Consider the following 72089-nt stretch of genomic DNA (forward strand, 5'->3'; position numbering starts at 1 on the left):
TTTTTCAGCAGTTTGATGAACTATCTCAGGTCCTATAAACTGCTTCTCCCCAGCTTTAAGCCAACATGATGGCGTTCGACACTTTTGTCCATACAAAGCTTGATAAGGTGCCATCTTGATGCTCGAGTGAAAACTATTATTGTAGGAAAATTTTACTAGAGGTAAATGTTCATTATAGTTACCTTGGAATTCTCGGGTACATGCTCGTAGCATATCCTCCAATGTTTGAATCGTTCGTTCACTCTGACCATCAGTTTGCGGATGGTAGGCTGTACTTAGATACAATTTCATACCCAATTTCTCTTGTAGACTTCTCCACAAGCTCGACATGAAACAACTATCACGATCTGGTACAATCGTTAAAGGAACACCGTGAAGTTTTACTATCTCCTTCACGTAAGCATTTGCAAGCTTATCCATAGACCATTTTTCATTGGTTGCTATGAAGTGTGCACTTTTGGTAAACTGATCAACGACCACTCAAATCATGTCATGACTGCTCTTTGTTATGGGCAGTTTAGTTACAAAATCTATGGTGATGTCTTCCCATTTAACCATGGGTACAGGTAAAGGTTCTAAACTTCCATACGATTTCTGATGTTGTTCCTTAGCTATCGCACATGTCACACACTCGGGCACATACTTTGCAACATCAAGCTTCATCGTTGGCCACCAATAGTAGGGTTTCAAATCCTTATACATTTTTGTGTTGCTGGGATGAATCATGTACATGGTTTTGTGAGCTTCTTCCACCAAAAGATTTCTTATTCCTCTGGGTTAGAACACAAGCCAACCCAGCTCCAGATGCGTCACTACAGACTACGAAGTCTTCAACTCCGTTTTCGGAAACAGTAACAAGACACAGCTTGTATAATGACTCCATACGTTATCTCTTCATGCTAGGTAATAGTCATAACAATTATGTTTCATTTGAATGAGCATCTGCTTTTGAAATTCTTGTATGCAGGCGGTGTTCGATCTTGCACCCGCTCCCTATCCTATGTTGAACTTTCAATTGTGACCTTGAAGTCACATTCTAGATCTTTATTGGAGACTCCTCTAACTTAAGATAAGTTCTTTCCTTCGATTACCATAGTAGACTGATGGATCATGTTCTAATGACCTCTCATCGTATTACGTACTGCTTAGACTCAAGTCTTTTAGAGTCGAGTTTCTAAACGTAATATATCTTCCTTCATTTTCCAGTGTGATTACATTCTAATATGTAGTACTTCTAGCTACAAGCCTCTTACTTTAATAATGATTGAGATACTTCAATCTTCCCGTTTGAGTGAGATACTACATCAGACTTGGTTCTCTGAACCACATGACTAACTCATCTTGGTCGGACTGGATTCGATATAACCTCTTGGGCCAGAATAACAGTCATCTTCTTAGTCATTACCGAAACGATGGTAACGATAGTCTAGAACAAAACGGAATCAATTACTAACTTCTTGGTAACCTCATGACTTTCCCTGATCCAAGTGTGAGCCATGTGCTTTCGGTAGTATAGTCCTCTACTACTATTCACACCTACTCATACTCGTTCCAAGTATTGTCTTGCAGTTCTTCAAGTCACCATACATGGATTTCACATAGTCACTCAATACATCAGATAACAAAACCAAGGTTTATTTTATTTCTTGAAACGATTACACAGAGGTTCAAGTTTACCCTATACTATGCCTCTAATAGGCTACACCACATGTTACTATTCACATTTCTCTTTCATAACTTGATCTTCGGGTATCAAGTCTTTACTTCTAATTCCTAGCGTTGTTATTTGCTTCGTTGAGGATCATGTGGTTTGCCCTTGGCCTTGGTGGTGAATCTAACCTTGCTGCCTCACTTTTCTTTGGACAATCTCTGGCAATATGTCCTTCTTCCCTACATCCGTAACACACCCTCTTGGGAAACGCACACTCGTCAACATAATTCCCAATCTCTCCACACTTGAAACAATTCACCTTTCTTCCAGAGGGTTTATTTTTTCACTTCCCGCACCATTTTTCTTTACCTCCTCTTTTTCTAGACTTTGAGAACATGTTCTTGTTGGACCTTGAAGACCCCTCAAATTTCCTCTTCTTACCAACTTCAACCTTGTTAGTGGTTCTATCGTTGATCATTTCTTCAATAGACTTAGCAACCCAGATATATGACCCAAGTGCAGATGTCTAACGTACTGACACAGTAAATTCGTCCTTATTTTGTTGAAGTAAACGTTTTGTCTCTTCCATATGTTGATCCAACATCGTCCGCACCATTGCCTATACCACCGCCATCGTGATTGGCTCGGGATGCGGGTTACCGTTTCCGAATCCACTTAGAGTGCTTGCCATTTCAATCTATACACCAAAGTAGGTGAATTTAGATCTTTATTTTTGATAGACGTTTAAATCTACGTTATCACTCCAAAACATTTACATGCTAGTTCTAATATCGTAGTCATACGTTTAGAATCTTGAACACATAAGGTTTCTAGACCTGGTCGGAAATAGATCATAGATCCAAACAAATAATATCATATACGGCAAACATATAACATTTAGCACATAAAAGTATTTTAGGCATCTTTCCTAAAATATACTAGTGCTCCTGTCTAAAATATGGTAGGCACTCATTTCACAATCATCTCTTAGAATTCTAAGTTTAAGTCTAGAAATCCTACAAATTTCCTAGTTCTCTTAAACTAATGTTCTGATACCAACTGTGACATCCCCAATTTCACGGCCGAAAAGACCGATTTGTTTATGCTTGATTTTAAAAATTAGAGTATCTTTTAAGGAAATATGTTGCGGAATTTGTTCCGAAAAACATGATAATATATTATCAAATCATTTCCGAGGAAATGTATTTTATTCATTTTAAAACTTTGGGTTGTCATCGTCAATACAAAAACATAAACATAAACAAAACTTACATTCATTTACACTAGTTATTTTACATCTCCTTTAATCTCTCAGTGTAACGTAGCTTCGCATCGACACCTGTGATACAAATAAATTAAGTGGGTCAGGCTGGAAAACCTGGTGAGTACATAAGGTTTGCAACCCACAATAATAAAATTATTATGTGTTATCATCAAACAATTAACCCAATTACTCATCCCCATTATCTTCTTTATTTCTTAGGATCTACCCTAAGAAGCATCTATCTCTCATTCCTAAGGATTCCTCCTAAGGAATAGGCACGAAGTCTCATCGTCTCTAGGGTTTATACAACAGACACTAAGTCCATAGTTGTCAGGGTTTATACAACATGTGCTGAGTCCATAACTCTCATTTATTAAGAATCATTTATCACTTATTCCTAAGGATTCCTCCTAAGGAATAGGCACGAAGTCACATCATCGCTAGGGTTTATACAACATGTGCTAAGTCCGTAGCTCTCATCTATTGACAATATTATTTTCGAGAGTCCACTCGCAATACATGTCAATGAGTTTTTAGAGTACATCTGATGAACATATTGTTCACATACCTACAGGCTGCGAGCCCGCTAGTGTTCCACGGACCGTCTAGAATAGTCCATGGTTGTCATCCATACTCTACTGAATGACAGGGTCCAACGTTTGGGTAAGGGCTTCTCTCATATTCCACTTCTCACCCTCAACTCATGATCTATATCACCGATCATCTCATTTATTCAACTCATCTTTCATCACATACCCATGTTTTACCCAACATTTTTGTAGATATAAAATACATATACAATTTAAATCATTTAAGACCTGTATAAATCATTCATTCAACATCCATCTTAAATATTTTATATAAAATACTTCATATCTATGTGTAAGATGAAAGTGACTACACATTCACTTGATTTAACGATAATCGGGCAACACTTCGTTTCTTAAAATGATCGTTTCTGATGAAACCGGAAGCTTTAATGAAAAACCGGGCCTTGCGGGGGGTAAGCTTCAAACCGAAAAGATACATTTCTCGGGGTCTGTTGGGTCTAAAATATTGGTTTATACTTCACTTTTCTAGGAAAATATATTTTTCAGTTTAGGACCGTAAACAACTTGGTGTTTACGGCTGTATGTATGTTTACGGTTGTATTTACGGCCGTGAACTCATTTACAGCCGTGAACCCATTTACGATCCATGTTCCCCAAGTATATATATAGGTGTTAGGTGGGTGAGGAGTGGTTAATGAACAACAGAGAAAGAGAAAGGAGCATAAGTATAAGTGTGTGTATGTGTGTGAATCTTGTGTAAGGAACTTCATTCTAATCAAATCATGCAAGATTCATATTATTCTTCTTCTTTTTCTCTTCTATTTTTGATCTGACATCATCCGCTTGATTGAGATTCCGCACCATCAAACGGATCTGATTGATATAGGCAGATTTGAGACTTACAAGTGGTATCAGAACTTGATTTGTATCAGTCAATTTTTCCAGATATAGAGCATATTTGATCTTATTTTTGAAAGATTTTTGCATTTTTGGATAAATCTCTGAAAAATATGATGAGGCGGGGGGGGGGGGGGGGGGGGGGGGTTGTTCTTTGCATTTTTCCTAAAAACGAGTTTTGGAACAAAAAAGGGAAAAATCGTTGTTTTTTTCGTATATGATGCTGGTTTACGGCCCGGAAGAAGGGTTCATGGTTGTAATCAGTTTACGGCCAATGGACATTTACGACCCGAACTTCACGGCCCAACAGTGTGTTCGGCCCATATAAAAAAAAAGATGGGGATTTTCGGGGTGCCTAGATTTGAACCCGAGTCCCATCCATCATCCTTCCCTCCGCCTTACCAGCTCATCTAGCTTAATAGATGATTCAATCTTCCTGAATTTAATTCAGAACAACTCCCATTCGAACCAAATTTCACATTTTTAACAAATTTTGCCCCAAAATCAATTTCTTTTATTTTTAATTTAATTTTCAACCCAAAAATTTTAGCTTTTAATTTTTGAATTTCTAAATTGACCTTTGATCTCAAATTTTGACTGACTTTTCAAGTTTGACCATTGACTTTAAACTTTGATTTTCTCGTTTAACTTTCAAATTTTCAAATTTAGCTTTTCGGTTTGACTTTTAAGGTGTTCACCGTCGACAAAAATGCCACATAAGCTTCGTGATCAGTAAAAGCCCCCCCCCCCCCCCCCCCACACACACACACACACACACATATATATATATATATATATATATATATATATATATATATATATATATACACACACACACAATTTAATCTAGCAGTAAAAAACTATGATTAAATAATACTACATCCGTTCCAAAATGATAGTCAACTTTTGACTTTTCAAGTCTTTTTTCTTTAACTTTGATCTTAAATAATTTTGTTTTTGATAGATAACATTTAATGCAAAATATATGAATGAATTGTATTTTAAATGTTTTTTCATTGTTCTAAGTTTTATCAAGTAATATATAACACAATCAAAGGGCTTCTAGCCCAGCGATATCCGGTGTTCCTCTCCCTCATTGAGGTTGAGGGTTCAAGTCCCGTTGTGGACATAGGTGGATTTAAGGTGTAGTTTAGGAGTAGGTTAGATTTGCCGTTTCAAAAAAAAAAAGTAATATATAACACAAATAAAAATATTTAAGATCAAAGTTGAAGAAAAAAGACTTGAAAAATCAAAAGTGGATTATTAATTTGGAACAGAGGGAGTATAAAAAAATAAACTGATAAACGATCAAAACTTAAAAAGTAAATAAATGAATAATAATAATAAACAGTAGCATAATTTTAAGTGATTTAGATAAAAAAAAATTAAAAATTAAAAATAATTTTAAAATCAATTTTTATTAAATTTAATTTTTACTTTTTTTAATTTTGTCACTAAAGTTTCAACAAACTTTTATTTTTTTTATAATTTTGCCACTTTATTTTTACTTTTTCATATTTTTGCCATTAACTTTCACTTTTACTTCTTTAAAACCATTTTTCTTTATTCTTTTATAAATTCACCACTTTATTTTTTACTTTTTTATAATTTTACCACTAAAGTTTCAGCAAACTTTTCCTTTTTATAGTTTTGGTACTTTATTTTTACTAATTTTGCCACTTAAGTTTCAACAAACTTTTCTGCTTTATAATTTTGACATTTTATTTTTACTTCTTTATATTTTTGCCACTAAACTTTCACCCGTGCAACGCACGAGCCTTTTCCTTGTTATTATATATATATATATATATATATATATATATATATATATATATATATATATATATATATATATATATAGGATAAATTACACGAATGGTCCCTATGGTTTAGGGTAATTTGCACGTTTGGTCCTTAACTTATTTTTTTTAACTCGGAAGGTCCCTACTGTTTGATTTTGTTACACGCTTGGTCCATATCTTACCTAAAAAGACTATTTTGCCATTGATTTTTTAATTTATTTAAATAAACACACTCCCAACCCCACTCCACTCACCTTACCCTACCTATCCCATCATCTTTCCCTAATCAAATAATAGTCTTTTTTGGTAAGACAAGGATCAAGCGCGTAACAAAAACAAATAGAAGGGAACAAACACGTAACAAAAACAAACAATAAGGACCTTCCGAGTTAAAAAAGTAAGTTAGGGACCAGACGTGTAAATTACCCCAACCCATAGGGACCATTCGTGTAATTTACTCATATATATATATATATATATATATATATATATATATATATATATATATATATATATATATATATATATATATAAGTTAGGAATACTAAACTTTCTAAGTGTTTGGCAAGATTGGTCTCTAAGGTTATGTATGTTTGCTCTTTTTTTTTTTTTTCAATTTTGATCCTTCAACTTATGTTGGTTTTAAAAAACTACTGACCCTTCACCTTTATGCTTTTGTTCACAAACAACCCTTTTACTTTCGTTTGAATTTTTCATAACCTTCGTCTTTTATTACATATTATTAATATTTAGTCTTTTGTCAGAAATGATGTATTATTATTATTATTATTATTATTATTGTTATTATTATTGTTAGACAAAATTACACGATTGGTCCCTGTGGTTTACCAGATTTAACACACTGAGGACAACGATGGAAACCGAAGTCACTCTTTTACTCCTAATACAACTTTTTATTAATTTATATTTCTCTTTTTGGTTTTAAATTAATGTTTTATTTATTATCAAATACTCACACAATACCATAAAGCCACCCATCACCACCACCGCCACCACCGCCAAAATTACATAAATGGTCAATATGGTTTACCCGTCATCACAAATTTAGTCTATAATACCTTAAAAGAGCAAATTACCCTTACATTAACGGACAAAAAACAACGGTCTATATTTTTCGGATTGGTTTTCCGGCGTTACCATAAATGACGATAAAGTTAAATTTGTGAGACATTTTCTTTATTTTCCTCATTTATTGCAACAAATAATGATTTAGATTTCTTTACTTATGTAATTCAATGTAATTCAAAATGATACTTTAATTTTCAAACCAATACCTTCTAACCCCGGCAACGCTGGATAATCTTTTGTAGTTATTATTATTATTATTATTATTATTATTATTATTATTATTTTTTTAAGGATAACCCCTAAATTATTACTTACAAATGCATGTGACCCAATTAGTCAAACACCACCAATATTACATTTATAGTCCTTTTGGTTATACCTTATTTTAAATATAAATCTTTTTTTTTCTTGAGAATTTATTTGATTTCGATTAGGTATAAAATATATCAACGAAGGTGATTTGTAGAAGATTAATACTTTTATAACCATCTCTAACCGGTTTATTAACGGGTTTTTGATCTTATTAATTCAAATTTTATTTATTTATTTATTTATTTATTTATTTTTTTTTTTATCAAAGATAGTGTTTTTGTGGATGAATTTTATTTCAAGTATTTTAATTTAAAATTTAAACTCAATCATTACATTATTATATTATTATATTATGTAAAAACACAATTTATCTATTATAATTGAGAATTTTTTTTTTTTTTATATGTAGTAAAACCATTACATTTTCAGTTGTCGTTTAGATTTACTTAAATATGTTTAATTTTTTTTAAAATTACCTATTGTTTTGTAACATGACATTTATTTTGTTTGTTTTTACGTTGATAAGAGTCTGATAGACATGATACAATTAGTTAGACATAAATATTATAAAAACAATTACTTTTAGAAAAAAAAAATCATAATAGATATTTTCTATCAGATAAAAAAATACCATAAGATTAATGTAAGATATCAATTTGTTAGACTTAATGTTATATAACACAAAACAATTATTTTTAGAAGAAAAAAAAATATATTTCATAAATCATAATAGATATTATTTGTCAGACAAATATAAGATTAATGTAAAATAACAAAACTTGTTAAATAGAAACAATATAAAAACGATTATTTTTAGAAGAAAGAACTCCATTTTCATAACATATATTATCTGTTAGAAAAAAATTATCATAAGATTAATGTATGAATACAATCTGTTAGACAAAAAATAAATAAATAAATAAATAAATAAAAAAAAAACTAAGCGACTGTTTGTTTTTTTTGCTGTAGATATGTGAAATCACTTTTGTCTGGCCACACACAAACATACATCCTCGTAGTGTGTTTGTTTTTTTTGAAATGCGCAGATCTAAAAACTTCTGCGCGAGATCTTCACCACACAGACATGGACTACCAACTTATAAGGTCTGCAAAATACTTTTAACCTTAAAAAACACGCTTCTATTATATTATCGGCGTATCCATCTTCTTTCGACTTCCCCCCTCGACGCCGCCTAGCCTCGTTCCAGCAACGAAACGCCGTTCTTTTTCACTGATCTGAACCGTTGCCCACCACCGCAGACCTCGACCCTTGGCCGCCGCCACCTTCTTCTCCAATCTCCACTGAAGACGAACAGGTTTGCACATCCTGTTTCATTTTTTTCCACTTCTGACTTAAAATTATTTCTTAATCTTGCTGGAAAACGATCTAATGTAGTGAAATTCGTTGTTTATTTATGCTGAAAATTGCTTCTTGTTGGCTAAATTTCTTGTTGGATGTTAGTAATCCGAAAATTATGTTGAAATTGCTTCTTGTTGCTTAAAATTCTTGTGAAATATTTGCTGAAAATGCGTTTCCTTGATGTATTTTGCTGAAACTTCCATAACATTGCTGAAAACCAAACCTTTTCTTGGTGAAAGTATTAAAATAGTACTGGAAATATGAAAATTACATAATGTTGCTGAAAATAGTCATTATATGTTGAAAATCAAACTTTTTCTTGATGAAAATATGAAAATAATGCTGAAAATATGAAAATATTGTTGGAAATTGCATAATGTTGCTGAAAATAGTTTGTGTAAAATAGTCATTGTATTCTAATTATTTTGTTGAAATGTGTGTGTGATATGCATGATATCAAATTAATTTTTGCTACAATACCTAATGAAATCAAATTTGTGTATGCATGAATCTTTTTAATGTTGTACGATTATTATTATTAAAATTTTGGTGTTGAAAAATAATTTTAAGTTAGTTAAATCAATTTATTTAAAATTCAGTTTATTTAGCAGTCTACAGATTTTAAAAAATAAACAGACTTCTTATTGCAGACTGTAAATGTTTGGTGCATCTCTTCTGCTGCAGAGGCTTGCAGATGTGGTCTGCAGACTGCATATATTTTAGATTCATAAAAACAAATATCATTTAAGATAATAAACTAATATTTAAAATATATATATTTCTAAGAAAATCCTTATATTTTGCATGTATTTACAAAAAAATCCTTACATTATGTTGGAGACCGACTATTTACCGGTAAAAAGGGTCAAAATCAATATAATTGATGTTTTTGGAACTTAATCGATAAAAAAAATGATTAAATCGATTATGAGATCTAAACATAACAACTTTTCAATAGATTTCTCTTTTCTTAAAAAACCCGGATAGTTGAGTTAATGTGAAAGATAATTGAACATGTAAAAGTGTTTTTAGATATAAACAAAATGTAAGTGTTTATCTAAATGCTCATAGATAAATGGTTTTCTTTTCCTGCATTTTGCCCTTACAATTTTAAATATAAAAAAATATCAGATTTATATTTTGTATACGATCCGATGTGCTACGAAACTAGTTTTGATTGATTTATTTTTCGGTTTCATCATGAAAAAATTCTTTATATAAACCGGTTTATAGCCCCATTTAAGAGTCATTTTGTATATTTATTGAATAATACAAATAAATATAAGTAAATAATTAAAAAAAATGTATCGTGATAGATATCAACTATATAATAACAAAATTTACATTAAAACGTTCGAAAAAATAAAATAATGATGACACTTGCATATAAATGTAAAGCATTATCTATCAAAAGCTAAGAGAGAATTCAAATGAGTATATTAATATAACAAAGGTCTAAATTAAACTTGAGAATTTGTATACGTATCTTCTAAAGTGCCCAATTCTCAGTGAAATAATATTTATACACACCATAATTTGACGATTTATATAAATGATAGAGGTAACTTTTTTTTTGAACTGCCAAAAATAGGAGGCATATATATTAAAAAAAACATGTTAAACAACCTAGTAAGGAGCTAGGAGATACAACAAGTAAAAGAAATAAGCGGAAAAAGATAGCTACAACCCTATAAAAGGGTTAGTACACCAATTCGCCCAACTAATCGCCTCTGTCTTCCCCCTGTATTTGACCCACGTATACATTGTAGATATGATTATATCCGCCACTTTTGTTGGTTGCATCCTCTTGTTGTTGAATAATCTGTCATTTCTTGCCTTCCAAATACTCCATAAGTATCCATAACAAATCCCCAATAATGTTCGCTTTTTTTTTCGGGCAATTGCCCCAATTTGACGCATAATCTATAACATCATGTACTGTCGCAAGGTCTGTAAGGGTACCTGACACCATATTAAGATCCATTTCATGACAGATTTAGCAAATGTGCATTCAACCAATACATGATCCGCCGTCTCCTCCTTTTCGCCGCACTGAGAACAAATTGTTGAGTTTACTGTTATACCCCTATTGGAGATGGCCATCGATGCTGGTATACGCCCCTGTTTAGCTCTCCATACGAATGTTGTGACTTTGATGGGTACTTCTTTTGACCATTCGAACCTCCTAATGTCAATCGGGTCAGATTTGTCGAGTCTATTCCTCATAGCATTTACCTTGTAGTCACCATCTTGAGTTAATGGGCATGTCCATGTGTGACCATCCGAAGTGGATTTTTTTTCCAACACCATATCAACCGATATCCCTAATTTACTCAGTTCTTTTTGCGAGCAAGCTATGTTGTTCCACACTCCCGCCAACATTTTTAGAGAAAATACGTGATCCGGTTTACCTTGTAGTTTATGCATACTTGTGATTGCTTTGGCCCAAATAGAACCTGGATCCTTTCTAAACCTCCACCACCATTTGACTATCAAGGCTATGTTGAACCCATTTAATGATCCTACGCCAAGCCCATTTGTTTCTTTGCTTGCAATTACCTTATCCCATGATACCCAATGTATCTTCGCGTGATCCACCGAGCCTCCCCATAAAAATCTACGTCTGATAGAGGTAACTATACTAGCACCCTTAAACTTTTTGATGAATAAAAGTAATAACTGAAAGTTCTATTTAATTCCAAGGAGTGTAGAAAAATAGTTGCCTACTCCTATTGACACTCCAAAATCGCGTGATTGACTTGGTCTTTGTAAAGCATGAAGACTTGACTTTGTTTTCTTTTTCCGTCCGCAGAATTCATCGCTGGAGTCTTTGTTGCTGGTCTTTGCCCTTAGTGGATGCTTTGAATTTGTTTCATAGTTTCATTCTCAATCTTTATTTCTTGTATTATTCTGTTTAATATACTTTGTTTTGGTCCATTTTTCCGTTGATATTTTTTTAAATATAATTTGTGTTGTTATAAAAATAATCAAAAAAATAAAAGAAAACTTAACTTTTTAATCCAATTTATATTTCTTATTTAACTATTTATCAATTTACTATTTATATTATTATTATATTCTTATCTCATATAACTACTACATTTTACTTTTATTCCACATACATATAAATTTTTATCTTAACTAAACAAATTGTAGGTTGCAAAAAAAGTTGTGAACACAATGTAAATTTTCAATAATAAATATAGTTTTTACTTCGCTTTTAGATTTATAACCAAAATAGTAAAACCGTTATCTTACTTTAAAAAGTATCACAATATAACAAACAAATATTTTCATTTTATTTTGAAGTAAATTTGTTAAATAGATGTTGATAAGGGTTAATCTTATACAAAAAGTATTTTCATATTTTTCTATGTATGTTATTTTAGAGACCAAATGTTCCACATCTACTAAATTGGATGTAATCGTATCACAAATTGTTCTATGTCTGTTAATTTAGAGACTAAAAGTTCTTCATCTGATACAATTTTGTAACACCCTGTTTCAAATCGTTTTATAATTTGGGGCTGTGATCCTAAGACCGATTATCATAAGACTTAGAGCCTTTTGGGAAAGAGACTTAGACCCCCCCCCCCCCTCCTGAATGATGATCTGGGAGTTCGGTTTATATTTTGGAGTCCAATGGTATATCGTAAAAGTGACAGTTCGGACCTTTTACGAATTTTGGATTTTAGTTCGAAAGCTTTATGGCAAGAGGAGTTGTTAGAAGTGTAGAGCTTCTCATTACCTTTCTGTGGATATAAGGATCATCAAAATCAAATTTAGAACAAATAAGTTATGGCCTTCGGAAGTCTGTTGGGTTTAAGGCCAATCATAGTACGTTGGGTGTACATAGGGAGTACAAGGGGCATACTAGGCAAGAGGATTGTGGACACTTATTGGAGTATGTTGGGAGTACTGCAAGTACGCATGGCATACTCTAGCCTCATGCAAACCCTAATTTAGGGTCTTAGACCCTATTTAATGATCTTAACTTAACTTCAATCCCTTTTTTCTTCAACATCCATCCCATTAAACCCTAGATTCGAAACCCTAGCTTCCATTTGAGTATTTTGAGGTTTTTGGAGTGATTTTGGTGTGCCTTGGAGAAGAAGGAGTTATTGTTGGAAGCATTGCTTGCCTTGGAGCTTGTGGATCCAAGCTCTATTCATCTTCATCAACTTTCAGGAGGTATAAAGTTTCCAACTTGATGACTCTATGTGTTAGATCTAGTCTAGGGTATGTTTTGGGTTTATTTTGGTCCTTAGAGTCATCATTTTGAGTATGAGCTACTCCAAGAGCTTAAAATGATGGATCTTAGCACTTCTGAGGTTGTGGGTGCATAAAAATGTCATATTGATGGTTTTGGGTGAGACATGATTAAGTTGGTGTTCATATTATGGGTTTAGAATGATAAAAACGGGTTTTGGGTCCCATTAAGGCATGCAAGGGAGTAAAGTTAACAACTTTATGGTTTAAGACCTTGTCTAGGGATCAGATCTGTGTTTGGACGACTTGACTTAACCCAATAAGAGCTTAATATGGATTTTTGGCCTCTAATGAGTACGTTCCGCATACTTAGGAGTACGCTCAGCATAAAGCTTATATTATGCATTGACTGCTTATATTTAGTGCTTCGGGGGTGAGTACGTGGGGCGTACGTTTCTGGTATGCATGGCGTACTCCCCATGATGTCTATTTTGAGCCTTGTTAGGCTATTGGATTTTTTACTTTGGGCCATGGATAAACTATGGGATTTCTTGGAATTAGGTCAATGATGGTTTTTGGGCCCAATTAGGAAGATGAGTCATATTAGGCCTTGGGATGCCATTTAGGAAATTGGGCTTTTTGAGGAAATGGGTTGGGCCTTGGTTTTGGGCCAAGTAAGAAAAAGGTAAAATGGTTTTTTATACTGGATATTAGACAAGAAAATTAGATTCTTGATTATGGGTTGAGATCCAATTATTAATTGGATATTATTTGATGGTGCTAGTGAGCGGAGATTTTCCGGATCAGTAGACCGATATTTTATTTGAGAGATTTAACAGCTTAAGGTGAGTTTCCTCACTGTGTTTAGTCGTTTGAAGGCATCAATATCGGCCCATGGTTTATTATGACTAGGATGCAAGTTATCTGTGTGACTCTGCATGTATGTTTTATGATATGTTTACTGGGCTTGGTCTGCTGATTATATTGTATACTATTTATCTTTGTGATTTTTATGCATATGTTTATATGTTTGTATGTACATCGGGCGGGGCCCGATGCCAGACGAGGCCTGATGACTGACAGATCTATTCCGGGTGGGGCTCGATGCCGGATGAGGCCCATTATATGTTTGATATGTATGATATGTGGTATTTTGGGGACCCACTAAGTTTTGTGCTTACAGTTTTCAGTTTATGTTTCATGTAATTCTGGTTCGAAATGGAAGAGCTCGGGATGACTACATTGCACACATCACATTGTTCCGCATATTATATGACTCCGATGTACTTGGATGTTTATTGATATCCTCTGATTCACTATGGTTTCTATGATATTGTTTTGGATTATGGTTTTATTAATTTAAAAATCAAAATTTTTAATCTTAATTTTTGGGACGTTACAAATTCAGCCAAGTTAGTATACACAAGACATTTTGTATCTATATTAACAAACAGGTAACCATTTGTTATACAAGTTCATCTAAGTTATGTAAAACCTTTAGATAATGCTTGGTACATGAATAAAAGTGGATAATGACTGAACTGATTATATGTATTAACAAACACATAAACGTTTGTTTTCAAATTAGCATTTGTAAACACATCAACACTACTTCATCCTTGTTTTGAAAACTTAATTTACATATTTTATAGGAATGACTTATATAAAATCTAATTTATTACGATACAAATAAATATAACTTACAAGATCAAAAAACTTAATATGTTCGAAGCGATGTCAAGGAATAGAAAATTTCTAATCATATAAATAAATCTAGGTTCTGAGGCTGAATATTTAATCAATAAATATCAGTATTTTTACATTAAAATTTAGAATTTATACTGAATTACAAACAAAACTATATCAATCTTAATTATATATAATTTATATAAAATATTAAATACTAGAGATAATAATAAATTATAAAAACATATAAATATAAATAGATAACAAATTCAAATTCAATTAATATGAAATAAAAGTTCTACGTTAATAACTAAGAAAAGAATTAAGGAGCTTGCAGCCCAAGAGTATCAGATATTGTCTTTCCTCACCGAGGTCGAAAGTTTTAGTCCCGTCATGAATATATATGAAATTAATGAGTAGTTTACAAGTTTGCGGTTAGAAAAAAAAACTTAAGAACAAAGTAACTCTAAACTTTTAACTCATTTATATTTTCTTTTATATAAAATACAATTTCATTATATATTTTATCTTATTAAAAAAGTATATAATGTTTTTGATAATTTGCACCCTTCTACTTTGTAAAATAATATTTTAAACATTTTATTTTTTAAAATGACATTTTAACTCATTTAACTCTGAACTTGTAAAATATAACTTTGATCCCTCAATTTTCGTGTTTATCCTACGTAATATATATATATATATATATATATATATATATATATATATATATATATATATATATATATATATATATATATATATATATATATTATAATTTTCTTTAATGACATTCATTTGTTAACTTAAAAAAAACTATTTTTTACATGTTTATTTTATGTATGTATCGGTATAAATTCGAAGTAGTAATGTTTTGTGTAAATTTGGAAATTTTGTTCATTAATTAAAAAAAAAACAATTACTTGTCATAACAAATTCGAGTCTGCCGATGTAATTTTTTTTTAACGTTTTTATGCTTATTTTTAGTTACTTCTAGAAACAAAAACTATCATTCAACATATGACAACTTACTTTGTACTATTTAAATTCATAATTGACACAATTGACACCACAACGTGCAACGGGAAATTGTAATTTCATATTATTTTATTAACTGTGAAATACAGTTAATGAATCAATAAAAAACAATTCAAATCGGTGAGAAGATAACTAGGATTTTGGTTTTATAGACGTCATACATGTATTTCTTATTATTTTTAACAACTTTGGTTAAAACAAAAAGTAAATGTATACGCCATACGGGTATAAAATAAAAATAATTTAAATGTAAGATGGATTTGAAGCTTCAACAAAACTAGCAACAGTAAATGAAAACTAATAATATTTATATATTATATCCAATACTCCAATAACTAAGTGGAGCGTTGATTATGATGTACAAAGAGTCAAAAGGTGTTGTGAACTTGTGATGTAGTGCCAAAGAAATTTACCCTTTTTTGCTTTTTCTATATCTAGAACTCGTGACGTTATTTATATATTTTATATCTAGAACTCATCGTCATCCTATAGAAATCGTCGCATCAACCTCAACATTTTCCTTCTTTATATATACAATTCATCATCATCAGGAATCATCATCATACAGTAGAAACCTACACTATTTCCGTAGGGAAGATATACAGGAGGAGTAACCTAAATATTAACAATCATCTCTCTCTCTCTCTCTCTCTCTCTCTCTCTCTCTCTCTCGTTCCTTTGGTAGTATGATTGTGCAATTTTATCTGTAAACTTATTTTCTGAAGAGGGAGAATGCGGGGATTTGGGGGAAGATTCTACTGGGGGAAGCGAAGAGGAAGAGAAGAAGAAAGAAGAAGAGGAATAGTGGTTGTATTCGCATGGATGTCAAGTGAAGAGAAGAATTTGAAGAAACATGTTCATCTTTACTCCTCTCATGGTTGGGATTCCCTTGTATGCCATTCCCAATTTCTTAATATGTATGTGTTCTCCATTCTCCAACCCTCATTCACTAGTTTCTTTTATAAACTCTATTCTTCATATCATATCATATCATCTGCTGTTATTACCGATTTGGAGTTTTAGTTTAGTGGAAAGAATAATCTCCGGTCGTATCATAATTTTATCATTGGAGATGCTTTTAATCACTACTCCAATTGTTACATAATTTACACTTTGACTTTTGACATCAATCGAATTGATTTCCATTTGTTGACTTGAATTGGAAGACTTTTCGGGAGAAAATATGATTAAAAATTGAAATCTATTCAAATCTTACAAGTCGCAAATTTTTTTATATCAAGTCATGGAGCTATTTTTTATTGAAAGGAATTGCTTCCATCTAAAGGTTTGACTTTTCGTTTTCGAGTGATTCTAAAAGATGTTGCAAACTTGCAATTGATTGTATCACAGGTTCTTCCCTGATAAGGTTATTCCTTTGGCATTGGACCTTCTAAATGAGCTTATTAAGGTAAGTTTCATAACTTCTGACCATTGTTGTGCCTATGTTCTATGGCTAATTATATCCTCCTTGAGTTTGTAGACAATATCACAAAATTCGGAAATATTCACTGTTTGCATTTCCTTTTCTTGATTAGTTATGATTTCTTTTTGTATGATAAAATATATTTATACAAAATTTTGTATATGAAGGAGCTAAAAGAAATTCCATGCCCGGTTGTCTTTGCGTCTTTCTCTGGTGGCCCCCTAACTTGTATGTACAAAGTTTTGCAGGTAAATATTCCGTGTATTTGTGTATATCATTTTTTTTTACAAAGAATTAGTTATGATGGGCAAGGTGCATTTTTATATTTAATCAATTTAATAGGGAAACGACTTAATCTGGTTTGACCGGTATAACCGGGAACCGGTTCCGGATCCGGTTCTTAAAGACCAAAAAACCGGTATTCGCGTGAACCGGTGAAAACCGGTAAAACCAGAAATTTTAACCAGCTTAGCAATATTTTATTCAAATTTATCATGGCAAAATCTTTTTGCGTATTCCATGAACACATTAGTCCTACAGTCTATTTCTAATTTGTCCATCTCAAATCTTTTTTTGTTTTTTTGTTTTTTGTTTTTTTTTTTTTTTTTTTTGTGGTGGTTTATGAGGGCATAAAATATAGATGTTTTTGGTACATGATATATATCAGGTCTCAACCAAATAGTCAAAATTAAGATCCACCCAATTCATCTTCTTTACCAACCCTAACTGTGATTTCTAGCCACATAATTGAAATCGAATTCTATTGAATCGAATTTTACAACTCCATCATCATCAAAACTGTCTTCGACTTGTTGACGTGAGAAGAACAGTAACGTTGGATTCCGAGATGAAATAGAGCTTCATCAATTGCTGGTTTTCGTATGATCTTATAACTTTCGATTCACTCTTTTCCGTAACCACAACTAATCATCGTATCAGCTATCAACCTGAGAGTTGAAATTGCAATCATTGACAGTGGTTCAACATCAAAAACCGAGATCTATAGTTTTCGTTCATCTTCCAATTCGGTGTTGGACGATAGCAATCGAAAAGGCCAACTAGAAACAGATCTAGGCTCCAAGTACTCACGATTATCTAATAAGATTAGATGAAACTGTTTCTTGAGACATTTCATTACGATTTGCATCGGTCTCTTAGCAATAACAAGCATCTATGATCTCGGATCATTTGAAAAATGAGGAAACGTATAGCATGGTGTAGTCCAGTGACTCATGTTAACTTTTAAGTAATTGTTTCAAATAAAAACATAAGACAAAGCTGACTTGACTTATAAAACCTGGACCAAGGTATTCGAAATAGTTTGTATAACATTTGTCTTTATGGTATTTAACCCTTTCACAAAGGAAGGCTTCTTGGTGATGATTTACTTGACATCTTCTTGCTACAGATACTCGACTCAAAGTGTGATACTCAAGGAAATCTGGTATGGTCTTTATTCTTATTATTTCCTTTGTATCACGTTTTTAATATGATTGATCAAAGCCATGAGTTTTTGAAAGACAACATACAAAAAACACAATATTTTATTTTCATCATCTTCCTAGTTACTCAGTTTTGAAAAAGGCCCTTGTCGCGGTAAATCCGGGAAAATGTGTTTTTTTAACTTATAAAAAAGTATAATGAGCTAACTAATACAATCTGATAAAATGATGACAGGATAAGTGTTTTTTTTTATTAAATTTGTCATCGGTTGTTAATATGAAAAAATGTTTGATTTTTTTATGGTGAAGGAGTATCAACTCATTAGAAAGTGTATCTCCGGACATATATATGACTCATGTCCTATCGATTTCGTAAAAGATTTGGCCACCCGATTTGTTCTTCACCCAAGCGTTCTTAAAGTCTCACATCCTCCTATAATATTAACATGGATTGCAAATGGTATCTTATCGGGCCTAGATGCTTTATGCCCTGAGAGATGGGAATCCCAACGCACAGAATATTGGCAGACTTTGTATTCAACTATAGTAAGTTCCTATTTCTTACCAATCAACCCCTTTTTCCATTTCTTATTTTTCAAAATAAATTGTAGGAAATTGGAGCACCATATCTAATACTTTGCTCAGAAAACGACGATATTGCCCCTTACCAAACCATCTCCGACTTTGCTCAACGATTACAAAGCCTTGGTGGCAATGTCAAATTCCTAAAGTGGAGTAGCTCCGCTCATGTAGGTAATACTTGTAGTTTTCTCAACATAATTATTTGTTTGGTTGTATTTGCACGGGTTTTTACTTTTTATCAAGTTATTACGATCCACTGAGATTCAACCCTACGCCACTCAGAAATGTATCATGCTCTTGCAGGTCACTATCGATATCATCCGGAAGAGTACAAAGATGCTGTGACCGAGCTCCTAACAAAAGCTGTATCTATTTACTCACAAAAAACTGAACATGGTAGTGGGCCATCCAATTGTTCGACCTCCTCAGAAATGCTACACCATTTAGGGGAACCAATATCTTTAGGCATGAGACATTCACACTCCAATCCTATACAATGCGTCCAGAGATCGAGACTGTGATGGATTTCAAATCTGGGGTTTTAACGTGAAATCTACATCTACATAAGAGTGTATGTTATAGAGTTTTGTAGATTGTTTACTTTGGTTCTTATTATTTTGACATTCTTGCCTTTTTTTTTTTTTTTTTTTTTGTTACGAGTAAGGTGTGATTTGTCATCCATGTCATGTATTTTTTTTTTTTAAATTAAAAAATGTTACATTTATTTTACTTATAATAGAAAAACATGAATATTAATTAAAATAAAACTTAAGTTTTCATTAACCATAAGATTGAAAATCACATAAATAAAAACTAAACATAGAAAATAACGTTAAATTTAAACTACACAAATGAAAACTAGAAAAAGTTATAAATTTGTAGTAACAATGTCAATTCCATGAGTCGGCAGGTTCCGATCACATGCTTCTCTAAAGTCGTATTTAATTGTGCAATTTGCAACACCATTTTATCGAATCGGTTTGATCGCTGGGTACCCACAGACGAATTTGAACATTTCGTTTGGCTTTGTCCCTTCTCATGGGATGAGGAGGCAGTTGTATTTCTTCAATGTCGTAATTTTCATTATTAAGATTGACACCGATGTAAGGAGCTGATGATATTTTTTGTGAGGTCGAATGCAAAGACGTTTTGCTTCTTTTTGAAGGCTTGGACATTTTGTCCTTTGCTATAACGGACCTCCACTTGATACTTTTTTTAGAGCATCACAAACATGTAAGAATTTAAAAAGCCTTAACATGTCGTCTTGGAACGTCAGGTGAGTTTTTTTCAACAAAATGGATTCGCTTTCCTCGCTAGCCCATTGGAACGTCAGGTTAGGTTAACAAACTCATATTTTGTGTAGAAACTAGATTGATACATCATAGTAAATTCAAATAGCATATAAATATATTAAGGCAAAACCATAAACCATTTTAGTACCACATTTTGTGTATACACTAGGGGTGTGCTTGTGTCATGCGTCACTGCTTATTATAATTTGGAGAAATACAAAAAAGCAACACATTTTCTACCGTTAAGCACTGGAACCACCCGGTCTCATTTGGAATCAAAACTTGTCCAAAATTCAACATTCCAAAATTGTCGGTGATGAAAACTGCATATTGATATATTTAAAAAATAATAATAATAATCAAATAAATAAATAAAACTGATTCAAAATTGTTGGTCCAAAATTAGTGCCTATGTATGTGGGGCGATTTTGATATCTAAAGTTTAGAAACGATCATTCCGGTTACAAACAATTCCGTAGTTGGGCTCATAATATAAAAATCCGGTTTGATTGGATTAAGGTTATTCTATGGGACCGGGTTTGAGGAATCAAAATGGCAAAACCCCGGGCATCATCGCCTCAAGTGGAAAAATGGCGGGAAACGAAGTATAACTAGGGCACAGCTTCTCTGCGGCTTGATCATTTTTTCTCATAGGAGAAACTGGTTTTTTCGTCAAGATGGAGGAAATCGATATCGATATCGATGAGTTTGGATTTTCAAGAAACTATTTCTTAGCAAAACAGTCTGGAAAGTCGGGGAAGAAATCAGCCCGTAAGCTCTCCGAAATTGATTTTGTTGATGAACATGTTATTTAATCTCCTTAAATCACTTCATCTTCTTAGGTGTGATAATGCACTTATTCCTTCGCACAAAAACCACATTATGCTTTTTGGTGTCAGACCTAAAAGTAGTTAGTGAAAAACCTATATGGATTTTGTATCGAATTTAACGAGGTCATGAATTTATGCATTTGGGAATGTTTATTTGATAAAGAAAAATCATCATCCAAAGTACAATGAATTTTCTTATCTGGATGGAGGCGTTTGATGTTTGATAACAAACCGTGTACTTCCTCAATTGCGAAATTGATATGGATTCTCGTGTTAAAAGTACTTGTTATAAAACTTAAGCTGTTTTCGTAATCGATACATATACATAGGATTGAATAAGTAATTTTACATCCAAAAATCGAATAACAACCCCTAAGATGGGGCACATAATAAGTACTATGTGATTGCAGGATCTTAGAGCTGAGGTCTCGAACATTTAACCAAAGCACGAGAAAGAGATTGCCTCATTGATAAATAGTTACAAAAGTCTGTACAATGACTGGGTTTTTGAGTTGAGGTATGCACATTCCCATAGAATCCGTATTCTAGTCACTAGTGTGCGTTCTCTTAACTTATGAAGGTTTAATGAATATTTATTATTTTTTTTCTTTTTTCAACTCTTACAGATATGGTTTTGGTCTTCTACTGTATGGTTTTGGATCCAAGAAGAGTTTGATTGAAGATTTTGCTTCAACAGCCTTAACTGATTACAGTGTGATTGTTGTCAATGGATATCTTCAGTCGATCAATCTTAAACAGGTATATAATATGTTGTTTATATTTACACAATTAAAAATGCAGCTCTCATACTTTTGTGTCTATGAGAAAGATGCAGCCACAAAAGTTGTCAAAATTGCCATTGCAATGGCTGAAGTACTATGGGATCAGTTGAAAATGCAACCAAAAGGATTGCATCATAAAGATCAACAACCATTTGAGGGTTGCAACCCCTGAGCTGACCCATACTGTCCTAACACAGAAAAGTGTGTCTGTATACGATTAATTTAGGTGTCATCATTTATTGGGGGTTGCATTTTGAGCGGAATTGTTGGGAGGTAGGAATTTGTGATATGAAAGATGATGTAATGGTTAGGTTTGATACACATGAATTGAGTTAAAGGTTTGTTTGTGGCATTTTCATATAAGTACTACAATCATGGAAAAAGAATAGGTCATCTTGTGGGCATGATAGGGGACCATGAGTTGGTTATCATTTCATTCAATGGTATGTCTACCTAATGATTTGTTTGCAGCGGATGAATTTGAGATCATGTTCAATGTGTTATGACAAACAAATGGAAAGACTAAGAATTGTCATGAGTGCTGGTTAGGTCAGATTAAGACTTTCCCTTCATCATTAATTTTGACCGAATTTAGACATTGAATACTTATATTAACTATCTACATGTGCACTTCCTGAAAAGGATGAACACCAGCTAACGATTCATTATGCTCAAAGTAATAATGTTATAATTATACAAATTATCTAGATGGCAACTTTGTTCCATTTATGACCTAATTTTTAGCTAGATACTTGTGTAATTTAAAACAACATTTTTTTTAATAGAAGATTTTGAAAAAGTAAAAAGTATAAGTTACAAAAACATCATCAATACAGTCATTGTTTTGTTGATGTGAGAAATGGTATGGAGTGGGATTAATGGGTGTATGAGTTTTTCTTTCTAAAAGAAAGAATATTTAGGTAGTGTTTGTTTTGGAAAAGATAAAATATCTTTGGTCTTTTTCCATCTCTTGATAAAAAATATTGTTTGTTTTTTAAAGTCCTCAAAAAGATTAGAATTTAACGAGTATGTGTATTAGCTGTTAAAAGAAAAAAACTAAAACTCTTGAAACCTACTCAAAATAGCTTTTCAATTACAAGATTTTTTTTATTTAAAAAAAAAGTTTTAAACTTGTAATCTTGAACAGTTTTTTCTACTTCATGTTAAAAAAAAACTAAAAACTTATAAAAGATTTCAAAAATTCGCTTTAAACATACCAATTTTTTTTTCTCTCGTCTCTTTCCCTCTTTCACACACACAATATTTATACATTTAATCCGTTAATTCTCAATTTCTTGCAATGTTATCCGTTAATCGTTTTTGGTACTTCAGAAAATGACACAATTTGCCCTTTTAAGTTGTACATATATATAAAAGTTTTAAAAATCATCTGGTTTATTAAGATTTTAAAATATGTTGTCGGCTTGTTGTTCGTATGAAGACCATGTCAAACTGGTTCCTTTGGCTGGCTACTTATGAATCAAATATTAAATTTACACAGGCACTAATAGGTAATCACGATCATCCAATGGTAAATGCTCTCTTACATTTACTTTTTTGTTGGATAGTAATTAGTGTTATCAATAGAGGGAGGCCATTAAGTTCTAGTTGTAATTGATGGGTGATTAGTGTTATTATTAGGATGTAGATATGCATTCATGGATAGTAGTTAGGTATTAATTCTTTCACGTTTTAATTTAAAAATGAGTTTTGATTTAAATGACCATTGAAGTCTTGATTTGACTCGATTCAATCACTGAAGTTCTGATCACGCTAAGTTACACACTGAACTCTCGATTTTTATTCGATTTACCCCATGTTACATCAGGTTTTCCAGTTTTTATGCTTATGTTGAGGCATTTTAATTTTCTTACAATATTATATGTCGTGGGTTCCACTTGTTCAAACTTTGATAAAAATGGCACCAACTTCCAATGAACTGAAGCTCCGTATGTACAACAACGATCTTTCTCATCTTGGAATATCAGAGAAATAAAGTTGTAATTTTATTCTATCGGGAAAATGACTCTTGAGGGTAATTAACTTTTGCGTTTGTACTCATTTGGTCACTTTTTTTTTTGTATTCAATATACCATCGAACTTGTTGTTGGTGTTTACCATAGCCCTTTTGACCGACTTTTGACCTGTGATAGCCGGTCAAAGGGTTATGGTGAACACAAACAACAAGTTCGATGGTATATTGAGTACAAAAAAAAGGAAAGAGACCAAATGAGAACAAACGCAAGAGTTGGTTACCCTCCTGATTCATTTTTCCTTTACTCATTTACAACAAATCCCACATCATCTCCTACTGATATTAATGACTTTATGATATTCATTCTTGCTTCTCTTCAAAACATAACTCACGAAAGGACATTATTCATGCATGTACAACTTTGTAATGCACTTGAATATTTATTAGGGGAATCTTGACTAAGTAGGCGCATTTCATGACTACATTTACATTTGCAATCAAATGATTTATCGTATCATGGATTCTAGATAAGTCTACAAACGAGTGGAATTACAAGTGTTGTGATTTTTGAGTTTACTTAGCTTTAAGATCGAACTCATGGGATAAGATACAACATCAATATGTACAATATCATGCTGCTTTTGTAGACACATCACCATAATATTGTACATATTGATGTTGTATCTTATGTTGGGTTTTGAGCAATCTAACACTTCCTAAGTGTGCATGCAATCCTAATAAACCTTGGATCTATGTTTGTCTAAATACATGAAAAATAATAATTTTCCAAGGTTCATAACCTATCTAACATGGCATGGGGTACTTTTAAACATAAAAGAATTAGATGAGATTACGTACCTTTTTGATGAGTTTGATTCTTAAGGAGTTTGAGGGCCAAGCACCAATAGTGTGAATGCCTCAAATGGAATCACAAATCACCACAAACACTTGGAAAACTTTGAGAGAGTGTATACACACTATAATTTCAGCCACACACAAACACACACACTAGTGGCTATTTCATGCTACATAAGCATGCTTATATAGTGTGCATGGTTAGGGTGAAACCCTAATAACCCATGACATTTCCTTTTCCAAGGATCCATGGGTTAAAAGCTCCATGGATCATCCATGGACTTCCATACAAGCCTAGCCCATTAACAAATGAGTGTTAGCCCACACCATATAAAACCAATAGCCCACAATCTAATTAGTCTTCTTTTTAATCTCTAAATTAATTCATAATTAATTTAAGACTAAGACTAATTAAATAACATGACTTCATATTAATATATTATAACTTATAATATATTAATAATCATATGTGTATAACTCTCATAAAATTATCCATAAATAGTTCGGGTGAAGTGCAACCCAAATGGACCATGCCGAGTCGGATCAAGTATATATCAAATAAGTTATGAACTTAGACACCTTATCCAACATCTTATCCCATGAGTTCGATCTTAAAGCTAAGTAAACTCAAAAATCATAGCACTTGTGGTTCCACTTGTTTGTAGACTTGTCTAGAATCCATGATACGATAAATCATTTGATTGAAAATGTAAATGTAGTCATGAAATGCGTCTGCTTAGTCAAGATTCCCCTAATAAATATTTAAGTGCATTACAAAGTTGTACATGTATGAATAATGTCCTTTCGTAGGTTATGTTTTGAAGAGAAGCAAAAATGAATCTCATAAAGTCATTAATATCAGTAGGATATGATGTGAGATTTGTTGTAAATGAGTAAAGGGAAAATGAATCAGGAGGGTAACCAACTGTTGCGTTTGTTCTCATTTGGTCCCTTTCCTTTTTTTTGTACTCAATATACCATCGAACTTGTTGTTTGTGTTCACCATAACCCTTTGACCGGCTATCACAGGTCAAAAGCCGGTCAAAAGGGCTATGGTAAACACCAACAACAAGTTCAATGATATATTGAATACAAAAAAAAAAAAAAGGGACCAAATGAGTACAAACGCAAAAGTTAATTACCCTCAAGAGTCATTTTCCCTATTCTATCCTATACCAGTAGTAAACGTGTGATTTGATGACTTTCAAATTCATACCGGTTCATCTCAATCACAATTCATTTAACAATTTTATTTTTTTTGCAATAATCTTCTAAACATCTCATCAGAACCTATCATATAAATACAGTTAAACAAAAATCATATTTTATCTAAACAAATCATATTAAACAATTATTTATATGAAAATATATATCACAATAAGTTCTTTTGAGAAATCAAAGTTGTGTGAAACTTCTTTATTTATATGTACAACCTCCAAATCAAACTCTGCATCTGGTTAACATGACTCGTGTTCTTCTTACAAGACAAATTCTCACACACCTCACGTACTATGGATACAAGTACCAACTAGATATTTTTTTTTTTTTTTTTTGTTTTGTTTCTCGTACGATTGATTCGAAACTTTCACCTAAGCTTCCTTTCGCCTTTCAAAGTGCGGTTCAACCTTCTAATCACCATATAAACGTGAAAATAAGGTTGTTCACCCGAGTATCATGTATTTTCTCAAAATGCATATAAATGAAATGAATTACACTAATTATGATGCAAATATCGGATAAAAGGTGTGTAAAGAGATGCATTAAATGCACCTAACAAAATTTTTAATTTTGGCTATTATTATGCATATTTGTCTTGGTTTTGGCCGTTGCGATGCAGATTGTTTGGTATCACTGCTTAGATGCAGATTGTTTGTCGCCGCTTGTGATACATATTGTTTAATATTGCTGTTGATATGCAAATTGTTTGTTGTTGCTTGATGCGCCTCAGATTTTATATTTTAGCTCTGCTGATACTTAATGTAATGAATGTGTGCGACCGCCGAACCTGAGTAGCAACACACATAAGTAAGTCGTTCACCGCGAGGGGGGGGGGGGGGGGGGGGGAGGGAAGGTCTAGTAGAACGCTCCGATGATAAAGTTAAAATGTAGCGTACGAAGTTCGTAATCGACTAATCGTAATAGAATAATGGTTTCGTGTTTGTGTACCTTTGCTGATCTGTCGAGGCCACCTTTATATCAGCCTTCCTCAGGAAATGGTGATTTGGTTTGTATAGCACAAAGAATGGTCTAATAACCATTAATGTTCGTGTTACCAAATGTACAAAATCGGTACTAAGGAGAGGTCATTAATCTTATCAATTAGTTGTTTATGAGCTGACATGAGGCTTAAGTAGAATACGACCTGATAGGATCGTTGTCTATGCTACTCGTTGCTAGGGCTTAACGTTCACACTGACCTTGTTTGTTTAGGTGGAACTTCGTTCCTCGACATGACGAGCCAAATGTCGGTTCGACTTTTATGGTTCGGAGGGTGATACCTGGTATACACCTGCTTGAATGCAAATTGTTTGTGGATACTTGAATGCATATTGTTTTGGTTCTTGCGGATATGTGTGTACGAAGGCATACTGTGATTCTCGTTTTAGTTTCTTGTAAAGTAAACTCTCAATGATTAAAAATTAACCATCAAATTCAACACGGAAGTAGGACATTTCATTGACGTGGACGTCCTAATACTAAGCATGTCATGGAAACTCAACGAACTGAAATACTTTTTGACTCCACATGAAGCCTCCTTAATCAATGATTTCCTCAATTTTAAAGGAGGTGCGTTCGGGAAACTATCGACATCATCGACGGTTCGACTTGCAATCTTTGACCGGAGCGCCTAGCCTTTGTCGCCTGTCGCCGCAAACGCATCGTTGGTATTGTTGGATTATTGGATGTTTGTGTATATGGGTGTTTATTAAGGCACACTAGCCTCCTCGTTTTCATTTCTTGTAAGGCAACTCCCAATGTTTTTTTTTTTTTTTTTTCTATCGCATTGTTAGTTTGAGATGAGATGTTAGTATAATAATAAGTTTCTAGCCCAACTGTATCAGGTGGTGCTCTTCCTATTTGAGACCGCATGTTCAAGTTTTGTCGTGGACATATGTGAAGTTAGGTGTTAGTTTATGAATAAATTAGATTTGTCCATTTAAAAAAAGTTTATCGGATATTTCGTTTAATCTTTTAGTAAATTAGGTGTTAGTTTTTTAGTATATTATATTTCTCTCTTTAAAAAAATTATTAGATATTTGTTTAACCTTTTAGCTAGACCCTACATAGTTTTCCTATTTATAGTCTTATTTATTTTTATTTGTAATTATATTTTTCTTTTCAATAATAAAACATTTTTTTAGATTGCTCTTGCAAATGTGTAGCGGGGAATCTACATGATAAAAAAAAACCTAGTTGTTATATCGTGAATTCATCCTCCTTAATAAATGAAAATACTTTTGTCACTTGTCACTCTCTCATTAATTTGGATACATGTTATTTTTTGGTAATTTTGATTAAATATTTTTTCCATTTGTCATTTTCTCATTTTTTTTAAATATTTTATTAACTAACAATCATATTTACACCTTAATTAATAACTGTCTTAATTGAAAATAACCGATAAATTACAATAATAGTATTCATATAATATTTAATATGTTTCTTTTTAAATTCAAATTTTAAATTTTAAATTTTAAATCTAAAATTTCAAATTTAAATAAAATTTTGCTCAAGCTTTTTATATTTATTTTTTTTGCTTTATCAAACCCGTATAACATACGGGTTTCACCCCTAGTGATAGAATATTATAATGGTTTAAAATTTTAAAATGATTTATGGTTTTTTTTTTGTTATAACATGAAAAAATATAGTAATTATGTGGATCGATTTATATTTATAGTAGTTAACCGGAAAAATAAGTTTTGAGAATTTATGTTATTTATCCTAAAATATTAACCAATCCACCTTTGCGTCGATCTTTTTCTTTTGTTTGTAGAACTCATCATCATCATCCAAAGAAGATAGAACCTAGAATATAAATACTAATAATCATCTCTCATAACTCCAAGCCCCCTTCTCTCTCTCTCTCTCTCTCTCTCTCTCTCTCTCTGCGGCAGAGTTGTACCTTTAAGTAATCTGCTGCTCTTCTTGCTAGTATAATTGTTCAATTTTATCTCTAAATTGTTTTCTGAAGGGGGATCGAGAGGAAAAACGGGGGAGAATGTGGGGATTTGGGGGCAGATTCTACTGGGGGGAGAGAAAAGAAGAAGAAAGAAGAAGAGGACCAAACAAAGGAATAGTGGTTGTATTCGCTTGGATGTCAAGTCAAGATAAGCATTTGAAGAACTATGTTGACCTTTACTCCTCTCTCGGTTGGGATTCCCTTGTCTGCCATTCGCAATTTCTCAATCTGTATGTGTTCTCCAATCCTAATTAGTATCTTCTATAAACCCTAATCTTCATCTGATGTTATTCCCAATTCGCGGTTTTAGTTTGGTACTCCGATTGTTACATAATTATTATACACTTCGACTTTTAACTTCAATGGATTTGTTATCTATTTCGAAGCGACGTGAATTGAAATACTTCTCCTGAAAAAAATGATGAACAAGTTGAAATCTAATACGAGTATCAAATCTTATCAATTTCTTACATGGAGTGTGGCTATTTTTTACTTGAAAGAAAAGGAATTGCTTCCAATTGGCTTCATTTTGGGGCATCTAAAGCTTTGACTTTCGGTTTTTGAGAGATTCTTTTGGGTTATTCGGCATGATGAATCTGATTTGTTCTTGAGGTTTAGGAGATAACATACAGCTGGGAACTTAATACTCTTTTTTGTCCCATCTATATATCACTATTTGGATATCAAAATACCCTCCCATCATCTGAGAGTTTTAAAGTATTCTAAATAAAAATTTTGAAAGCAAATTTTAAGTATCAAAATCAGTCCAACAAATACTTTGTAAAATTGAGACAATTAGGTCATTTTAGCTTTAAAAGTTGCTGAAAAATGTTGCAAATGATTCACAGGTTCTTCCCTGATAAGGCTGCAACATTGGCACTGGATCTTCTAAATGAGCTTGTTAAGGTAAATTTTATAATTTCTTTTTCCCATTTTGTATGATGATATGTTTGTTATATTAAATATTTTTATAGGCTTGAACTTGATGCAAGTTTTTGTTGTTTTGTTTATGAAGGAGCTAAAGAAAAGGCCATGCCCAGTTGTCTTTGCATCTTTCTCTGGTGGCCCCAAAGCTTGCATGTATAAAGTTTTGCAGGTAAATATATTTCAGATTCATAACATCATATTACAAGAGGATCATTACAATAGTAAGTAAACATTGTCTCATGATTAACCAATAAAATTGTGGTAATCTTTTTGGTACACAGATAATCGACTCAAACTCAAAGTGTGAACCTCATAGAAATCTGGTATGCTCTTTATTCTTCCTTTTTTCTTTGTATCATTTTCTTTATATGATCCATCAAGCCATTAGTTTATATACAGGCAAAATCCAGGAAAAAAAAATCAATAGTTTGAAAACTTGTTTTGTGTTCATTGATAGGATGAATATCGTCTTGTGAGAGACTGTCTCTCTGGACACATATTTGATTCTTGTCCAGTCGATTTCACAAGTGATTTGGGCACCCGATTTGTTCTTCACCCAAGCATTCTCAAACTCTCTCATCCTCCCATAATAGCAACATGGATTGCAAATGGTATCTCATCTACTCTTGATGCTTTCTTTCTTAACAAATTTGAATCACAACGTGCAGAATATTGGCAGACTTTATACTCAACCATAGTAAGTTCTCATTTCTCACCTTTCTATCTTTTTCCACTCTACCCCCTTTTCCATTTCTTATTTTCAAATTAAAATATAGGGAAACGGAGCACCATATCTAATACTTTGCTCAGAAAACGACGATCTCGCCCCCTACCAAATCATCTCCAACTTTTCTCAACGATTACAAAGTCTCGGTGGCGATGTCAAATTCGTAAAATGGAGTAGCTCCCCTCATGTAGGTAATACAGGTTGGCTTATTGCCACGATCCACTGAGATTTAGCTCTGTGTCGCTCAAATTAAGTAATCTGATTGGCTTATTGCCACGATCCACTGAGATTCAGCGCTGTGTCGCTCAGATTAAGTAATCAGGTTGGCTTATTGCCACGATCCATTGAGATTTAGCACTGTGTCGCTCAGATTACTACTGGTTGGCTTATTGCCACGATCCACTGAGATTTAGTTTTGTGTCGCTTAGTTTTCTATAACTAAGATTTTGAAAAAAACCTTATCTGTGTTACTTATGTAGGTCACTATCGATACCATCCAGATGAGTACAAGGAGGGTGTGACCGAGCTCCTAACAAAAGCCGTACTCGTATACTCGCGAAGAACCGAACGGGTCGGTGGGGCCCACAACAGTACAACCTCGGAACCGTTGCACCATTTAAGGGAAGCGGTTTTGAGCTCGAACCAATACCAGAACCTCCATAGAGTGACACTTGATTTGAATGACCACTTTGTGGTGCCAGGTGGCTCAGTTGAGTACCATGAAGGTAGAGATGTGGGGTCCGTTCATGACGAACCGAAAGAACGGTTTATCCCACGGTCGGCCCCGCCTATGATTAATGCTCATGGGATTCTTGGTCAAATCTTGTTTGATGTTTGTGTTCCAAAGAATGTGGAGGATTGGGATTTAAAGTTGTCATCATCTTCATCTTCATCTTCATTTGCTACATTTGGTTCGGGTAGGAGACATTCACACTTTAATCCTATGAAATGCATCCGAAGATCGAGACTGTAGACGTGTTTGGTGGTTTGAATAATAAGGTTTTTAACATGAAATGTATATAATAGATATAAGTTGCATGTTGGGGAGTTTTGTAGACTGACTATTTACAATAAAGAAGCAAGTTTTGATGACTACTTGGTACTTGCGCATTGTTATTGTTGTGTGAGTGGTGTCACATGATGCCATCGTTTTATATTTTCTTCTTAAAAAAGTGTTTTGAGACGTGGTTGTTGAGATTAAGTTTCTGGAATGATTTATAAGTCATTTGAATAAATGATGGGGTTAAATTTCTTTCATTTGCATTCTTGTTAATGAATAGTAATTATCTTATAGCATGATGTGGATTTGTATTGATTCCTTGGTGAAAAGCCTTCTACTTGCGTTTATTAAAAGTTGATTCCAATTTGTCTTTAAAACTCCAACCCCATCCACTAACTACCGTCATTCCATTTCTGGATATTCATGTCAGGTTCGTTTGAATCTGGTCGTTTCTTGATGTTTGAATCCGGTCATTTGTGGATGTTTTTAGAAGATTCGTTTTGGGAATTTCTCCGCTAGTAATTGATTTAGATTACTGGGTTTGTGTTTTTTCTGGATTTGGTCGCAATGTGACTACCATTTTCTTTGTGTTTTTTTCCCTGTGGGAGTCGGGTGTTTTCCGGTGGACAAAGATATTAGTCGGAGATGGTGGGGAAAGGAAGATAATGATTTCACCGAAGGGCTTTTTTATAAGATATTTGAGTGTTATAAACCGTTTCAAGATATTGAAAATAATAAATATAGAGGGTGTTTGGATAAATTACCTTATAGCTTATTAGCTTGTAGTGGTGTGAGAAAATAATTTTTGCAAAAGTGTTTGGATTAGCTTATAACGATGGAGATAAACAATACGCTGATAAACATTTAAGTGTTTGACAAACAAAACAATTTATATGAGTAAATGACTAGAAATAGGTTATAAGCAATAAGCTTTGAACAAGAGGGAGAAGCTTTTCAAAATTAGCTTGTTTAGTTTATCTCACCACAATAAACTGATTTTAAATATTTTCTATCCAAACACTTAAACTTAGCTTATAGCTGTGAGAATCCTACCTAATAAATAAATAACTTTTTGCGACATGCCATCTTCTCCTTTATTTGGACACATGATATTTTCTTAGTATTTTTAAAATTTCTATTTTTCACTTGTTATTTTATTGTATTTTTCATTTTATTAAATTAAAATTTCACATTTAATATGTAAGGTAATATATATGTAAAGTATTTATTAGAAATAGTTTATATATGTTATGTATTCAATATATTAAAACCTCATTAATTTTAATAATTCAAAATTTTTCTTATAAATTCAAATTTTTCAAATTGTTAAGTTTTCATATTAATTTTTTTTTAAATAAACCCATGTAATACATGAATCTCACACCTAGTAAGCAATAAACTATAAACTATTTTTTTTTCCCTATTCAAACACCCTTATACTCTTTGAATTCAATTTGGTAGATAATTATGTAATCTAAAATCTAAAGTTAATCCCAAAGAGATTTATTTTCATGGTTGCTGTTTTTGCAAGTATAAAATATGTTTTAAGGCACAAATATGGTGTAAAATGCTATTATTTTAAAATAAATTGATCATATATTCATATGATTGAAAACCCAATTAATATAATATACGTACATATGTGTATATTTTTAGGAACTATTGCTAATTCAAACTAGATAAAATTTTACAAATGATCAGTTTCATTTTTTTTCTCTAAAATGGTCTTTATAAAATCTTTTTTTTTTTTGCATGAATGATCTATTTAGAATAAACATTGCAGAACGATGGTCCTTTTAGTTTTAAAATTATCCCACTACTAATCCTTTTGATTAACACTATTAAAATTTTCTAGTTAAATCTATATGAAATTGCAAATATGCACTTAATGAATTTTTTGTTTTTTAAAATGATATATAATTAAACATTACACGTCGGTGGCTCTCTCTCTCTCTCTCTCTCTCTCTCTCTCTCTCTCTCTCTCTCTCTCTCTCTCTCTCTCTCTCTCTCTCTCTCTCTCTCTCTGACACCAACGATATTCTTCGGCCACATCTCTAATTATAATCTCCGGCCATCAGAAAATACACCACCCTCTAAAAAAAATACTCAAAGAGAATTTAGTTAAAACATAATCACCGAATAAAAAAACACATCGAAATCAAATCCATGAAATCCCACAAATCGAAATCAATTACTTAGGGTTCTAACCTATAAATCATTGGAATTGCCAGAAAGAGTAAGAGAGGGGAGTAGAAGACATGATAGTGTGTCTCTATTTAATTTCAAATGAGGAAAAATAAAATGAAGCAGGTGCGGAGATTATCGTGAAGGTGATGATGGAGATGGGTGTGAATTGGGGGCGATGTAGGTAGTGATGGGTGTAGGTTGGTGGTTGAATCTATTTCTTAAAAGTTTCATTTTTTTTAGTTTGGAGCCAATGAACATGTGACACATACTGATATCTTTATTCATACATAATGTATATTTAACTTACAAAAATCATTCTTATGGTTTGGTTAATATTACGCATTTAGTCCTGAAGTTGATTAAGCATTCCATTCAACAAATGGATAAAAATAAAAATATGAAACCAAATCAAAATCAAAGGAAGTCAATAATATAAAACATTCCCTAACACCCTACTCCTGAGTGTCACTTAATGAAAGAAGATGTAACACCTTGTTCCGACTTGCTTCCCTATTTCAGGACTGTGGCCTGAGGATAGGTTATCATAATGCTTAGGGCCTTTAGAAAAGAGAGATCTAGACCTATTAAGGTACCGATGATGTAATTGAGGTGATTCGGGAGTTGGATTGTGTCTTGGAGCCAAAGGGTATATCGGTAAAGTGGCAGTTCGAGCTCTTTATGAATTTTGGGTTTTATTCGGAAGGCTTTAAGGCTTAGGCGTGTTGTTAGGAGCGTAGGGCTTCTCTCCACCTTTTCGTAAAAATAAGGTTCGTCGGGAACGGACCTTGGATGCAGAAAATATTTAACAGAAAAGTTTGGTGCTCCTAGTTTTTTTTGGAAGAGAAGAAAAGAAGAGAAATAATTTGCGTTGATTTGTATCCTTCCAAACTTTCCTCCCAAAATGGGAGGAATTGGAGAGAAAGAAATGCACAGGAAGATAAAAAGTTGTAGTTTGATGAAAATACCCTTAACCTAATAATAAAAGGATACGTTCCTGCCTTCTGTTCTCTGCCTTCTATTCTCTGTGTCATCTCCAAGGTACGAAAGTTCTTGTGTTCACTTTTTTTTGTTATTCCTGATTGATTCTTGTTGTTTTTTTGTCTTGATCACACACGATTAGTGAAAATATCGAGTTTAGATTTGAATGGCTACTGGACTTGTTGGTTGGTTTTTATTTATGAATTAATAAAATTTAAAGGCTTTTCTTTATCTATTAACTAGCACTGTTTGAATGGCTACATTGCATATTAGTTTATTGATTTCCCTTAAGGCTCACCGTTAAGCACCAAATGCTTAGTGTGAAATAGCTTTCATATCTTATGCATGGTGTTCCAAAGCCTCAATCAATGAACTTTCACAACAAAGTAAATTACTCTGCATTGTATTTCTTGTAATTGATTTCGTAACGAACTTTCACAACAAAGTAAATTACTATGTCTTGTATCATGGATCTTCCAAAAACCCAATATTTTGGTAGAATATTTAACTGTCTGTAATGATATAGAGTACATAAATAAGTGTTTTAAAAGGAATAAAAGGCAGAAAAAAGGGTCAATTTTCTCCTTGGTTGCTACGAAAAGTGACAGGTTTTTTCAAGACTACATAAATTTTCTTAATAATCAAATGCATGCTTAGTATTGAAAATTGACCTAATATTATTTTAACATGATTTATCTACTTGAATAGGTTGATAAGAGAACTGGTGATCAAGTGATACTTCCTTTATTAATAGATATGATATATAGGGGACTATAACAAACATTTGAAGCTTTTCGAGGTTTGGTTGTTTGGTATTTATAGCTTCCTAAAGAGATACCTTTCATCATGTATTCGGTGTAAAAGATAACGTAAAACACAATCAATAAGATCCACTACATTTTATTTCTTGTAACTGATTTTGTAAGATCATGTGTTGAAAACAATTGACAGTTACTAGATTGAGCATTATGTCTTTACTCATTCATGATGTCACAAGCCGTTTTTCTTTTTACAATTTACTTTATATCAAACAACTTGTTTTGCTAATGTTTTAAGGAGAAGGGAGGAGGGGAGAGTTGGTTTGGGGGGGGGGGGGGGGGGGGGGGGGGGTTGAATGGATGTGGAGATGTGGGTTGTAAACACGTAATATTTACTCAATAACATGAAGGGTATGATTTTCTCACCCATCTGTGCCGCCTGCTAAACTAAAACCCTAGTCATTGTTCGTATTTTCCACTGTTACTGAGTTTCATATCGGCCAGACAACCATCTAGTGAATCAAATCCATCTATTGGAAACTTTGTTTTCTCTGAAAAAAGAGGTTGACAAAAAGTTGTGTATCCAGATTTTCGGTTCGCTTTTCCAGATTTCCACAACAAATACAAACTTTGATTTGGGGTTTACTTTTGCTAATTATGCGACATGCCCAATTTCACGGCCAGAAAAGACTGGTTTTGTTTATGCTTTGTTTTAAAATCAGAGTAATCGTTTAAAGAAAACTGTTGCGGAATGTGTTCCCAAAACAAAATGTGATAAGAATTTATCAAAGTATTTCTTTAAAGAAATGTATTTTTCATTAAATAACAAAATCTCGGGATGTCGTGTTCCGATACAAAATAAAAGCATAAATAGTATAAAATAGACCTTACAATAGTTATTTATAACTACTGATCTATAATCCAAAATCTCTCATCAAGTCCACCAACTTTTACTCTTGTGTCATTTCCTGTAATGCAAAGAAAACTGAGTGAGTCAGGCTTGTGAGCCTTGTGAGCTGTAACGCCCGTGTTTTTGGCCTAAAAGCATTAATAAAATTGTAATAGTCTAGGTCAACATTTGTAACTCATTTTGAAGTAATAAAGAGGAATTATGTGAATATTATGTGAATTATACGCTTATTTGCTTAATTATTATGATTTAATAAATTAATAATGAAAATAAGCATTTAAAATAAATATTAGAAAAATCTGATATCTTTTAAGAAAGTTGTAGTAGCTGAAACAAGGATTCCGAATACATAAAGAACGCTGAAATCCGAGTTATAACGAAGAAGTTATGACCTTTCGAAGTTTCGCAACAAAACCGGCACGGCACCGGGAAGCGTAAAAAGTGAATATTGCGATAAAGTGATTTTTAGCCTTAACAATCTAAACAAAAGTCATAGTATTCGTTAAATCGAGAATTTTGATAAAAAGAACATCCAAATATGACTTCGTATGAAAAAGTTATGATTTTTCTAAGTTTTAGCTTAGCAGTAGACAGCTAAATACTCGAATTTAAGATCGAGCGATATTTAGCCGACACAACCTAAACGAGAATCGAAGGTCTCATCAATAGTAGTACAACGGTAAAAAGACTGACAAAAACGGACGTCGGATGAAGAAGTTATGATTTTTTAACGGATTTTCCTGTCCCGGTCTGTTAAAAATAATAATATTAAAATTAAAGTCAAAATTAGCCGACGAAGTGTAAACAAAAGTTGTAGAGCATGATTTTAGCTACGCATGCATATAAAGAATGTCAAAAATGAAGCTCGTATGCGAAAGTTATGGATTTTAGAAGTTCGGGGCTCAAAATTCGAAAAATTTCGCATGAACAGTAGTCGGACACGTCACCTCGCCGAAGCTGCTGCATCACCGAGGATGTGGCCGAATTTGGATCCGAAGCGTGTCGCTATTCCCTCAGACCAAAGTCTCGGCCAGTCAGAAGCCGCCTCGTAGCCGCCGCGTGTCCGAGTCTCGCACGACCACGTCCGAGCTTCATTGCCAGCCTCCGTGTCTCGCCTCGCTGCTGCGACGCGCCTCGTTCCCTCGCTGCCACCTCTTCCTTCCCTGTCCGAACCTCGCAGGCACTACGTGGAAGCTTCTCAGCCATGAAGACCTCGGCCTCGCACCCTATATAAAGGGGGGCTGCGAGCCTTCCCGACTACTTTTAGAAATTTGACATTTTTCACCCCTAAACTTATATTTTGACTATTTTGACTTCCCCCGAAGCCCCGGTATCGTTTTTAAAGCCCGGAATACGTCCCGAAGTGCCCAAAAACCCGTAAAATTTTATCTTTTCGGTTTTGAAGCTCCAACTCTCGCAGAGCCGGGTTTCTCAATAAAACTCCCGGTTTTATCAGAAACGATCATTTTAAGGAACGAATTGCTGCCCGATTATCATCAAATCAAGTGAGTGTATAGTCACTTTCATCTTACACATAGATATGAAGTATTTTCTATAAAATACATGTTATGTGTAATTATATTGATTGTTTATTTGAGATGATTGTTGAATACAATATTTTATACAAGTTATAAACTATATATGTATTTTATCTACAAATATGTTGGGTAAAACATGGGTAGATGAAATAGTTGATGTGTGTTAAAATGATGAGAGACCTCGATGTTGTTGTTGTTCCAGTCATCTAGCGGAGTATGAATGACGACCACGGACTCTTCTAGACAGTCCAATGGAACGCTGGGCTCGTAACCTGTAGGTGTTGTGAACGATGTGTTCACCGATGTACTTCATCCCCCTCATGGTTGCCTTTAGGACATTTATTGTTGAGGAACCCCCTTAGCAGTAGTGTCCATCCTGATGATAAAATCCTTAGACTAGATCCCTTGTATAGGTGTTTAGGGACATAAAGTGAGGATAACGGGAATGGGTAATCAGGGTTATTGTTGGTTGATGAAATTAATAAATTTATTGTTGATCGATAAAATTAATAAATTTATTATTATTTGTGGGTTGAAAACCCTATATGCTCACCAGGCTCTCAAGCCTAACCCACTCAGTTTTATGTATCACAGGTAGTGGCGCTCGAGCATAGTTGTGATGTGTTGGGATGAGGGATTACGGATATAGGCCTGTAAATATGAAATAATGTAGTAAGGTTTATATTGTATTGTTTATACTTATGTACTGTATTGAACATGACATCCCAGGTCTTTTAATGAAATACATTTCTAAGGAAATGCTTTTGATAAATCTTTATCATATTATTGTTTTGGGACAAATTCCGTAATTCTTTTATTAAAAGGTTACTCTGATTTTGAAATAAAGTATAAACAAAATCGGTCTTTTCTGGCCGTGAAATTGGGGATGTCACATAAGCATATAGGGTTTTTAACCCACAATAATATAATTATTATATTCAATCATCGAATAATCAACCCAATTACCCATCTCCATTATCTTCTTTATTTCTTAAGGTTTTACCCTTAGAATTGACTATCCTTCCTTCATTCGTTCTTAAGGATTGACCTAAGGAATTGGCACAAAGTCCATTGATGCCTGATGTTCCTATAACAAACACTAAATCCATAGCTGCCAAGGTTCATCTATACAATACTAAATCCATAGCTACCAAGGTTTATCTACATAGTACTAAATCCATAGCTACCATCGTTTATTTACACAGTATTAAATCCATAGCTACCAAGGTTCATCTACATAGTACTAAATCCATAGCTACCATCGTTCATTAACACTGTACTAAATCCATAGATACCATCGTTTTATTATGAGGCACTAAATCTATAGCTGCCAAGGTTTTTAGAGTACACTGGTGAACATCAAGTCCACAACACCTACAAGTTGCGAGCTTGCTAGTGTTCCACTAGACTGTCTAGAATAGTCCGTGGTTGTCATCCCTACTCTACTGAATGACGGGGGGCCATCGTTTGGGTAAAGGTTTCACTCATTTTTCACCTGTCACCCTCATCTCATGATCTATATCATCTTTCGTCTCATCCTCAAACTAATCTTTCATCACACACCAACTATTTCATCTACCCATGTTCCACCCAACATATTTGTAGATATAAATTACATATATAGTTTAAATCATCTACAAACCTGTATATAACATTCATCCAACATCCATCTCAAATAAACAAATAATATATAAGCACATAACACCTATTTCATAGCAAATACTTCATATCTATGTGTTAGAAGAAAATAACTACACACTCACTTGATTAGACGATGCTTGGACAACACTATGGCTCTTCAAGTAGAAGTTCTTCTATGAAACCGGGATATCTTCACACACCGGGCTTCTCGTGGGCAAAGCTTCGGCTCGAAACTCTTTTCTCCTCGGGATCTTTGGGGCTTCGGGACTTGCTTCGGGTTTCAGGATGATACTGGGGCTTCGAGGGTGCTTCAAAAGGGCTAGAGAGGGTGTCGGGAGTGAGAGAGTGAAGGAATTAGCAACTAAGGTCGGCTGCCCTTTGATTTCTATTTATAGGGTCATTTTTCTGGATTCACGTCGTGAATCTCAAATATTCACGTCGTGAGTTCAGCAGTCATCAGGTGCGTCATCGCAACTTGCGTCTGTCAGGCTCCAGAATCCATAAATATTGAGTTCACTTCGTGAACTCTGACACAGTGTTGGGGTTCACGCCCCAAACTTCAGAAATTCATAACATTCGCATATGAGCTCCGTTTTCGACGTTCTTTTTTTCCACGCGCAGGTAAAAACAAGATCTACAACTTTCGTTTAGATTTAGTCGGCTAATTTTGAAATTAATTTTTATTATATTATTTTTAGTAGGGCGGGATAGGAAAACTCCGTTATAAACTCATAACTTCTTCATCCGACGTCCATTTTCGTCTGTATTTTTACCGTTGAACTACTATCGACGAGATCTTCGATTCTCGTTTAGATTGTTTTGGCTAGAAATCTGTCGATCTCATATTCGAACTTCGGGCTGTATATTGCTAAGCTGAAACATAGAAAAATCATAACTTCTTCATACGAAGTCAGATTTAGACGTTTATTTTTTTTCACACTCTTGGTTTAACGTATTCTACGACTTTCATTTAGATCGATACGGCTAAATATCTCTCTAACGTAAATTTACTATTTACGTCGCGCTATGTCGTGTCGGTTCTATCGCGAAACTTCGACATTTCATAACTTCTTCGTTATAACTCGGATTCCGGCGTTCTTTATATGTACGAAATCCTTGTAACATGTACTAAAAATTAGTTAAGATTACTCCTAAATAATATTCCATCAAAAAGTAATTTTGATACTTATCGTTTCTAAATTGACTAGCCCGGATCTACGGGCTTTACAAATTACCCTATTTAAATTCGTTGGTGCTAACACTACTACGGTTGTAACGCCCCGACTCTCAGGTAATAATTTTATGGCTTTAATTTTCATAAATTGCAAGGTCTACTCGACGAGTTGGCTGCTCTGACTCGTCGAGTAGAAGCGGATTAGGCTACGTGTTTAAGTGACCTACTCGCCGAGTCCAAGATAGGACTCGGCGAGTAGGAGCTGGAGGATGAAACCCTAATTTGCGGGGTTTTGCAACCTATTTAAAGGATCATTAGCCTCCCTTAGCCCCCTTACAACATCTTGAGAGTCCAGCAAACCCTAATCCGTGTGTGCTCCATTTTTGTGTGTTTTAAGCTTTGGAAGGTGGATATTAGTGAGAGGAGCATGAAGATCAAGTAGATAGAAGCAAGGAACATGTGTAGATCTGAAGTCTACCTCAGTTTAGTATCATTGGAAGGTGGTGGAGTTTGAGGCAGTGATCCGAGAGTTTCAACTTATCTTTCGAGTCGACAATTGCGAGGTGAGTTTTCTTCACTATACTCAAGGGTCTAATGCACCAAGGCCGACCCTTTTGGATTGTTATGCTTATCTGTTGTACCTATGGATAAGTACGTTTTTAGTGAACCCCTTCCTGCATTGGTTTTATTTGACTTAGGGGCGAGTCGGTCATTTGTATCATAGACATTTAGTAGGGAGTTCAGTGTGCCAGTAGGCGAGCTAGAGGGTTCGTTGCGAGTCTCTATCGCCAACGAACACGGGGTAATAATTTTATAGCTTTAATTTTCATAAATTGCAAGGTATACTCGACGAGTTGGATGCCCTGACTCGTCGAGTAGAAGCGGGTTGGGCCACGTGTTTATGTGACCTACTCACCGAGTCCAAGATAGGACTTGACAAGTAGGAGCTAAAGGATGAAACCTTAATTTTTGGTGTTTTGCAGCCTATTTAAAGGATCATTAGCCTCCCTTAGCCCCCTTACAGCCTCTTGAGAGTCCAAAAAACCGTAATCCGTGTGTGTTCTCCATATTTGTGTGTTTTAAGCTTTGGAAGGTGGATCTTAGTGAGATAAGCTTGAAGATCAAGTAGCTAGCAACAAGGAACGTGTGTGGATCTGAAGTCTACCTCAGTTTAGTATCATTGGATGGTGGTGGAGTTTGTGACAGTGATCCGAGAGTTTGAGCTTATATTTCGAGTCGACAGTTGCGAGGTGAGTTTTCCTCACTATACTCAAGGGTATAAGGCACCAAGGTCGGCCCTTTTGGATTGTTATCCTGATATGTTATGCTAGTATGATCCGTTAGATCAGTATCCTGGTAGATGGGATGTTATATGTTGTTATGATACGTTAGATCAATATCCTGGTAGATAGGATGTTATATGTTGTCATGATCTGTTAGATCAGTATCCTGGTAGATAGGATGTTATATGTTGCTATGATCTGTTAGATCAGTATCCTGTTAGATAGGATGTTGCTATGTTGTTATGATCTGTTAGATCGGTTTGTCTGCCTATAGGCTGTTATGTAATTATCTATTATATGTGCACATGTTTATTTGGCGGTTGAGGCTTATCTGCTTTGTGCGAAAGCCAATAGACCTTGGCATTCCAACCTGTTGGTTTTGGGCCATGAGTATTCCATCTCGTGGATGATTGGACTCATAGTATGTGGGCATTCCAACCTGTTGTTAGTGGGCCTGGGGTATTTCATCCCAACGATGATTGGACCCGTAGTATGTCGGCATTCCAACCAGATGGTTGAAGGTATGGGGTATTCGAACCTGATGATTGGTTGGACCCATAGTATGTTGTTTATGATTATATGTGTTTTATTGTGTGTATGGGTATTTTGGGGGATGTCACTAAGCTCTCAGGCTTACAGATTCAGTTTATTGTTTCGGTTACATCAGGGGACAGCGGCAAGGTAAAGGCGTGATCGTACCGTTCCTCACTTTTTATGAATTTGTTTCTGGGAGACTCTGATATAGACTATTTTGAAAACAAATTTGTAATAACTGTTGGTTTTAAAATGTTTTAAAAAGTTTAAATTTAGCATGATTTTTATGGGTGTTACAAGTTGGTATCAGAGCCTTGGTTTGAGTGAATTGGAGGAACATTCATGTGAATCCAGTCTCAAACCAATGAAGGATTTTCAAAATAAATTTTAAAATGGTTTTCAAAATGAGAAAAGGAGGATGCAGGGTGTATGATCAGCCAGAGCCAGTAAGTAGACCCCAAAATACCAGATTGTTATTTGATATTGTGATATCTTAGAACAACAGGCTAGTATTAGTCTAGGGATCTTCGGGAATTGAATGATAGAATTTTCTGATTACATGATGCCCCCTAGCCTAGGGTTTTCCTTATATGAGATTGACATCATTACTGTAGTTGCTTGTGTATGTATCACGGCTGTACATAACTAAGACCTTATAGCCTGAGAATGTTTGATTTGGCCCTATGTTATGTTGATATTGATTACGGGCTTAAGGTAGGATAAGATATTTGAAAGTCTATAGGGTCCAGCGTTATGTATGGCTAGCATGCACTAGTGTTGTAGGGTTGGTGGGAAGTTTCATGGATGAGTGAGTTGTGCGAGGCCGGTAGGTCGATGTGAGACAGTTAGCTTTCCTATAGGAGTGAGGATTGAGTGACCACCATGTGAACGTATATTGTTAGGGTGTTGTGGTGATACTTGAGACAATTATGGGTAGGTGTGGAAGGTAGAATGGGATCGTGCTACTGGAAGCACAGGACCCATTTGCGTAGCAAGGAAGTCATAACCCCTAGGGTTTAGTCGGGAGTTGGTTCCCTATTATTTATGCGGATTATCTGATAGCTTCATGTTGAATTTTTCAGTATGGTGGTTATAAGGCGTTTTGTGACTGGATTGGGATCGAGATCGAGATAGGGCGATCAGGAGGTCCCGACCATGCCTGAGGTTATCGGCCAGGAGGGTCCAGTGTTGACAGATAACTATGTCACGGAGATCATCCATGAGGAGGTGGTTGAGATTGTTCGGAGTCAGATTCCGGAGTTGTTTGTGTCTATCAAGACTGCTATAATAGAGTACTTCGATGACAGATACGTAGCCCTTACGAAGACGGTTGCCGCTGCACTGGCATTGGCTGTAACAACGGCAGGAGGAGGAGTAGAAGCCAGTCGGGGCTTCCAGTACAGGGACTTCGATAACACGAAGCACCCTACTTTTGATGGGACTCAGGACCCCATCAAGGCTATGAGGTGGGTTTCTGATGTGGAGGAGTGCTTCTTTACTTGCTCGTGTCCTACTGACTAGAAGGTCAGGTGTGCCCTGAACCTGCTGAGGTTCGGGGCCAAGGACTGGTAGAGATTGATGAAAGGGTCATACACTGATGATCAAAGAGTTGGTGTTACCTGGGAGCAGTTCAAGGATATGTTTCACGCTCGTTACATCATACGCGTTGAGCGGGAACAATTGGCTCAAGATTTTTGAGTTTGAGACAGGATGGGGAAACGGTGACGGAGATCACCCTCATGTTCATAGAGAGGGAGATGTTCTGCCTAGAGTTTGCTTCTAAGTAGGCTCAGATGACATGTTATCTGAGCATGCTCAAGACTGACATCCAAAAGTTAGTGTCTACCCAGCGATGTGATACTCTTCTGGATTTACAGGAGGCTGTAAGGCGACATGCGTTGGAGATTGAGCTGCTGTTGAGGGAGCAGCGGCAGGCCTCAACGTAGTCGCAACCGACACCGAAGCGGTCTAAGACCGCTAATACCAAGACTGGGAGACAGTCAGGCCACACTTGTGGGAAGTGCGGAAATGCTCATTCAGGGACGTGCCGATCAGGGAGTGAGTGCCACCGATGTGGCAAGCAGGGCCATCTGGCCAGGTATTGCAGGTAGCAGACTCCAGCTCCCGGAGTCAGACTTTATTATCATTATGAGCACGTGGGCCATATGAAGGCCCAATGTAGTCTACTAGCCGCCAAGCCGGCGCAGGCTCCAACACCAGCTACATTGAGGATTGTGGATGGGAGGCCAGTTAAGGCAAAGCCTCTAAAGGCTCAGAGGCGTGCCTTCCATCTTACTGCCGAGGAGGCTAGGGTAGTGTCGGATGTGGTTGTTGGTATGTTTCTATCCTCTATTTCTTTTATTATATCTATTTTATGCTTATCTGTTGTACCTGTGGATAGGTATGTTTTTAGTGAACCCCTTCCTGCATTGGTTTTATTTTACTTGGGGGCGAGTCAGTCATTTGTATCATAGACATTTAGTAGGGAGTTCAGTGTGCCAATAGGCGAGCTAGAGTGTTCGTTGCGAGTCTCTATCGCCAACGAACACGGGTTAATAATTTTATGGCTTTAATTTTCATAAATTGCAAGGTATACTCGACGAGTTGGATGCCCTGACTCGTCGAGTAGAAGCGGGTTGGGCCACGTGTTTAAGCGACCTACTCGCCGAGTCCAGGATAGGACTTGACAAGTAGGAGCTAGAGGATGAAACCTTAATTTTTGGGGTTTTGCACCCTATTTAAAGGATCATTAGCCTCCCTTAGCCCCCTTACAGCCTCTTGAGAGTCTAACACACCGTAATCCGTGTGTGCGCTCCATATTTGTGTGTTTTAAGCTTTGGAAGGTGGATCTTAGTGAGATGAGCTTGAAGATCAAGTAGCTAGCAACAAGGAACGTGTGTGGATCTGAAGTCTACCTTAGTTTAGTATCATTGGATGGTGGTGGAGTTTGTGACGGTGATCCGAGAGTTTGAGCTTATATTTCGAGTCGACAGTTGCGAGGTGATTTTTCCTCACTATACTCAAGGGTATAAGGCACCAAGGTCGGCCCTTTTGGATTGTTATCCTGATATGTTATGCTAGTATGATCCGTTAGATCTATATCCTGGTAGATGGGATGTTATATGATGTTATGATCCGTTAGATCAATATCCTGGTAGATGGGATGTTATAAGCTATCATGATCCGTTAGATCTATATCCTGGTAGATAGGATGTTATATGTTGTTATGATCCGTTAGATTAGTATCATGGTAGATAGGATGTTGCTATGTTGTTATGATCTATTAGATCGAATTGTCTGTCTATAGACTGTTATGTAGTCATCTGTTATATGTGCACATGTTTGTTTGGCGGTTGAGGCTTATCTGCTTTATACAAAAGCCAATAGACATGGGCATTCCAACCTATTGGTTGTGGGCTGTCAGTATTCCATCGCGAGGATGATTAGACTCATAGTATGTAGGCATTCCAACATGTTGGTTGTGGGCCTGGGGTATTTTATCTCGAGGATGATTAGACCCGTAGTATGTTGACATTTCTACCAGATGGTTGAGGGCCTGGGATACTCCAACCCGATGGTTGACTGGACCCATAATATGTTGTTTATGATTTTATGTGGATAATTGTGTGTATGAGTATTTTGGGGGAAGTCACTAAACTCCCAGGCTTACAGTTTCAGTTTATTGTTTCAGGTACATCAGGGGACCGCGACAAGGCAAAGGCATGATCGGACCGCTCCTCACTTTTTATGACATTGTTTCTGGGAGACTCTGATATAGACTATTTTGAAAACAAATTTGTAATAACTGTTGGTTTTTAAATGTTTTTAAAAAGTTTAAATTTTGCATGATTTTTATGGATGTTACAACTGTCGCCATGAGCTTTCTTCTTTCTCACTGATCTTTTCCACCTATTAAACCATAATCCAAGTTGTCGTTCGTATTTGCCACCGTTGTTAAGTTTCAGATCAGCCTTCAAATAAGGATATATGGAAATGGAGGGCGGTGGTGGGTTTTACCAGATGATGACAATGATGGGTGTTCCCAATATCATTTCAATTTGTTCCTCTCTATGTGAATGATCATAATGATTCTCTATAGAAGTTCATGTCTTTACCAGAACATCATATTTTTTTCTAGATTCAAAGTTTCAAAATTGATGAAAATGGGGGATTTTACAGATGTCCTAAATTTAATGCAAATAGAGATTTAGCGCTCAATAGTTTGCTCCTTCCTCCTTGAGATCGAGGGTTCAAGTCTCACTGTGGACATAGGTGGAATAATTTAGGATTAGTTTAGTTTATATTTGTATGATCCGTTAAAAAAAGACAATTTTTTTGCAGAGTTTAATTATTGTGTCGACTGAGATAGTCTCATTGCTCGAAAGTGGAAATTATGTTGTTTACGTGCCTCTTGTTTTTCATAACCGTGGCTTTTTTATTCATATCTTGTTGTTAATTCCATTATGTATGTTTATTGTTTTGATTTTTAATGTTTATCTATGTTGGCAAAAGATTTTGGATGAAAGAATAGATTTTGATTCTTAAAACTTCATTATATGATTGTACTGGAGACGACTAGCTTGAGAAAATGACAGTCGCCAGAGAATATGATTGTCGCCGGAGAATATGATTATCGGTCGGAAAAGGTGACTGTCACTAGAGAATATGACAGTTGTGTAACGTCTCAAAAATTAAGACCAAATTTTTTTATTTTTATATTAATAAAACCATTATCCATAACAATATCGTAAAACCATAGTAAAATCAGAGTATATCAAATAACATCTAAGTACAATCAGACTCATATACAATGCAGAACAACGTGGTGTGTGCACTGCAATCATCCCGAGCTCCTCCCTTTCGAACCAAAAATATTGAAACATAAACTGAAAATCATAAGCATAAAACTTAGTGACTTCCCTAAAATACCACATACCATACATATCAAACATATAATAGGCTTCGCCTGTCATCGGGACCCGCTCAGAACAAATCTATCAGTCATTAGACCTGCCATGCATCGGGCCCCACCCGGTATACATACAAACAAATAAACACATGAAAAAATCACAAAGATGAATATCATACAATATAATCAACAGGCCCCGCCTGGTAACATATCAGAAAACATACATGCAGAGTCACACATACAATTAGCATCTTAATCATAATAAACCATGGGCCGGCATTGGTGCCTTCGACCCACCAGGCACAATAAGGAACTCACCTCAAGCTATTGAATCTCTCAAATATAATCTTGTTCTGCTGATCTAGAAAAAACTCCGCACTAACACCATCAAATAATATCTAATTAATAATTAGAGCTCGACCCACATTCAAGAATCTAAGTTACTTATCCAACATCCATGGTAAAAGACCATTTTACCCTTCTCTTACTTGGCCCAAAATCAAGGCTCAACCCATTTGCTCAAAATGCCCAAATTCCTAAATGTCATCCCAAACCTAAATATGGCCCAACTTCCTAATTGGGCCCAAAACCATCATGGTCCTATTTCCAAGAAGGCCGAAAACCTAAGTAGCATCCAAAGCTCTAAACGGGACCAAGCACCATAAAGCCCAAAGTTAGAAAATTGGTCACCCATTAAGGCCCAAAAGCTCAAAACAGCATCTCACGTAGTGACCAATCCTTGGTCGCATCGTGAGACGTGTCCGTTCCGATTCCAGGACTCACTTCTGACCCAGACAACTCATTGGGGATGGTGACTCATGTTCATGTCGTGATACCTTACGTCTCATGTTGCGAGGACGGTCTTAAGCAAAACTAATGTTCCAATGATCATAATAAGTTTAGCCCTCAATTTTGACTCCTATAGAGGCTTAAGGGGACCCTAATGGTCCATAAAAATGCTTGCTTTATGGACATGCATGCATCATGCATGTCCATTCACCATTTAGGTCAAAAAGTGCAAATATGGCCTCAAGTTCTCATGCAAGCTCTATTACTCCACCAAATCTCAGATCTGAATGATATAAGACTCAAATGACCATTTGGATCCATAAAGTTGCTAACTTTATGTATCTACTACACTAAAATCAAGCCAAAACATAAGAAGATGGGCCAAAAACCTAAATCTAGCCATGAAATGCATAAAGCTTGAGTCTTAACAATTACAATGGTCCAAGCAAGACAATAGCTGATGAAGATGGTGATCCCATGTAACTTCCCTCATAATGATGCTTCTCTTTCTCTCATTTCCTTCCTTTCCACAAGTAAAACACCAAATACCTCAAGGGAATCGAAATCTAAGGTCTCCAGGGGCTTAGAGCGTGAGAGAAGCTGAGGATGGGCAACCTTAGTTTCTCATTCCCTTAACTACCCAAAAATTAGGGTTTAGGGTCATTAATCCGCTCTCATATCATGAGACCTTATGTCTCACGTCGTGAGACTCCAAAAATGCGGGTCAACAACCACTCACGACGTGACCCCTAACAGGGCCAGTCCAAACATATATGAGGCTCGGGGCGAAAAGAAAAAAGGGTCCCTCAAAGACAAATATAATAAAGATTCAAAAAAATATCATTTATTCTTCAATATAGACTAGGGATGAGCATAGGCGGGTACCCGCCTCATTTGGCGAGAACCAGAACTGGAACCGACGGTTCCTAGAAAGTTAGAACCGAAACCAGAACCGCTCTAAGCGGTTCTTAAATTTTTGGAACCAGTCCCGGAACCGGCGGTTCCAGTTCCAGGAGCTGGTAACCCAGTTACATTAACTTTGTTACCTTTTGTTAATAAAACCACAACTTAGTTTGATCCAAATTGAATCAATTCGGACCAAAGAGGGACAAAATCGGACCAATATATATATATATATATATATATATATATATATATATATATATATATACCGGTTTCGGCGGGTACCCAGCGGGTAGCGGTTCCAAAAAAAATGAGAATTGGAACCGGAACCGCTTAAGGCAGTTCCAGTTCTAGAACAGGCAATTTTGAGGCGGCTTCGGTTCCAAAAGCGGGTGCCCGATTCCGATGCTCATCCCTAATATAGACGTGTTCAATTAGCAATAACAAGCAAACTAAATTGTTTATATTTTGAGCTAATTTGAGTTTCAACCTACTTTAGGCCCTAAAAATCATTTTGGTAATATATATATATATATATATATATATATATATATATATATATATATATATATATATATATATATATATATATATATATATATATATATATATATAACTAAATAGCCCATAAATTTTGGGCCTCCTGCAATCGTGGGCCCTCGGCGGTCGTACGCGTTGCCCATCGTCTGAACCAACCCTGACCCCAAGATCTCACGTCGTGAGGACCCTCAAAATACAATAAATAAATAAATTGAATACCTCGGGGTTAAAGATGTTACTGGTTGCCCAGATAAATGACCGACGAATGCAAGACATACGACTCATACTTTCATAGATACGTGGGATTGAAAAAGATGGCCCAATTTTTTTAAAATTATAGATAATAAAAACCAAAAAAAAAAGTAATTAATATATAGGAGATAATATTGTCATTTTAGGTCTTGCTGGACTAACCATGCAAACTACTCAAAAAAATAGGGACCATTTCAGTATTTTACTTAATATTAATTATAGTGATGTGTTCTCATGTTTTTTACAGGCTCAAAGTATAAAACCCTTGTCGTCGATCTATCCCAACGTGTTCAATTTTTTTGAGAAGAAAGTGAGATGACGACATTGGCGGCTTCGTTTGGAACATATCTGAATTCGGGAGTTAGGGTTTCAGGAACATATCTGATTTCTAGCATTAGGGTTTCAGGACACTTGTGGCGGCGACGTAAGGGTTTTAGGAAACAAGAAGGGCGGTGGAGGGTGGTGACGGCGATAGTGGTGTTTATGGTGGTAAAAGAGGACATGGGAGTTTGAAGGTGTATGGAGAGAGAGAGAGAGAGAGAGAGAGAGAGAGAGAGAGAGAGAGAGAGAGAGAGAGAGAGAGAGAGAGAGATGGACACTCTTATTTTTTATTATTTAAATAAATAAATAAGTATTATATTTAAAAAACAAAAGAAAAAAAACCCAATGATATTACAGTCATTTTAGTTTACTGAGACAAAATCTATAATCAAACTAGTTCAAAAGTACCACGAAGCCAAAAAAGTCTATATGTTTTAATTGTAAAAATATTTATTTGGATGGTTAAATAGAATAAAATCAAATTACAGTAGTTTTATAAAATTCAAAGTTTCTTAATTAGATGAAAACTCTTTATATTTAATTAAAATAGTTTTCTAAAAAATTAGTGGTTAAATTAGAAATTTATTATTTCAATGGTTAGATTGCATAAAAAAGTCTATCAGCGTCCATATTATAGAGTTTAATGGGAAAGTTGAATAAAATTACAAACGTAAGACTTGTTCAGTAAAAATAACTAGAATATATTTATTAAAAGTTAAAAATCATCCAAATTTTAATACAAGTGAACAAGTTAAGTTTCTCAAATGTTAAAAACTTTTTTTATGCATATTAGTAAGTGGTGTTTTTTTTACAAAAAAGTAATAAAACTTTTCGATTTTGTGAGAATTCGTGTCAAACATTTTTTTACATATGAAAACATTCTAAAAAACAATATTATTGTATGATGTTAATTTTGGTTTATAAATTTATATAATAAATATTTTTTATTTTTTAGATGAAGATTAATAAATTATAAATTTGTTGATATGGTTATTTCACATTATAATTGTTAAGGTATATTTATTTTAAATGTATAAGATAATCGCCAAAAATATGGATATAACTTATTTATTTTAAAGGGTATTTAAGTCAATTTGCTAAAATCTAAAAGAGTTTTTTTTTTTTTGTTAAACGTTCGTTGAAGTAACTTTTAGATTTAAATTTTTTGTTTAGCCAAAAAGCTATAAGCTTCTATTGTTAAACCATTTTTTTAGAACATTTTGTTGAAAGTTAGAAGCTAGACGCTCTCAATAGTTGAATATCGGACATACCCTTAGGTGTTGTTTAGTTTGCATAATCTATCTAAAGAACTTAGAATTGGAATTGGAAAAGAAATATGCAGTATTTAAATCCAATTTTATATAATGTTTGGTTTGCAGGAAACTGAATTGGAATTAATTCTAAATTTTGTTTGGTTAGCAGGAAATGAATTTGTAATCCATATAAAATGATAGAATTACCCTTTCCATTTGTTTTGTTTAATTTTACTTTGTTTTTTATCTTACATGTAATATATATATATATATATATATATATATATATATATATATATATATATATATATATATATATATTATATAAACTATAAAAATAGTAAATTTTCATTTTATTAATTTAGCATTCATGTTGGTGGTGGTAGCAATGGTGGTGGTGATAGCGGTAGTAGTGGGTGGTGTGTGGCGGTAGTGGTAGGTGGTGGTGGTCGTGGCGGTGGTGGTAGGTGGGTGGTGGTGGTGCTAGGTGGGTGACGGTTACGGTGGTGGTAGCAATGGCAGTAACAGTGGGTGGGTGGTGGTAGCAGGGGTAGGTAGGTGGTGGTGGTGGTAAGTGGTGACGGCGATGGTAGGTAGTGGTGGCGACGATGATAGTGCTAGGTGGTGGTGGCGGTGAAGGTGGTAATGGTGGGTGGTGGGTAATGGCGGCGGTGATGGTGGTGGCGGTGCCGGTAGGTGGTGGTGGCGGTGGCTATGGTTGTGGGTGGTGGTAGTGGTGGCGGTGTCAGTAGGTGGTGGAGGCGATAAGTGGTGGTGGTGGTGGTGAAGGTGGTGAAGGTGGTAGGTGGTGGTGATGATGGCAGCGGTGATGGTGGGTGATGGAGGTAGAGGTTATGTTGTGAAGTAAACAATGATAATAAGGTAAAATGTCATTTTCCTTCATAGTATGGAATTAATTCCATCATCTTCTAAAAGAAAAGTGTTTTCTTCTATTTAATGGAAAAAAAATTCATTTAAAATTCTAATTCCATCATACAAAGTTGAACCAAACACTAGAATGTGGTGGAATTGGATTCCTTTTCCCCTAAGTTTCATTCCATTTCGGCGAACCAAACACACTGTTAGTTGTCATTCAATGTATAAAGCTACCGTTATGGATACCCTAAAGTAGAATAGTATTTATGGCACTGTACATAGTTTATTTCATAAAAAAAAAAAAAATTATAGTAAATTTATATTTAATAAGTTTTAACTATTAGACAATGCAGTATGTGGTAGTTAAGACCCATTTTTTCCTACGTGTAATGCCCTTAATGACATGAACACGGGGGAACACCTGTCTTCCCGTTAAGTGGTGTTCCGTAGTGGTGGTAACGAGGTGCAATGCCCCTTTCCTTTTGGATTTTCCAAACGACCGTTGAAGAACGATTTCATTAAAAAAACCTTTACCTATAAATACATACTAGTACCTTATTTTTAATCACTACATTATTTTCTTTCTCTGTATTTTATAAACTTTCAATAATTCCAAAAAATGAATCTATTCAACTCATACGATGTTGATGACAATGACGATATCTTTGTCGGTATGATGTATTGGTATTTGTACGAACATACTACTACAACCAGATACCAGATACAACTCCACTTGTAACACGACGTGAAACTTTAAACAAATATTGAAATGAAGGGCACAAACATCTAATTCACAATTATTTTGCGGATAATTGTGTCTACAAACTGTTTAGTGCCCGTTTTGCGTTTACTAAATGACTTAAAAAGCTTATTTTTACCCCCTAATTTTAAAATATTTACATAGTTTTTGAGCTTAAAAATGTGAATTTTCTTTAAATTTTGTGATGGATTTCAAATCTCCTGGTTAATGCTTCTTTGTCCCATTCAGTTGGGATTGACCTGCTTTGATGGATCCCTAATCATCTATTCGATAGGTTGGTGAAAATTGGACTTCCTTTTATGAAGGTTAAAGCTCTTAAACGGATTGACGGTTCATTAACTTGTTTTTACAAGTTCGCCTAAGTTTTTTAGGTCCCCACCACCTATTCGATGGGTATTGGTGGGAGTTGGTTTTCATCTCATGAAATCCAAATACAACTTTTTATAAGCTTTTTGATATGAACCGACAGATTGCATCAACATTTGTCATCACAAGTGCAACCCGAGTCTCTTAGGTTCCCCTCCATTTATTCAATGAATCGGTGGGAGTTGGTTTTTGTTTTATGAAAATCAATATATATATATATATATATATATATATATATATATATATATATATATATATATATATATATTGTTATGCTTGCAACTGAATTGACGGGATTTATTTCGCTTGTATAAGCAAGTGTGACCTGCTTGGTGGGTCTTTCTCCTATTCAACGAGATGATGGGATTTGGACTTCTTTTTATAAAGTCCAAAATTTCCTAAGGAAGTAACGGTTATGGTTCGTTTGCAAGTTGTCATTGGTGTTTTAATTGTGAAATTTTTTTGAGTTTGGTTAAAGAGGCGTTCAAGAGTTTAAATCAATTTGCAATCATCCCTACAACAACACACGCCAACAGGGAAGTAACATCAAGTGCAAGTCTAAGAGAAATTCAAGTGAATCCCGTTAAATTGCAAGATTTAAAATGCCAAGCAATTAAATTTTCAAGTTCATTTACATGAAGTATTTCAAGTAAATTTTGATGGCCTTTCTTGCTTCATGGAACACAAATCAAAAGGGACAAAACAAAGATACTCAGTTTTGAGTGTTCAAGTTAATATGTTACATACAAATAAAAAATATAACAAGGAAAAACTGACAGCTTTCTATGGATGATACATTGATTTCAAGAACAAAAGGTTTTGTTGACTATAACTCTTTTTAGAAGATTTTCCGAGTTAAAGATGTCGTTTCACAATCCTTTTGGAGGTTGGCACCAAAAACCCCTCTTTTTCACCCCCAAAAATCTTAACCAACCCCTTTTTAGCCTTAAGTCACCAGCCATCGCCAGACCCTCTCACCACCATCTTCAACCTCAACCATAGACTCACCATACACCACCTAATATCCACAATCACCATTACAGAATCATCCACCATATCCCAACCACCTTATGCTTTCGTTAAACACCACCCAACTCCACCATTCTAATCTCTATTCCTACCTTGAACCTCCATCTCTTTCACTCATCTTCTTCACCCTTAACCCCATCATCGAACCACCATAAACCACCCACAAACCTCACTTATTACACCAATCTTCCAAATGAGATACAATGCTAAAGGTAAGTAAGGATTCACAGGGTTGCAAAAATATGTTGTGACAATTAAGCTTATGGTTATAGGGGAGTCGTCTGATTCTATGAGAATGTATGAGAGAACTGCAAGAGAAAGTTTGTATAGGTTGGTGAATGGTGATAAGTGTTTTCAAAAGATTCGTTGACAAATATTTATGCAAACCTTCGTTGAATGATATGCAATAACTATATGTGGCACATGAAGAAAGACATGGTTTTTCGGGTATGCTTGGAAGCATTGATCGCACACACTGGAAATGAAGAAATTGTTCCGTGGCGTGGAAATGCCAATATGAAGTGGTCATCGTGGAGCACCTTCGTTGATATTAAAGGTTGTTAATTCCGAAGATTTATGGATTTGACATGTTTTTTTGGGGTTGCGGGTTCCAACAACGACGTCAATGTTCTTGATCAATCACAAATATTTGACGATCTCTTGTTAGGAAAGGCACCATATGCCCCTTTCACAACAAATAGAAATGAAAATAGGTTTGGGTATTACCTTACAGATGGAATATATCCAACATATTACACATTTGTGAAGACTTTTCGACACCCAGTAAAACCAAGAGACAAAATTTTCAAGAGAAGACAAAAGGGAGCACGTAAGGATGTGAAACGTGCTTTTGGAGTTCTAAAGTCGAAATGACACATAGTTGAACATGCGTGTAACGCCCGTGTTTCTGGGCTAAAGCATTAATAATGGTGTAATAGTCTAGGTCAACCTTTGTAACTCATTTTGATAGGCCTGTCAAATCGGGCCGTCGTGTCGTGTTTTTGTCTGACACGACACGACACGATAATATTTTTTGTAACACGAACACGACACGACACGATGTCGTGTTTTTTTTCACTAACACGAAAACGAACCAATTAAAAAACGACAACACGACACGACACGACAATGATAATATTACATAACTATTACTTTATTTAATTCATATTTAATCATATATAACACGATAAAAACGACAAACACGAAAAACACGACAAACATATGCTCAATCGTGTCAATTTCGTGTGGATTTGTAAACACGAACACGACACGAAAACGAATTCGAATTCGAATTTTGATTTTGTTTCAATTTCGTTTCGTGTCGTGTATTTTTGCCGTTTCGTGTCATAAATTGACACCCCTACATTTTGAAGTATTAAAGAGGAATTATGTGAATATTATGTGAATTATGTGCTTATTTGCTTAATTATTATGATTTAATTAATTAATGATAAAAATGAGCGTTGAAAATAAATATTAGATAAAGCTGATATCTTTTAAGAAAGTTGTAGTGGCCGAAACAAGGATTCTGGAGATATAAAGAACGCCGAAATCCGAGTTATAACGAAGAAGTTATGATCTGTCGAAGTTTCGCGACGGAATCGGCACAGCACCGGAAAACGTAAAAAAATGAATTTACGATAAAATATTTTTTAGCCTTAACAATCTAAACGAAAGTCGTAATAATTGTAAACACGAGCCTGTGGATATAAAGCACATCTAAATATGACCTCGTACTATAAAGTGATGAAACGGAGATTAGTGACTTGTTAGCAAAACAATATAAACGATAGTTGATATTCTCGTAAATACGAATCCATCTATTATAAATTTGAAAATGTTGTAAAATAACATTTATTATATATTTGGCTATATAAATCGTATTATAGTGTTTTGAAATTCATTGACATAAGTTGTTATGATTTTTTTTTTTTTTGACAGATTGTTACTATTAAATGAACGCTTATGTTCATATTGGAGATAAGATGTTAATATATATATATATATATATATATATATATATATATATATATATATATATATATATATATATATATATATTAAATAAAAAAAAGAGTAAATTACACGAATGGTCCCTATGGTTTAGGGTAATTTGCATGTTTGGTCCCTAACTTATTTTTTTAACTCGGAAGGTCCCTACTATTTGTTATTGCTACACACTTGGTCCTTATTGTTTGTTTTTGTTACGCATTTGGTCCCTATCTTACGTAAAAAGACAATTATTTAAATAAAGAAAAATGGTAGGGTAGGTAAGGTAAGGAGAGGAGATGAGATTGAGGGTATGTTTATTTAAATAAATTAAAAAATCAAGAGAAAATTAGACTTTTTATGTAAGATAGGGACCAAGCGTGTAACAAAAACAAACAGTAGGGACCTTCCGAGTTAGAAAAATAAGTTAGGGATCAAACGCGCAAGTTACCCTAAACCATAGGGACCATTCATGTAATTTACCCTAAAAAAAAACTAAAAACGTAAATATTTGTACCCATACATATAAATGTAAGGGTGAATGAATAATATAATTATTATTTGAAACTCAATCAACAAAATAAAAGATGAAGGGATATTATTGCAAAAGAAACGTCGTAATGTAATCATGGCATTTTAAAGGATACGTGTCAATTAATATGAGGTGATTAAGCATGTATATTTAACTATATATTTATCCATTTAAACGTAACAAATTTTCCTTGTTCATAAAGAAATCATTTAATTTTGTCCTGTAGTGTTTATGTGATACCATAAATACGATCTCCTTTTGTGATATTATCATCCAAATAAACAACTTCTACATAACTTGACCCAAAGAATTTCTTTACTCACGAGGAAAAAGTGAAGCAAGCCTTATCCAAATTTTCAATTGCAAACCTCCGGTACTATTACTCGTTATAATTTATTTTATAAGGAAAATATTGTTAATTGTATTATAAGTTATGTCCATTTGAATGGTAACCTTAGACATAATTTTAACCGTTTAGGTTGAGGAAACACATTGAAAATTACTGAGAAGTGAGATATACACTTATTATATCAGGTGAGTATATAATCACTTTTATCTTACACATAGATATGAAGTATTTTCTATAAAATACGTGTTATTTGTAATTATATTGATTGTTTATTTGAGATGACTGGTGAATAAATGTTTTATACAAGTTATAAACTATATATATATATATATATATATATATATATATATATATATATATATATATATATATATATATATATTTACAAATATGTTGGGTAAAACATGGGTAGACGAAATAGTTGATGTGTGTTAAAATGATGAGAGACCTCGATGTTGTTGCTCCAGTCATCTAGCGGAGTATGAATGACGACCACAGACTCTTCTAGACAGTCTAGTGGAACGCTAGCAGGCTCGCAACCTGTAGGTGTTTGTGGGCTTGATGTTCACCGTTGTACTCCATCCCCCTCATGGTTGCCTTACGGACATATATGACTGAGGAATCCCCTTAGTAGTAAAGTTCATCCCGATGATAAAATCCTTAGACTAGGTCCCTTGTATAGGTGTTTAGGGACGTAGAGTGAGGATAACGGGAATGGGTAATCAGGGTTCTTGTTGGTTTGATAAAATTAATAAATTTATTGTTGATAGATAAAATTAATAAATTTTATTATTATTTGTGGGTTGAAAACCCTATATGCTCACCAGGCTCCCAAGTCTGACCCACTCAGCTTTCTGTTTTACAGGTAGTGGACCTAGAGCATAATTTGGATGATGATGAGGGATTTTTGGATTATAGGCTAGTAGTTGTAAATAACTGTTGTAAGACTTATAATGTACTGTTTATGCTTTTGATCTGTATCGAACATTACATCCCGAGTCTTTTTAATGAAATACATTTCTACGGAAATGCTTTGATAAATCCTTATCATATTTGATTTTGGGAACAAATTCCGTAACATTTTTATGTAAAATATTACTCTGATTTTCAAACAAGCATAAACAAAATCGGTCTTTTCTGGCTGTGAAATTGGGGATGTCACAATGCGACATAACCAAATCAGTTAGAAAGTCTACGAGCTATTATTTGTGCATGTATCATAATGCATAACATGGTGATTGAAGATAAATGAAGTAAATATGCGGATTCTTCGGCTACATAACTCATACACGTGCAATTTCAACCAGAAACTGCAGAATATTTACACAGAATCGTTGATATTCAGAACGCATAAAAACACAAGCAACTTCTTGAAGACTTAGTTGATTATATGTACGATGATAATGAACATGAATAATTTATGGGAAAAAGTGTAATTTTTTTTTTGTTGTAATGTTTTTTTTTCAGTGTTATGTTTAATTAAAAAATTAGGTTTTATTTAAATAATAAATTTATTAAGTTATTTTGATTCTATAAATATTAAAAATTAAATCGAAAAAATAAAAATAAAAAAAGAAATGATGACATTGAAATTAGTGGATGTTGCAACATTTTGTTTATTTCCTCACTTGATGTTATAACATCATGGATGACATGATAAATTAGGTGACACTTTTTTGGTATGATAACTAGGTGTGAGATCCGTGTATCACACGAGGTTATTAGAAATAAAAATTTAATACATATATATATATATATATATATATATATATATATATATATTAATTATTTTATAAAATAATGCTTTTCCATAACAAAATGTAATCTTTTGGAGCATTTATGAAAGAAATCAAATCGTTTGGATCCTTTATGAAAATTCATTATCAATTTAAGCTTATATATATATAACCCATTAGAATTTTTTGGAAATTTATTTTAAGAAAAAATTTAAATCCTCAAAAAACGACAAGTGGAAAATAACAAATTTAAAAATTATAGAAAATGATGTGTGTCAAAATGTAGGAGAAGATGACAAGTATCAAAAGTATTTTCATTTATTAGATAGGATATGTCTTAACATGTTGTCCACACCCATCAACCTTACGAACCTAAATAATAATATTTTATATTTATATGTTATATTTAATTCTTTTGACAAATTATTACAAATTAAATACTCACCAAACCTTTTTAGATTTCCGTGAATTAAATGTCTACCTAAAATAGAACTACCCGACAATAAATACTTACCAATCCTTTCAATACTTCTATTTTTAGAAAATTTAAGGAAAAATTATAAAGAATACATATAGTTATATAGAAAATAAGAAAAAAAATGTTGATCAACTAAAAAAATGACTTGTTACTGCACAAGCTGTAAAGTTTGAAGAACTCAAATGTGAGAAAACTCATTTGAATAATCATCTAAGCTTTCATTTAAGCCAATTTCGTGATTTCATTATACAACATTGGATCCTTGTTCTACTAATAGCTACTTGTACGTTATGCATTGGGATCCATACGCTCAAAGATACAATTACAATCCATGATTTAAAGGACCTGTGGTTGTGGGGTTACTTCAAGTAAAACAAAACCTCAAGAAAATGACATGACTTTGTACATTGAGATTGGATGATTCACCCGTCGACACCCCTTCTACCCTCACATCAATGAAAGTTATGATTGTCATAAAAACTTCAATATAAATCTCAGCAACAACGACCGGATTCTGCTCGACAATGGCCAGGTTATTTCCCTCGTTCTCCGCAGCTTGCAGCACTCCCATTTGGGCTATCATAAAATATCGGAGCCACCAGTGTAACATCCCAGAAATGTCTTTGAATTGGTAAAATGGTTGTGTGAAATGGTAGTATGTACAAGAAAGGTAATTTGGTCAAAGAGGTATTTTGATCATTTTGAATGAAAGATATGTTGAATATGATGCATTTACAGTTCTTAATGGAAATATACTAATTTGTCGTGCATAAAGTGGGAACATTAAGATAAATGCTACAAATAAGTGAAATATAAATTTTTTATAAAAGTGATAAGTGTCCTACTTTTAAGACTATATGAATCGGGCTTAAAGTATGAGAATTGTGAATTAAAGGTTTCAATGGAAAAGATAAGACAACACATAAAGTAATTCAAAATATTCAAGTCATTAAAATGAAAAAGTTATTCTATTTTGAAGTTAATATGTTCTACATTGTGATGATTTTGTATCTAATGACCTATGTTTGAGGCCATTGAACTTGAGCTTAAGAGCACCAAGTGAAGAGATTCTTGATTTTAAAATGAACCCAAACAAGGAATCAATAAAAAAACGCATTCAAATCTGAGTTCATATAAAAGTTATAAATGTTTAAATTGTTGGAGAAAAAGTTTACCTGAAATAACATGCAATAGCCTTCTGTGATTTTCCAACACCCAAATTTTGATTGTAATGTAAAAAATCAGAGTCCGTATGAAAATGTTATGAAGGTTCAAAGTTGAATCCCAATAAATTACAACCAAGTCGATAAGAGAAACCTCTTTGTGCTCCAAACGATCTTTATATACTTCTTAAAGAACTGATAATGGAAAGTTATCGAGAAGTTTGTCCTAAAACAAAATAATGAAAGTTATTAAAGTAAAAGAGACAAAAAAAAAAGACCTAATAATGACAAAAATATAAAAAGAACAATGGAAAGTTACCACCCTAAAATAAAATGATGGAAGTTATTATTAAAAAAAAAAAGACCTAATAATAACAAAAATATAAAAAGAACAATTATTGGCATCCTTTCTCTCGTTTGTCATGTCATGCTCAACCCATTCCTTGCTAAAACCCACGCTTTGAAATCACCGGCAACAACAACACAAAGCATTGAACTCCATAGAGCTCAACGAATTGTCACATCTCATTCACTATTTCATACAACTAATTTGATGAAGATTTGTCAATTGTTGGACATAACGTTTTAACCTTCCTTGAGGAACATAATAATATAATAAGCTTCCAGATTTGGAACATCAATGTCATATTTATTGCACAATAATGTGCCTTTGTTCATATGGGTATCCCATCCAAGATCTCTCATGCAAAACTCCATTAGTCACTGAAACAAGTCTCATAGCATTAATAATGTCTTGATCTTTTCTTTGCAAAGTAATACACAAATGGTTGATGTATCCAAATACATTGGGTTTTTGCTTTATCATCCTAATTTGAACCACTTTTTCCAAACTTCATAAGTACTTCAACAATTGTAGGAAATAAGTTAATGCCTTTTAAAATAGTTTTGTAGTGATAACCCCAATGAGTTTTACCCAGTCTCTTCAAACTAAGTTTTTTATTTAACTTTGATCTTGGTCTAATTTCACCCATTTCTAATGCTTGAGCTACTTTTTGAGCTTGAATTTGAATTCTCAAATCATTTCTCTCCTTTTACTAGATACTCCAACAACATTTAACAATGTTGCAAGTATATCAAAAAGCCAAGCACAGTCACTATTCTATTTAACAATTGCAACAAGTGTTCGTTGAAACTGATGAGCAAAACAACGAACTAGGGGTGAGCAAAAACCGAACCGACTAAAGAAAAACCGACAAAACCGCAATAAACCGCAACCGAAAAACCGAAACCGATGCAAAAACCAATGGTGCGGATTTAATTTTTGCAAAAACCGAGGTCAACGGTGCGGTGCGGTTTCTATCCAAAAAACCGGTCCATCAAAACCGAACCGCACCGCAAGCGTGTATAGTAATAAATCAATTAATGTATATTATATACATTCTATTCAAAATTGTTATAAACGATAATATATTTATTATATGTTTATTTTGTGTTTGTATAAAACTATATGGGGTGCAAAAAAAATATTCTATTGTTAGTCAAACGTACTAATCGATTACATGTAATAAGCTTGTAACAAATTAAGTCAAAATCAACCAACCTTCAATCATTAATTAGTTTGTGAGAGTGGTCACAAGTTGTATTTTAAGTGACTTACTATTTTTGATTATGTAATTTTGTTTTTAGCTGAAAATGAATGTATTTAAAAAAACAACACAATACAAGCTTATATGCACATTGTTTTCGGTTCTTGCAGTTTTAAAAAACCGTACAAAAAAACATAATAAAAAATAAAAAAAAAAAAAAAAAAACTGCACCAAATTCTTAACACGGTTTAAAAACCGAAATCGCACCGATACAAACCGAAACCGCATTTAAAAACCGAAAAACCGAACCATTGCAAAACCGCACCCAACGGTTTTAAGAATGCAAAAACCGCACCATGTGGTTTGCGGTTCGGTTTGATCTGAAAACCGCACCAAACCGCACTATGCTCACCCCTACAACGAACATAATAAGCACTAGGACTTTCAACAATATTTGAAGTCTTTAAATTTCATTTTCTTTAACATAAATTGTGGAAGATCTACTTGTTTTCCAGTTGATTTTTTTTATATGGATGGATTACTCATTATTTCAAACAAAACTTAACATATAAAATTAAGAAAATCAATACTCTAACCAATAATCAATAACATAATAACGATAAATTTATAACACAAATTAAATTCTAACTTCGTAACTTTCATTTTCTAAAAGCATGAAACAACAAAGAATTTTTAAAAACGTTAAAAAAACATACCTGGTGAGTAATGAAGATGAAGTCCCTATTTGTTTGCCATCAATAACTTACCGACAAGGTAAGTAGGTAACGTCAAAAGGAAATATTGAAACGTCAAAATTGGAACTAGGCAATTAAGGTCCGTAACTAAGAAAAACAATTACTATTACGACAATTTACATATAAGCAATCCATTACGACAATGTTTTATGTGTGATTTTGATACTAGGTTTCTGGTCCGCTGAATTTCCATCTTCACCTCGATCACCGCCGGTAGCTAGCCGGAATCACGGGTTCACATCACATGGACTAACCAAGTAAATAATGGAAACTTTGAGAATATAAGTTGACGCTGAAAAATGTAGGGACTAAAGATGGTTGTCTTGAAAGAAGAAGGGTCTGGGAGAAGATTCCAGGGTTATAAATGAAGGCGACGAGTGAAAAGACAACACATAATATTATATTCGTTTCACTCCCATCGTTCCATTTATGTCTATGTACGAGTCTCGTTCGTTCCATTGATCATTTGAACTAGTTTATGGAGAAATCAAATTTAGTCATATAAACTGTAATAATCTGCTTTATACTTTCGCATAATTCATTGTGGATTTGCTTGGTTTCCTTACAAACTATCGAAACACCTTGATTGGAGCTCATCCAAAACTGAGGTATAGAAACTTGTTAATTAAACTCCATATATATTGTGTGTGTGTGTGTATTTTTCTTAATTTCTGGAACGATTACGGAGGCTAAATGATTTAAATCCTTTGTTGAGTTAATGAGTTCATGTTACGAACAGATCTCTAAGTCGGAGACGCTAGCTAGCAAGTAGACAACCAGGTCGTTGAAGTATGAAAGTGTTGGTGACAGGTGCTTCAGGTTTCTTAGGTGGAAGGCTCTGCCATGCGCTCCTCCGTCGTGGCCACTCTGTTCGGGCGTTCGTCCGTCGCACCAGCGATCTCTCCTCCCTTCCTACTCTGTCCGACGGCGTACCTCTAGAACTTGCCCTTGGTGACGTTACGGACTATCCGTCACTTCTCGCAGCTTGCTCCGGCTGCAATGTGGTTTTCCACGCCGCTGCTATAGTGGAATCATGGCTACCGGATCTTTCAAAATTTATATCTGTAAGCTTATAAATAGGCTTTAGACTAAAGTTTTGATCAGAAAAATATAATATCCGATTACAATGATTAATAGGTGAACGTTGGAGGTTTGAAAAACGTACTTCGAGCGTATAAGGAAACGGATACGATAGAGAAGATCATTTATACATCGTCGTTTTTCGCTTTAGGATCCACTGACGGATATACTGCCGACGAGACTCAGGTGAGGTCACTGCATCTTTATGTTATAAATGTAATATCTTTTTATATTTTATAAACGCAAAACATTAGATTTTTGAATCTAAATATAATTGTTTTTTGTGCATGAAAGATGCATTCAGCCAAGTTTTTCTGTAGTGAGTACGAGAAATCAAAAGCTGTAGCTGATAAGATTGCTCTAGAAGCAGCAAAGGAAGGGGTACCCATAGTCGCTGTTTGTCCTGGAATTATCTACGGACCTGGTAAAATCACTGCTGGGAATGTTGTGGCTCGATTGGTAATTTAATTTCGTAAAAACAACTTTAGTATTATTTAACTGGTTCAAAACTTGATAATTAGTTGAGCAAGCATATATTTAGTGTACTGATAGGATAGGAGCTTTAATTTCATGTTTTACGAAAATTTATGATTTTTTTAAATTACAAATGTTTAAATATTTAAATAAATAAAAATAATAATAAATGCCATGCCATAGTGATCATATTACTTGTGTGTGACAAAAAAAAAAATGCCGTGGGCAAATTTTTATGCTAAAAAAAAAACTTTTATTATTAACTTTATGTTGGTTATGGTAGTAAATGGGGCTCGGATTATCCTTCTAATCCATTTAACCATATTTAACGATTTTAATGGTTAATTCTATTAATTTTTTTTTTTGCAAAATCAGTCATAAAAATTTAAACTTTGTCTCTCTAATTTGTAAAAAATTACACCACATTTCCAAAACTCGGTTTCGTATTTTTTAAATTCTTTATTTTCATTTATTTTTTATTTTTCAGTCAAAACTAAACTTGTTTTTATATTTTTTTCATTGTTTACATTTTTCCCTTTTTTGTTTTTTTTTATATTTTAATTTTTTTTATTTTTTTTCGTTTTTTATATTCATTTATTTTTTATGTTTTTTTTCATTTTTTTATTTTTTTAGAAAACCAAAAGAAACTCAAACACCAAAAATATAATATATTCTCATATATTCATACACTTTGCACTTTTTTAAAAATACAAAAAGAAATTATCAAATTAACAAAAAAAATAAAACGTAACAAAAATACGAAAAAAAAAAACAAAAAATTACAAAACAAATACGAAAAATAGAAAAAAGAATATTCATACACTTTATACTTTTTGAAGAATATCATAAGAAGTTGCCAAATTGACGAAAAACACAAAAATATATAAAAAAAAACTATAAAAATATAAAGAAAGTTTAGTTTTGACTAAAAGATAAAAAATAAATGAAAATAAAAAAGTTAAAAAATATAAAACCGAGTTTTGGACATATGGTGTAATTTTTTGTAATTTTTTGCAAACTATATGAATCAAATTTAAACTTGTAAGCAAAAAATTTGATAAATTCAACAATGAAATTCCTTAAATGGGCTAAGAGTCCGAGAGCCAACAAAAAAAATAATAAAACTTTTCTTAGTTACACGGACAAATTTAATAGTTTTTATGGTATTTGACCGAAAATTGAAATAGCATTGAGGGTTTCTTTATGTTAAAAGTGATTTTCAAGAAAAATGTTTATTAACTTATGGTTTTTAAAAAACTGGTTTTAAAAAGTATTTGGATGTCAAAATCTGTTTTTCAAAAATAAAATGTTTAAAAAGTTAGAATTTTTCAGCATTTTAAAAGCTTTATTTTTTCATATACAAAAAAGCTGTTTTAAAAAATATTTTTTAAATATAAATTATTAACTTTTTAAAAAACGTAATAATTTTTTTTTTAAAAGCTATCACAAATACCAAGAGTACTATTTAAGAGTATGTATTTAAGAAGGGAGCCGCCAGTCCAGAAGAATTGCCATGTTGTCACAATCTACCCTGCTCAGCTACCAGCTGCAACAATTCGCTCCATCTTTGACAGCCCAATACACTCAGCCTAGATTATCCAGCCCACATAAAACACAATCCAACTCACATGCGAACATAAACAGATTATTAGAAACCAAATAATTAAACGTCTACTAATATTATTATTTTTCAAGTTTAGATTGTAATTTTACCTTATTATTTTGAATACAACAAATTAAATTTCATGCATATATGGTTCTGAACTTACTTACGTACTAACATACACCCTTTTTTACTTGTTTACAATTAGATGGTTGAACGGTTTAATGGACGCATGCCTGGGTATATAGGTGATGGAAAGGAAAGCTTCTCTTTTACTTATGTAGAGGATGTGGTAAATGGTCACATTTTGGCTTTAGACAAGGGCCAACCAGGCCAAAGATATCTTCTTACGGGTGAAAATGCATCCTTCACGCAAGTTTTTGATATTGTTGCCACTATAACCAACACCAAAAGGCCTTCCCTTAAAATTCCATTGTTCGTGATGGTGGTTTATGCATGGTTGTTAGTGCTTTTCTCTAGAATCACCGGACAACCTCCACTCATCAGCCCCCCGGTATATATTTACATTTCCATTTCCATTTCCATTTCCATTTCCATGCATGCATGCTTTATTTACAAAATTGTAATTTTTTTGTTCCGTTGACATACTTTTGTTCATAACAAACATGGAACATCACATTGATGTTACTTTAATTTTTTTTTGCCTATAATATAACAATCATTTGTTATAAATATGAAACAGGCTGTGTGTGTAATGAGACACCAATGGGCTTATTCGTGTGAGAAGGCTAAGAGAGAACTTGGGTACAAGCCGAGGAGTTTGAAAGAAGGTCTAGAAGAGATTCTTCCTTGGTTGAAGAAATTGGGCCTGATTAAATACTAACACTATCGATTGGGCTTATTATTGTGCACGTATGGGATTAGCATTTGGCATACATGTGTTTCTTAATTAAGCGTCTATGTCGTCATTTAGCAACCATATTTTTTTATGTGCTCGTCTACTCAAATTTCTCAGTTTAATGTGAGGGATGAACACCACTTGTAGAAAAATTATAACTATCGTAACCTTAGGACAAGTTTTACCGGTATTATATGTGTTTATTTGACATGTTTTATGACTTTATCCGTATGGCATCCTTTTCAATAAGTAACTTTATCTGTATTTTATTTTACTGTTTATTTATTTATAAATATTATTTTATTTTGTAATTTTTATTAGTTGTTTAAAAAACAGAATTGACCTTTCAGTTCTTCCTTTCGGTCAAAACCAACCCACCATCGTTGATTTGATGCACAAAAAAACGCAATCTTGCATAGAATTCGAAATCGTGAAACCGAAAGGCCAGTTTGCATTGATCGTTGAGGAACTGAGGAAAACATGCCGAATTACAGGCTTTGAAAAGTTATGATACAGCAGAGCCCGCAGTAATCATCCGGCCCAAACTGGTCTCCAACCAGATCATCACTCACTAGCACTAAGCCCAAAGTGAAAAGGATTTTTTTAACCGGCAGGAAAAAATTCGAACAGGTTAGGAAAGTTTTTCCGTCAATGTTTTGAAAACGGGACCGGATACCAAACCGGTTGTGTTACCGGTTCGTTGGTTCAACTGGTTCAACTGGTTTGACCGGTCCCAAAAACCGGATGAACCAGATGATGTCATAATAATTTATATGAATAAAGTCCTAATAATTTATATGTGATTTTTTTTCTTAAAGTTTTTTTTACAGAGATAATGAATAAAGTGAAAAAAAATATTAGTAGCTAATGTCGAATGAAGGAGAGGAATGTTGAGTATTTTGAATGTTAGTCTTCATCCCACGTCGGAGAGTTAAAAGAAATGGAACGGCTTTGAGGGTTCTATAAAAGGAATGCCAAAAAGAAGTGTTAAGTCTATGTGAGTCGCACAGATAAAAATGTAGGCTGGTATAAGTTTTATAATGGTTATTTATAATAAAAGTAAAACCAAATATTTAATTAAAACCGGTTGAAACTTCTCGATTCGACCCCGATTCACACAAAACCGTCAGTTTTCAGTGGTTCAACATGCAAGCGGTTTTTAGATCCTAAAGATCCGGTAACCTGATCGGTTCTTGGTTGAACTGTCCGTTCCGGTTTTCAAAACAATGTTTTCCATCCATAACATTTTTTAAATTGAAAAAATAACAAAATTTCACTTAAAAACATGAAAAAACCGAACCAAATTTTCAATAACCAGTTTTTTTTAACCGAACCAATTTAAAACCAATGTGTGTGCACCTCTAGTAATAAGCATGTTCTCGTCCGCTATCTCAATGTCCACACTTATTTCCTGAATTTTAACTCAATTATAGGGCTTAGCTGATACTTAATATCATGTAATTTCATCCGGTGAATCAATCCATAAAATTGCTCCCAAATTGGTGCTTTCATCATCTTCTCATCATGCCTCCACATTGCCAAACACCCACCATGGAAGAATCCATGCAAGCTATGGTCAAGAAACTAGAACAACTCTTAGCAGTCGCCATCGCATCCATCACACAGAATGCCGCCAATCATGACACGCTTTCATCTAAACTCAACAATCAAACCAAAGTGGCTGCCACACTCTTAAATTCCTTCATTAAATCTGATAACAAAGCACACTCGTCAACCCCATCGAAACATACTACATCCCAAAAAAAATCCTTAATTATCCAACTTTGACATATCCAACCCCTAAATTGTATATTCCAAGCCAAGAACTGCTTTACCTACTACATCTAACTACCACAACAATGCATTCCCCTATATGTATTATACTTCACGTATTTATCTTCTACTTCACGGGTGACACATTGAGTTGGACAAGCACCTTACCTACAACCACCTACCAGAAACATGGCCTGAATTTTCTCGTTCTTTAGATATCTGATTTAGACCTTCATCTTATGAGACTCATCAAGCGACGCTCTTCAAACTCCACCAAACCACCACTACACCATCCATCCTTACACCCTCCTACCGACACCACTAAAAATCAACCTCGTTTAAAAGATTATTTGTTAATGCCTTATAAAAATGACATGTGGAAGGACTTTATTTCTAATGCCCTATAAAACTCTTGGCTATAAAGTCACAACCCTCGTCAATTCCAATAATATTCACAACATTCTTCAACCACAAATAATGTCCGATTATGGTTGGTAGAAGACTATAAACTCTTGGCTACATGTAACGCCCCGACTCTCATATAATAATTTTATGGCTTTAATTTTCATAATTTGCAAGGTCTACTTGACGAGTTGGATGCCCTGATTCCTCGAGTAGAAGCGGGTTGGACCACGTGTTTAAGTGACTTACTCGCCGAGTTCAAGATAGGACCCGGTGAGTAGGAGCTGGAGGATGAAACCCTAATTTATGGGGTTTTGCACCTTATTTAAAGGATCATTAGCCTCCCTTAGCCCCCTTACAACCTCTTGAGAGTCTATCGAACCCTAATCCGTATGTATGCTCCATTTTTGTGTGTTTTAAGCTTTGGAAGTTGGATCTTAGCGAGAGGAGCTTGAAGATCAAGTAACTAGCAACAAGGTACATGCGTGGATATGAAGTCTACCTCAGTTTAGTATCATTGGAAGGTATCAAGTCGTTATATTGACCTCATTTCCTTCTAGATCTCATTTGGTTAAAGATTAGGGCTTTCCTAGCACATTAGGAAGCTAGTAGTGGGTATGAGCTAAGATATGAAGTTGTAACTTCAGATCTAAACTCTCTTTGGTCTCTAAGTCCATAAAGCTTCCAACTTTAGCAAGTGTGAACCTCCCCTTAGGTGTAAAAACTCCATTTCAAGCTAGTTTTTGACATTATAAGTCTTTATAGCCTTGCATGCACGTAAAGTTTGCAAATTTACATGATAAATGTAACGCCCGTAGATCCAGGCTAGTCAATTTAGAGATAATAAGGGTCGAAAACAATTTTTCGACAAAATATTATTTAGAATAAATATTCTTAACCAAGTTGTAGTATATGTTACAAGGTTTTCGTACATATAAAGAACACTGAAATCCGAGTTATAACAAAGAAGTTATGGCCCATCGAAGGTTTGCGACGGAACCGGCAAGACACCGAGAAATGTAAATAGTGAATTTACGATAGAACAATATTCAGCCTTAGCGATCTAAACGAAAGTCGTAGAATACGTTAAACCAATAGCATCCATAAAAAGAATGCTCAAATCTGACTTCGTATTAGGAAGTTATGATTTTTCGAAGTTTCGGATTAGCAGTGTACAACCCGAAATTCGAATAATAGATCAAGCGGTTTTTAGCCTACATGACCTAAACAAGAATCGAAGATCTCGTTAAGAGTAGCATAACGAGAAAAATATGGGCGAAAACGGACGTCGGATAAAGAAGTTATGAGAATTTAACGGACCAATCCTGTCTCGGCCTGTTAATAATGTAAATTTTAAAATAATTTCAAAGTTAGCCGACAGAGTCTAAACAAAAGTTGTAGAGTACGTTCCCGCCTTCGCGTGGATATAAAGAACGTCAAAAACGGAGCTCGTATGCGAAATATACAAGTTTTTAAAGTTTGTAGTCGAAAGTATGAAGTCTGATAAGAACTTGATGACGTGGCAGCATCTGGGCCATCCGATGTTGGTTCAGGAGTCGCTTCGGATGAGTGACACGCCACCCTCGCATTACGCCCAACGTCCGAGCTCGGGTACGCGCCGCGTACAGCTGCCCTCTGCGGTTTCGAGACGTCCATGATGACCCACCCCCTTCGCGACATGTTTTGTATGACCGAGGTTACGCCCTGCGTCCGAGGACCTGTACGCCCAACGTACGTCCGAGGACCAGCCTATAATAGGGTTGCAAGGGCTGTCATATTTTCTTACAAATTCACCCCAACTTTCTCTTTCTACTGTCTCTCACTACCCCATAACCCCCTCCTAAGCCTAGGTAAACCCCCTACCACCCGAAGGAAGCCCTGAGGCTCCCAGAGTCCTGAGACAAAGGGTTTTTCGGTTTCGGAAACGCTGCTCCAAGCAAAGCCCGGTTTCTTTAAAATCCGCTGTAAGTGAGCTACGTTTACGCAATTTTTAATGTAGCTTTCAAATAATTATAGTAATGTTATTAGGTCCTTAAAATAATTATTTGGGCTATTATTATGAGTTATATAAGTATCGTTTAACGCTTATATAATAGTAATATTAGTTAGACTATTAATTAGTCGCGGTTATCGTTAGACTAAACCCTAGTGGTATTAATACTAGGTTTTATCGAAGGAAAATTGTTTTGAGAGTATCAAAGCGCTGTCCGAGTGCTGAGTCACCACCGTATCAGGTGAGTGCATGATCTCTTTCATCTTACACGTAGATATGAAGTATTTTAATATAAATTATGTGTTATGTGTGCATATTATATGAATACTTGTTGTCTATGCTGGTGAAAGATTTTTATACATGTTTTAAATGATTTAAATTGTATAAAGTATTTTATATCTACAAAATATATTGGGTAAAACATGGGTAGATGAATGATGAGGGGTAAAAGCTGAAATAAAGGAACATTAGTAGTATG

At 34.2% G+C, this 72089-nt stretch overlaps 3 protein-coding genes and 1 long non-coding RNA gene across 5 annotated transcripts; all 4 read left to right on the plus strand.

The window, feature by feature from the left end:
• Positions 1-16350: 16350 nt before the first annotated feature.
• Positions 16351-20035, plus strand: LOC145024055 (uncharacterized). Of its 2 annotated transcripts, none has more exons than XM_078976753.1 (7): positions 16351-16776; positions 17210-17267; positions 17450-17530; positions 18691-18726; positions 19034-19270; positions 19336-19473; positions 19610-19788. In XM_078976753.1, the coding sequence occupies exons 1-7, from the start codon at positions 16592-16594 to the stop codon at positions 19649-19651; spliced, it is 777 nt and encodes a 258-aa protein (XP_078832879.1). In that variant the 5' UTR covers positions 16351-16591; the 3' UTR covers positions 19652-19788. The 2 variants fall into 2 exon arrangements, with proteins under 2 accessions (XP_078832879.1, XP_078832878.1); XM_078976752.1 differs by having other exon boundaries at positions 16362-16776; positions 19336-19477; positions 19610-20035.
• Positions 20036-21179: 1144 nt separating this feature from the next.
• Positions 21180-22566, plus strand: LOC145048461 (uncharacterized). Its single transcript, XR_013682878.1, has 3 exons — positions 21180-21369; positions 21839-21945; positions 22055-22566. It is a non-coding gene; the product is annotated as an uncharacterized LOC145048461 (long non-coding RNA).
• Positions 22567-29050: 6484 nt separating this feature from the next.
• On the plus strand, positions 29051-31972 carry LOC145024329 (peptidase, S9A/B/C family, catalytic domain protein (Protein of unknown function DUF829, transmembrane 53)). Its single transcript, XM_078976758.1, has 7 exons — positions 29051-29453; positions 30072-30129; positions 30239-30319; positions 30432-30473; positions 30608-30847; positions 30927-31068; positions 31357-31972. Exons 1-7 carry the CDS (start codon positions 29263-29265, stop codon positions 31848-31850), a joined length of 1248 nt encoding a protein of 415 aa, XP_078832884.1. The 5' UTR covers positions 29051-29262; the 3' UTR covers positions 31851-31972.
• A 31859-nt stretch (positions 31973-63831) lies between these two features.
• LOC145024496 (uncharacterized) lies at positions 63832-67668 on the plus strand. Its single transcript, XM_078976759.1, has 6 exons — positions 63832-64035; positions 64167-64491; positions 64565-64693; positions 64802-64966; positions 66793-67098; positions 67288-67668. Exons 2-6 carry the CDS (start codon positions 64219-64221, stop codon positions 67426-67428), a joined length of 1014 nt encoding a protein of 337 aa, XP_078832885.1. The 5' UTR covers positions 63832-64035; positions 64167-64218; the 3' UTR covers positions 67429-67668.
• The last annotated feature ends 4421 nt before the right edge of the window (positions 67669-72089 follow it).

This window comes from Lactuca saligna, chromosome 1, assembly GCF_052625555.1.
Source record: "Lactuca saligna cultivar CGN05327 chromosome 1, ASM5262555v1, whole genome shotgun sequence".
Taxonomy (NCBI): Eukaryota; Viridiplantae; Streptophyta; class Magnoliopsida; order Asterales; family Asteraceae; genus Lactuca; species Lactuca saligna.

What these genes read in the sequence shown, in the direction of transcription:
- LOC145024055 (XM_078976752.1), top strand. Translation starts at nt 16,592, where the DNA reads ATGCGGGGATTTGGGGGAAGATTCTACTGGGGGAAGCGAAGAGGAAGA. An exon ending in CATTCCCAATTTCTTAATAT is followed by an intron (nt 16,777 to 17,209) that starts GTATGTGTTCTC and finishes ATTGTATCACAG; the next exon opens with GTTCTTCCCTGATAAGGTTA. An exon ending in GTATGTACAAAGTTTTGCAG is followed by an intron (nt 17,531 to 18,690) that starts GTAAATATTCCG and finishes TTCTTGCTACAG; the next exon opens with ATACTCGACTCAAAGTGTGA.
- LOC145024329 (XM_078976758.1), top strand. Translation starts at nt 29,263, where the DNA reads ATGTGGGGATTTGGGGGCAGATTCTACTGGGGGGAGAGAAAAGAAGAA. An exon ending in CATTCGCAATTTCTCAATCT is followed by an intron (nt 29,454 to 30,071) that starts GTATGTGTTCTC and finishes AATGATTCACAG; the next exon opens with GTTCTTCCCTGATAAGGCTG. An exon ending in GTGAACCTCATAGAAATCTG is followed by an intron (nt 30,474 to 30,607) that starts GTATGCTCTTTA and finishes GTTCATTGATAG; the next exon opens with GATGAATATCGTCTTGTGAG.
- LOC145024496 (XM_078976759.1), top strand. Translation starts at nt 64,219, where the DNA reads ATGAAAGTGTTGGTGACAGGTGCTTCAGGTTTCTTAGGTGGAAGGCTC. An exon ending in GGAATGTTGTGGCTCGATTG is followed by an intron (nt 64,967 to 66,792) that starts GTAATTTAATTT and finishes GTTTACAATTAG; the next exon opens with ATGGTTGAACGGTTTAATGG. An exon ending in CTCCACTCATCAGCCCCCCG is followed by an intron (nt 67,099 to 67,287) that starts GTATATATTTAC and finishes AATATGAAACAG; the next exon opens with GCTGTGTGTGTAATGAGACA.